A 72,089-nucleotide genomic window follows, 5' to 3' on the forward strand; every position below is an offset into this window, starting at 1 on the left:
TGTTGTGAAACACAGTATTTAAGGTCTGTGCATGGCATGTCTGATTGCAAGCCAAGCACAAGGTTGGATTTTGGTAAATAGTTACAAATCCTGTGTAATACTGTTGTCCATGAATCTCATTCTACTTTTTTCTGTGCGCACTCTCTCTCTCTCTCTCTCTCTCTACCATTGTGGAATTGTGTATAGACAACATTGTATTTAAAAAAACAAAACAAAATTGTCCTGTGTATTTGTAAATATGTTTTATCTAGCTTGTATTTGTAAATGTTTTAAAATCTTAGTCCTTATTTGCAATACATTTTCAATAACTTACTATAACACACTCTGCATATGTTATTTAGATAGTTATTTTAATTTTGACCAACTGTTAATTTCACATTCTTCTTTAACAGTTAATTTTACACACTGAAAGAGTATCGAAATAGTAAATGTTGACAATGCTGCTTTTAAAAAATTACATAGATACAATATGTAACAGATAATATAAATATTTGAACCGATGTTTTTACGTTAGGTTCGTCCGACCCTCCTCCTGGATTTTCCGCACTTTCTATTGGCTAGTCAGTGCTCTACACCTACGTGTGACTGGCCCCCGCGTGGCAGGTGAGAATTCTACCACTGAACCACCAATGCTTATCTTAACGGATCAACGACAATGCAGAGTGTGCTTTTCATTAAGTATTGTTCTGATTAAACAGTTTGGTTTCAAAATAGAAAAGAGCATCCTTAGTCTCTTGTGTATTTCAGCAGCATGGAGTTCGTCTAGTTTGGGTAGAAATGATAAGGTTTGTAATGTTCTTTTGGTGAAGGCTTAACGTTCAAAACTCACACCTGCATTGGCCGGGAATCGAACCCGGGCCTCCCGCATGGCGGGCAAGAATTCTACCACTGAACCACCAATGCTTATTTTTAAAAGCTAAAGACTTCACAGAGTGTGCTGTTCAGGTAAGTATTGTGGCACTTCAGCAATTTGGTTTCAGAATTGAAAAGGAGCATCCTAAGTCTGTTGTATATTTCAGCAGCATGGAGTTCGTCTAGTTTGGGCAGAATTGATAAGGCTTGTAAAGTTCTTTGGGTGAAGGCTCAATAGTCAAAACTCTGCTGTACATTGGTCGGGAATTGAACGCGGGCCTCCTGCATGGCAGGTGAAAATGTTACCACTGAAACACCAATGCTTATTTTAAAGAACCAAAGACTTTGCAGGGTGTGATTTACAGGTGAGTATTGCGTTCCTTCAGCAATTTGGTTTAAAATTCTAAAGGAGAATTTCTTGTATATTTCAGCAGCATGGAGCTCGTCCACTACCCTAGTTTGGGCAGAATTGTTAAGGCGTGTAAAGTTCTTTGGGTGAAGGCTCTTGCACCACAAACGTCTCCAAAACTCAGTTGTGCGTTGGCCTGGAATCTAACCCAGACTTCACAGAGAGTGCTTTTCAGGTAAGTATTGTGCTGACTCAGCAATTTGGTTTCAAAATTGACAAGGAGCATCCTAAGGCTCTTGTATATTTGAGCAACATGGACTGTGTCTGCTACCCTTTTTTTGGGCAGAATAAATAAGGCTTGTGGAGTTCTTTGGGTGAAGGTTCAATATTCAAAACCCAGTTGTGCATTGGTGGGGAATCGAACCTGGCCTCATGTGTGGCAGGTCAGAATTCGACCACTGAACCACCAATGCTTATCTTAAAGGATCAACGACAATGCAGAGTGTGCTTTTCATTAAGTATTGTTCGGATTAAACAGTTTGGTTTCAAAATAGAAAAGGAGCACCCTAAGTCTCTTGTATATTTCAGCAGCATTGATAAGGCTTTTAAAGTTCTTTGGGTGAAGGCTCAATATTCAAAACTCTGCTGTGCATTGGCCTGGAATCAAACCCGAACTTCAAAGACTTCGCAGAGTGAGCTTTTCAGGTAAGTATTGTGCTGATTCAGCAATTTGGTTTCAGATTTGAAAAGGAGAATCCTAAGTCTCTTCCTTATTTCAGCAGCCGTCACACACTATATTTCCAGATACTGTATAATATTATAATATCTCCTCTCTGCTCAACACGCATGTAATACAGTCTACATACCGTAGAGCAGTGTTTTTCAACCACTGTGCCGTGGCACACTAGTGTGTCGTGAGAGATCGTCAGGCGTGCTGTGAGAAATTGTCCAATTTCACGTAGTCTTAAAATTCTTTTTTATTAAAATTTATTCATTATTATCTGCAAATAATAAGCCATGGTTGAGTGTCTGTGCTGTAATATAGTGACTGGCAGAGTAATGTAATATTCGTCTAGGTGGCAGTAGGTAATTGCCTCCTACCTTCTATGCGACAGGTCGTGGTGGCAGTGATGGAGAAGTTTTTAAAAAGGAAAAATGCAAACTCCAAACTGGGCCCTGGACAAGATTGTGACCCAGGTGAAGGGCCTAGTATGAGTGGTGGTAAAAAGAAAGCAAAGACGGTGACCTCGAGGCAATACAGCAAAAGTTATCTTTCATTAGGATTTACTTTCACCAGCTATGAGATGACCCCGACTCCATTATGCTTGGTGTGTGGCGAGAAGCTGTCCAATAGCGCCATGGTGCCAAGCAAGCTTAAACGCTATCTCCAAGCGAAACACCCGTCGCTTCAAAACAAGCCGATGGACTATTTTGTTTGCCTGCATGAACACACCGAAACAGGCAACATTAATGAGAAAAACCACAAAGGTAAATTAGAAAGCCCTCAAAGCTAGTTGCTGAACTTGTAGCTAAATGAAAAAAGTCCCACACTGTGGCAGAGACGTTAATACTACCTGCCTGCAAAGACACTGTCAACGAGATGCTCGGCCCTGACGCGGTTAAAGACATATCTAAACTCCCGCTCTCAGATAACACAATCGCCAGACGTATTGATGACATGTCTACAGACATCGAAAGCCATGTTTTGGAAAAGATACGCATCAGTAGGAAATTTGCGTTGCAACTTGAGTCTACGGATATTCTCAGCTCTTGGCCAATGTGCGTTTTGTGGATGGAGATGCCATTAGAGAAAACTTCCTATTTTGTAAGGCACTGCCAGAAAAAACAACAGGAGAGGAAATTTTTTGGGTCACATCAGAATATCTTGACCAGGGAGGACTTACGTGGGAAAATTGCACAAGTGTTTGCACTGATGGAGCTGCAGCCATGGTCGGGCACACCTAAGGCTTCGTTAGCAGAGTGAAGGAAAGAAACCCAGATCTTATTGTTACACACTGTTTTCTGCACCGTGACACCTTTGTTGCAAAGACTTTACCAGCAGAACTAGCTCCTGTGTTGGATGATGTTGTGCGCATAGGGAACTTTGTAAAGACACAACCTTTGAAAAGTCGTATATTTGCATCTTTGTGTGAGGAAATGTGAGCGGAGCATAAAGCCTTATTGCTCCATACGGAGGTCCGATGGTTGTAGCGTGACAAGTTGCTGGCCCATGTGTATGAGCTGCGGGAGGAACTTAAAGTGTTTCTGACAAATGAGAGGTCTAATTACTCAAATCTGTTTGCAAGTGATGAGTGGTGTGCAAAGCTGGCATACCTGGCAGATATATTTCATCATCTGAATGAACCGAACACACGATTGCAAGGCCGAAATGAAAACCTGCTTACAAGCATGGATAAAATAAATGGATTCCATTTAAAGGTGGACCTCTGGCAATAACATGTGCAAAGTGCCAACCTTGAGATGTTCCCACTCACAGAGGAACGGCAAGATCACCCTGCTGCACTGTGCGAAGTAATAGGTAAACATCTGAAAACTCTTGAGGAGAAGTTGTCATTTTATTTCTCTTCAGCCTCCACTGAATGCCTTGACTGCTGTTGGAAAGGACATGACTTTACAGGAGCAGGAGGAACTAACTGAACTGAAACAAGATCATGGTTTAAAGCTAAGATTTGGTGAACTTCCTTTGGACAGTTTTTGGTTGACTGCTGCCAAGGAATTCCCCATTCTGGCCAACAAAGTTTTGACATTGCTCCCATTTTCCACAACATATGTGTGTGAGCTGAGCTTTTCAAGCCTAACTGCTATAAAAACTAAAAACAGAGAGAGGCTGCGAGCTGTTGAAGAAGAGCTTCGTGTATGCAATTCCTGCAATTCCAATTCAATTCCTGCCAGGATGTCGGCTTTGTGTTCATCTAAACAGGCCCAGGTTTCACACTGAGTGAATATAAATAAATTGAGAAACTATATTGTAATTATATATACTGTATTAGGCTACAGAGTGTCATTCTGTAACATTTTTGGTTGGTGGTGTGCCACAAGATTTTTCCAATGTAAAAAATGTGCCATGGCTCAAAAAAGATTGAAAAACACTGCGTTACACTACACAATTTAAGAAGCTACACTTACTTCTGCTTCCATTGTAACACTTTTCAGTTTTGGAGCAACAACAAAAAAATGTTGGAACAAAATAAATCTTATTTTCCGTTACAGGTTGCAGGTATTTGCGGGTGCAATGCAACACTGTTCCACACACAAATAACTCTTTTGAATGTTTAAGTGACTAAAATCAGAAAGCGCCACCAGCATATCTGACAAAGATGACTCATGAACCGGTTCTTTAATCACTAGCTGAAAACGACGTATTGAATTTACGACGTGTTTTTCTCTTGAACAGCTCTCTGTGTGGAGACTTGAGGTAGTTCTGTAGTCACAGGTGCACAAATCAGTCACACAGCTCCAGCTCCACCTGCGCCTCTCGCAGGGAAACGGTTTCTGTGCACTGGCTCCGTCCCAAATCACCTTGTATGGAATCTATATCTCTAGTACACTAGGTGCGGTAGAGACTCCATTCGTTCAGACCGTGTGTAGTGTACCTAGATACGCAGTCGTGCAGGATTTGGGCACAGGCCACGCTAATGAAACATCATCCATTTCAAGTCAAGTTGCTATTGTTAAACATTTCACTAAAACCTGTATGGAAACGTTGCTGTTCAGTTGTTCTATAAGCGCAATTTCAACCAAATACAGTGGAGTGTAAAAGTTTGTACCCCCTCTTGGTTTCTTTTGGACGGAAGGGTGTTAAATGTCCTAAACACTACAAAATTTGACTGCAAGTAGAAGTTAATTTTATTATCAGACTCAGATATCCATGTTAATATTTTTAATATTGCTCATTAGTGTTAAATGACTTGATGATTTTGTGGTCAGTAAACTGATTTTGTGTTGATTTTGATGTATGTTTTGGATCACTGTCCTGCTGGAAGATCCAACCGGCCCATTTTAATCTTTCTGGCAGAGGCAGTCAGGTTTTTATTTAATATCTGTTGATATCTGGTAGAGTCCATGATGCCATGTATCCTAGCAAAATGTCCAGGTCCTCTGGCAGAAAAACATTCCCAAAACATTAAAGATCCACCACCATATTTAACCGTGGGCATGAGGTACTTTTCCATATGGCTACCTCTCTGTGTGCTTCAAAACCACCTCTGGTGTTTATTACCAAAAAGCTGTATTTTGGTTTCATCTGGCCATAGAACCCGATCCCATTTGAAGTTCCAGTAGTGTCTGGCCAACTGAAGACACCTGAGTGTGTTTTTGGATGAGAGTAGAGGCTTTTTTCTTGAAACCCTTCCAACAACTTGTGGTGATGTAGGTGACTTCAGATTGTAGTTTTGGAGACTTTCTGACCACAAGACACAACTAACTCCTGCAATTCTCCAGCTGTGATCCTTGGAGATGTTTTGTCCACTCGAACCGTCCTCTTCAGTGTGTTGAGACGATATAGACACGCGTCCAATTCCAGGTTGATTCATAACATTTCCAGTTGACTGGAACTTCTTAATTATTGCCCTGATGGTGCAAATGAGCATTTTCGATGCTTGTGCTATTTTCTTATAGACACTTCCCATTTTGTGAAGCTCAACAACCTTTTGCTGCACTTCACAGCTACAGTGGTGCTTGAAAGTTTGAACCCTTTAGAGTTTTCTATATTTCTACATAAATAGACACAAGATTTTCAGACAAGTCTTAAACTACACAAAGAGAACCCATTTAAACAAATGTGACCGGTATTATACTCGGTCATTTATTTATTGCAGAAAATAATCAAATATTACATATCTGGGAGTGGCAAAAGTATGTGAACCTTTTGCCTTCAGTATCTGGTCTGACCCCCTTGTGCAGCAATAACTGCAGCTAATCATTTCCAGTAACTGTTGATTAGTCCTGCACATGGGCTTGGACATCAGTTTTGGCCATTCAAAACCAATAACTTTATTGTTCTTTAACCATTCTTTGTTTTGGGCCATTGTCTTATTGCATGCCCCACTTTCTCTTGATTCAGTTCAGTTCCTGGGTTCATTCTTGTCCTGCGGTTGCGGAACTCGCCACTACACTAATTATAATCTTTCAGATAGCTTGGAGATTTAGTACATGTAGACCTTCTCAACTCAGGGTTTTCCATCCCAAGGAAAGTTTCTGACACAACCACTTCAGAAGTTCCTCCCAGTTTTTGTTTGTGACTTTCCTCAGAGAATGAAGAACCTGAGTCTTTTGTAGAAGGCACTGGAATGTCAACATCCGGCCGTGAAGTGTCTTACAACTGTGGTGCTATTGATGCATTGTGCCTGTCTCTCACCTGATCAATATGTCAGTGCACTACTTGCCCACTTCCCAATGCTACTGTGCACCATACAGGACCAGTCTTTTTCTGAACTGTTCCTGGAATAAAAGTAGGTCCAGAGCTGAAGTTCCTAGTATACACTGGGTCACCCACCACAAGATATCTTTCAATTGTTTGTCTCAATGAGACCCTGTGTAGACCAGTTTCCTTCCACACAGCAGTTTAGCGGCTGATTTGCCAGTGGTCGACTGTGGCGTCGTTCGGTAACTGAACAGCACTCTGGCTAGCTTTTTCAACGGACTCTCCAGCACTCTCTTTCCTCAGGGTTTTGAATGTTTGAACGGCCCTTTCAGCCAGACCACTGGAAGATGCATGGTAGGGTGCTGTGCTTGTGTTTAATTCCGTTTCTTTCCATAAACTCTTGGAATTCAGCACTGGTAAAAAACAAAAAAACTGCTATGGTCTGACATCACTACTTCTGGTATCCTGTGTTGGCTAAAGGTTTGTCTTAAGCACTGAATGGTAACTGTGGATGTAGAATTGATTAACAGATAAGCCTCTATCCATTTTGAGAATGCATCTACCACGATCCAGAACATTCTACCCATCCACGGTGCACCGTAATCAATGTGAATCCTTCTCCATGGCTGCTCTGGTAACTCTCACGCATGCAGTGGCGCATTTGCTGGAGCGTTTCTGTTTTCCCGACAGACTGCACACGATTTGACCAATGCTTCCACCTCTGCATCCAAGTGTGGCAACCACATATAGCTACGCACCAGGCCTTTCATCCTGGTAATTCCCGGATGGGTTTCGTGTAGATATCTTAGAAGAGCCGCACGCCGCGGATTTGGAACCACTACGCGAGTCCCCCATAACACAAAGCTTCCCTGTATGCAGAGTTGATCCTATTTCCTTACATATTCGGGATGTCACGATACAAAAAATCTAGTCGTCGGTACCGATACCACCAAAAGTACACGATGCTCAGTACCATGGTGTAGTTTTTATTTAAAAAAAGAGAGAGAATTAAAAAAAATTATAAAATTAAAAACACCTGGAGGGCATCCTCCTCTGGCTGATACTGGCAGAGAGAGAGAGAGGGATATTTTAGTTCAAACACTCTGACCATGACTAATAAGTGCTAAGGTGCACTCCTAAACGCACACACCCCCCTTATACTCTGAATGCAAGCATTAGTTTAAATTCACTGATATGGTGGCAGGATAAAAAGATTTATTAAAAGCATGAACATGTGAATAATCATTAGTGACATGAGGCTACATTTAGCTGACAGGACACGGGCTGAATGGAGATGCATGGTGGTCCATTAGGAGGTAGTTTATAACATTGCAATGCGTTAGCGTTTAACAAATAACTGGATATCGCAAACATTACATGGAGCATAATGTTAGCTGATTTCACGGCTACAATGCCAGCTGTCTCAAACATAATATAGGACCTGTCTTTCGACTGTAATCCTATGGCATTAATTTTGTGACCTAAAAATACCTCTACCTCTCCCATGAACTCGCACTTGCTCCTTCTTTGTCTCAGTCCACTCTCTTCTATCCTACTCAGTACCTCATCCAAGTTCTGCAGATGTTCATTATACCCTGAGACTAAAATGCCATCCAGATAAACTGTGACGCATGTGATGTCTTGCAGAATCCCTTCTATTGTGTGCTGGAAGATCGCTGGACTTGAAGCAACTCCAAATGGTGGCCTGTTGTAAGTACATAATCCCTTGTGCATGTTGATTGTAACATACTTATTGGAATTTTTGTGCAGCATTATCTTCTGATGCGCATGGGTCATGTCCAGTTTGGAGAATTTTTCCTCCTGCCGACTGAGCAAATAAATCTTCTACCTTGGGAATTGGATACTGCTCCACACTAGAGCTGGATTTACTGCGAATTTATAATCCCTACAAATTGGGATAGAACCATCAGTTTCCTGACTGGAACAATGGGAGCTGCCCACTCTGCAAACTGCATTGGTTCAATGATCTTGTCTTCCACCAGCCTCTGGAGTTCTCTCTCCAGCAGTGGACCCAACTCTTCTTTGAACACCTCGGATTGTCTCTCCAATACGTTAGCCAACTTATGTCCTGGTACATTTGCTACTGTATTTACCAGCTGAGGCAACAAATGATTTCCGTAGGCCCCCCCCCCCACATCTTTGAATGTTGATCTTTACTGATGATCACTCCACAGCCTGCGTTAACTTCAAATACCACGTCCATGCTATTCACTTCAATGGTTTGTGTGATAGGAGCAGCCCTAGGTAAGTCAAACTAAACAGAACCCTTACCTTCACTACAGTGAGAGAGAGGCCTTTAGTTGCATAGATGTTACCCTGGCTCCTTCATGACCTTACAGACTACTACTTGTCTTGCTCTTGGAGTGATCTTTGTTGGTTGATATCTTCTAGGGAGGGTAATGATGGTCTTGAATTTCCTCCATTTGTGCACAATCTGTCTGTGACCAAATATTATCATTTTGTCTCGTTTGTTTAATTGGGATCTCTCGGTCTACTTTTAGGACTTGTGTAAAAATCTGATGTTTTGGGTCATCTTTATTCATATATATAGAAAATTCTGAAGGGTTCATAAACCTTCAAGCACCACTGAATATATCTTGGCCTCACTTATTGTTCTGAATAAGTAAGAGAATTTGGCTTATGCGTTACCTATCCCTGTGAAACAGGAAGTCATGGTTGAACAATGTCCTGTTCCTAGTTACCCAAGTGTACAAAAAAGTAAAATATCAAGAGGAATATACTTCAAATACATTTTTCATGGATTCATAGGGGTGCCAATAATTGTTGTACACCTATTTAACATTTTTTTATAAACTTGTGGTGTTTGCAATTGTTTATCCATGAGAGCAGAGTATTTTTGTGAATATTTTTTTTTGAACAAAAGGTTTTGTTCTTTGCTCATATTTACCAAGGGTGCCAATATTAGTGGAGGACACTGTTCATGTCACACTCAAGTGGAAACCTCGTATGAAATAAAAACCTGTATTTTGTGAAGTCAACACTGTTACAGTTGGTATTGTGGCTGTATATAAGGTCGAACACATCATTATATTAACATTTTACCAAAATGAAGCTCGTTTAACTGCATGTTTATTCCTTACATAAATTAAACGCAAAGCATGTAGGGGTTCTACATGCATATAGTATTTGCACAATCAATAACCTATTAGAGTAATACATTGTGGTATATAAACTGAACTTTGTGTTTGATGTGTCTACAGTGTCCAAAGCCCGTGGTGGTGGCAGTGCATGGCGTTTGTGTGGAAGCAGGTCTGTTGGGAGTGTTAAGTACCATCATCTCATACACTCAGCAAACAATATGGATGGAACTTTCCAGAGTTGTGGTGTCACTTTTCCTGCAAAGCTTTAACCATCATCATTAGTTATCTTTTACTGGGGCTTTTAGCTGCAGGAGACTGAATTACTAAGTTTTTTTTGTGGATCTGATTTCTTCTTTCGCAGGAGTGGCTCTAATCACAGCCTGTGATATTCGTCTGTGCACACAGGATGCCTGGTTTCAGGTGAAGGTATGAGGAACATTAACTTGCCATACATTGCTTGCGTACATATTTACACCAAGATCTGTAAACAAGTTATTTTTGTCCATATGATCATGTATAGAGATAGTAAGTGATGAGAAGATAAGAATGGGCTGATTGTTCTGACTTGTACAAGCTCCTATGAAAGAGTTGACCACAAGGGGGCACACTCTGAACAATTATTTACATTTGCAGTTTGTTGAAGATTAAATAAACCACAGTGAGCATCAGATGTCTGGTTTTAATACAAAGTGGACTATTTTATGATATTACCATCTTGTGATTTATCAAAGAAGAACTCCAAAACCTGAAATTTGTTCATTTTTAGACAGAAAAATTCTGCAGTGTAGCTGTTCTAGTGGGCTTTCCCACTGGAAGTTTAGTCCAAAACAGAGCAGTTTGCATGAAAAGTTGGTAATGTGACAGTCGTAATGTGGACTGGGAAGTGCACTGCGGTACCGAACCCGAGACTACCTGTAGAAGGTGGTCCGAGTTCGGTTACACTGGAACTGTGAATGTGAATTGTCCCATGAATGTGAACGTAACTTGTATCCAGGTCCGCACTTGTTCAGGAAGTAGAGTAACCTGTGCTGAAGGCCTGTTGTGGTGATGACGTGTCATGACGTGTTTTGGCCCAAATCTGCAGTAACTTTGAAAAAGTGGAAGCTCCTCTGAATATTGTGGAGTTTCTTGATTTTGCGTTAATTTCTGTGATCACAAAATGGTGAAATTCTGGACTGACACATGGAAGATATGGAACGATAACAGAAGAATGTGACTTTGGGTTGTACCGTGTATTCCCCCCCCCCCATGTAGCTTAATTATTTAGTATAAATGAAGGCAAGTGTGTGTTCTGTTCATCTCTGCAGTCGTGTGTTCCCTGATAGTCAATGATTGCTGGAGCTCTGGAAATAGCAGGTGAGATTGCAGGCCAGAGTCCCGTTGCTGTCCAGGGAACCAAAATCAACCTCCTCTACTCCTGAGACCACAGTGTAACTGAGAGCCTAGACTACATGGTAAGAATCTGCTTAAGACATGAATAGCATTTTTAGCCTCAAGGTAGACCCATGAACACACAGTATGGCCACAAACACAAAGTAGAGCGGTCGAAATCTGAGACTTCTCCTCTGCGTCTCCAGGCTACTTGGAACATGAACATGTTGCAGACACAGGATCTTATGAAGTCAGCGCAGACAGCCCCGGAAAAGAAGAGCCCGAAAGACGTGCCCTTCTCCAAGCTTTAAAGGAGAAGATCCAGGGCTGTTGAAGCTGTGGTGGAACTGAGACTTCATCATCCACATATCTTTAATTCTTCTTGCTAAGTCTCAGTTTCTTTTTAGTCTTTTTATTTTTAGACTGGTCAAAAGACTGATTAGTGGAAGTGAAATGATGGATGAACTTTTAATTACTTGCTTTATTATTTGCAGGTGCTTTGTACAGTAAGACAGGGTAACTAATACTCAAAAGCTTGTTTTGTGTGTTAACATGTACAGTAGATGTACATATTTTTTCTGGTCCTGTGTGACTGCAGAATGTAGTGCAGTTAACACATTAAATTTCCTTGGATGCTCACTTTTAACTCGAGGAGGTCACAGTTTGCCCAGACATCTTTTTTTAAATCCGTCAATCCGTCACCCACGTGTCATTCTGGGGGACGAAGAGGAGGAAGCTGGACAGATAAATTTATTTATTTATCTATCATTGCTGTGTTTCCTCAATCGAGTGCAGAAAGAAGAAAAACAACACAACTGATTTAAAATAAAAATATAGAAAACAATCTAATGTAAGGTTCTGATCCGGTTTGCTTTCAGCAGGAAGGCTGTCCTCTTTCCTGTTGCTCTTTCTCTTCTATTAGTCCATTTGTCCAGTCTGAATCAGTTTGATTGTTTGATTCGTTTCGAGACGATTCGGAGTCAAATAATTTTCTAGTGAGAGTCGCACACTTCCAAATGAACTAGACTGAGATGTGTATTTGATTCTCACTAGAAAGTGATTTGACTCTGAATCAATTCGAAATGAATCAGTCAAACTGATTCAGACTTGATAAAAGGACTATGAGATGTGATTAAGATATATATTCCAATGTTTTGCTTTACAATTCTAGTGTGTGTGTGTGTGTGTGTGTGTGTGTTTTTCAGGAGAACGAGAAACTCTGACACGAGTACATCCTGACCATTGGTACTGTGTACACATCAACATACACACACGTCTCCATGCTGGACATCTCAGGAGCTTTCACACACAGTGCTAGGAATATCCCGGGACAGAGAAACGCACCTCCTAAGTGAGCGAGTTTAGCGTCAACTGGTGAAATTTGCTGTAGCGTGAACACTTAGGGTTTGCCAGGTTCACTGTAATTAGACATAAAATGTACATGATGTTTATTTTTCATACATTTAGGACTTAAGGTTTTTTTTTTTTTTTTTTTTTTTTTTTTTACCCTTCGAGGAACAGAAATGATCTTTTGAGGCAGCTTCTTCATCACTACCTGCTCCGTTTGACTCAAAAATGTAACGACCGGTTTCAAAAAGTCACGATGTCTTAAATAATAAATAAATGATCATTCTAGTTCTCTCACTTTCCTTGTCCTAATTGTCCTGTATCTGTTAAGTCCGTTTCATCTGTGGTCTTTGTCTGTATGAACACTTGTAGAAATGACATGTAGTCCATATTTTGAAATGATTTTATTCATGATTTTGAATTTAAGTAAAGATTCTTTAATTCTGTATTTTGTCATTTAATTATCATTAGAAATCAGAAGATCAGATTAAAGCCACGGCTTCTTTACCTGCTGGAGCTGTAAAACTTTCAATAAACCAGTCAATAGATCAACTGAATAAATGTAGATTTTTAATTTACTGATGAGATGTATTGATGGTGTTGATAGATTATTTGAAGATTTTTTTATTGATCTTGAACAATCATTCAGTTAAATATTTCTTTTTTTAAATCTCGATAAATAGTTGATTAAATAAATGTAGTGTAATGTACTGAGTCAAATATGAAAACTACAAATAAAATATATTTATATCTGTGTATAATTAAAAACCTCACTTAATACAAGAAATTCATATCCTAAATGTTGCAAGTGATTAATCTGATCATTTTATTCAGCTGTTTAATTATTACTTTCTAAATAATAAACAAATGAATGTTCTGGATTCATGAGGAATGTTTACATTTTGTGTCCAAACTCAAAAGTTTATACAAAGTGTATATTTATGCTAATAAAGCACAAAGAACGTTAAACCTCAACATGACTACAATCATCAATTAATTAAATATTAATTTAAAAAAATTAAATTGAACAAGAGTAAGAAAGTATATTTTTAATTAAAATTTAATTAGAAAGGAGCACTTTTAAAGTGGATTTGATTTAAAATAATGATAAAGCTGTTTTTTTTATGTATTTGTATATCTTATCCTGTATCGTGTTTAAGAAGAAGAGAATAATGAAGCTTTTTATGAAATAATATTTGGGTTTAATTTATTTTATTTTCTCCTCACGGATTCAAATTTACGTCAACGTCCATTACGTTGGTGACGTCACCGCGAGCGCGAGAAGTCGAAGTGAGGAGCAGAAAGCGGTGTTAGGGTTAGTTCTGGCCCGTTTGGACCCAAACTAAAGTGAGTTTATTCGCTTCTGTGTAACCGAACCCGTTCTGTTTTGTGCTGTATTGTGTGTATGTGTGTAGTTAACGGTGTTAACACCTGTGTTTCAGGTTCATCAGTGTGAAGCAGGCGGTGGTTGGCACGGCGCAGTGGTTCACTGTCGGAGCTCGGTTCACTAATGACCGAATCACCGAGGAACCGACCAAAGATAACTCACCCCCGCACGGAGAAGAAGAACAAGAGGAGAAGAAGTGAGAAATAACATTTTATAACTTTTTTTTATTCAGTCCTCTGGTTCAATATTAATGTTAATATTATACAAATATGCTAGCGGTGCTAGCTTTTGAGGAGGCAGTCTAGTCCACGCATGCGCAGTGTCATTAATGAGCAAGCTAATCGAAATGAGATTAGCAAATAGGTCGATGTTATTTTTTATTCTATTTAAAACGATGAATTCACCTTGTCAATAACTGCCCAGTCTGAGAATATTGCATGATTTACTTTTATAAGTGGACGTGGCTGAACGACATTTAGCTTCACTGGCTAATTAGAGCTCTTTTACTACTTTAATGGCTGAGTCATCCGGCTTCGCGCATGCGCAGTGTGGGTTAAGGCGCTATAGTGCTCTTCTTTTTTGTTTTAACGCTAAAGGTGCATTACCGCCACCTACTGGACTGGAGTGTGGGCAGTCGATTGGCAGAAAAAATCAAATAAAATGGGGGAAAAAAAAAAAAATTATACCAAAACAGTACTACGTAAATAAAGGAAAATAAAGAGATAAATAACTATATACTAGATATTCAGCCACAGTTCTTGTATACTAACTTACAACCACTGCATATAGACACGTGTATAACCTAATAGACCTATATAAGATATAACCCAGCACACCTATACTATAGCACTTGCATTGGAAACATACATTACCGTCAAACGTTTAGACACATTCGTTCTTTATTCACCCCCCGAAAAAAATAAATCCAAAATAGATCAAAATAATTTAGCATATAAATTTTTAATTTTTAGGATCTTCAAAGTAGACGCCCTTTTTCCAGAAATGTATTCTTGGCATTTCTCACTTGATATCTTGAGGAATTTCCCTGAGATGCTTTTTAAACAGTAGCTGCGTTTACGTGGACAACAATAATCCACTCTTAATCTGATTAAGACCGTACTCTAATTAAGAAACTACCATGTAAACAGCAATTTTTACTTACCTTAATCTAATTAAGGTCATTATCGAAGTAAGCAATAATCTAATTAACCCTCTTACCCCGTATGGCCGAAAAACTGGCTCGCCCGTCTTTGATCTATTCCCGTAAGGACCATAGACCGGCTTGGTCGTCTATGCCAAATCCCCGTAAGGCCGATATAGAGGGTTTACAGTGTAAACGTTATCCCCGTAAGGCCGGTGTACCGGCATTACTCTGCTATGATTCCTTACTTATTTAATTATTATTTTTTCACCCGAAAGGTTGATGACGTCACGATGTGATTACGTTATTATGCCGGCATTACGATGAAGCTGATCCAAGCGTGAATATTGGTGTAATAGTAGAAGTGAACTAAAAATGCCAAAGCGAAAAGCTAATCGTGTTCCAGCTAAAGTTACACCTACAGTGAACACAGGTACATCTAAAACAGTGAAAAAAAAGAAAAAACATACACAGTTACACAGGCGAGAGCGAGGATTCTAGAAACCGAAACTGATAGAGACGCAATCTCTCCTGATTCGGACCCTGATCCGTCTTCATCTTCAGCATCAACCAGTGCGACTGACACTGCAGGTGTCTGGAGTCATAACGGGACCATTTCTGTGCATTCGTGAAAACACTACCTGCTGGTCTGATTATCACCAGAAACTTGACTTTTGGCGCTAAAATGCATTTATTTATTTATTATTTATAAAGGTATTGACCACGCTGATGCTCGTATGGTACTTCTAAATGAGTAGAAGGATTTTAGCGAGCATTTTTTCGTCATTTCTCTAGTTAAGAATTGTGCTCTAAGTTTAGTAAAAACACTGAACTGCTTCATTTTCAAAGTAATATTACACAAATACATTATTATAAGTTGTTTCAAGGCCTAAAAATGTTCAAATTAAAATGTTGATTTTGGCCCAGGAACTCAGGGTTGGCGTGCTGTTTCTCTGGGGAATATAGGGTTATGGGACATAATACTGTGGGAACTTAGGGGTAAGAGGGTTAAGACAGGTGGAGTACTCCTGTTTTAGTCGCATTATGGACGTGTATTACAGACATGTAAACACCTTAATCACATTATGAACGTCGTGTGGGAGTTTTCACCGCATTTTGCGACAGGACACGATCACACACGGCAGTTTTATGTTTTACGGCGAACAAGAGAGTTCGGCTGTGTCCCAAATCGCATACTTTCCTACTACAGGCCTGTAGTGGGGAAAAATACATGTATCTCGGCTACTATATAGAAGGTAACTACGCGATTTGGGAGACACCCACCGCTTCAAGCAGTTGTCTATTAGCACGTATAGCATGACAAATTATTAACTGCACTTAAAGCGTTCGTTAAAAAAAAATAAATAAAAACACTCAAAACTGTATACGGTACCATAACGAAGACGAACTGTATGTTTCCTGCGTGAAATTCTGGAGGGACGGCGTGGCGCGGTGACGTAATGACGTGGGCTGTTAATCTAATTATGTTCTAAAACATGTAAAACGGGAACATGACAGGAGTATTCTAAAAGCGACTCATGTAAACACCTTAATCACATTATTACCTTACTCAGATTAAGGTCAGTAATTAGATTACTGCTGTCCATGTAAACGTAGTCAGTATTAAAGGAGCCTCATTTCACTGCTGACTTTGTTCCCGTCTTAATTTCTTTGTGGGATATAATATATATTTTTTAGGAATACGATCTGCAGATCACTGATAGGAACCAGGTCCTGCTGGTCAGTCACGTTAGGAGGTTGGGTCCTGCAGGAGCTCCTCCACCAGGACCTGTCTTACTCATCCCGGAGTTTTGCTACCTCACAGGTTTCCCTCACAGAGCGGGAGAAACACAGCACTTAACCATTGTCTGCTTCTTATCGCACTATTTGTTGTAACTTGCTCAGGTCTGACTGATAAGATGCGCATGACTTTAACATCATGAAGGACCTTTCCACTCACACCAGACTGACCCCAGAACAGTGGGAGAACCGCCTCAACAGATTCATCAACAACATGAGCAGGTACTGGATAAAAGCGACTGCATTAATAATTCAATTCTGCTTTTGTCTGAATAGCGCGTTTAACAGCGTACAATGTCACAGAGCAGCTTTACAGAAACTTATACATTCTTTACATTTAGAAATTTATCCTTAACGTGCAAGCCAGAGACAAATTTTACAAAAGAAACATTTGTAGCATGCATATAAGGGATGTGTATTTACTTTACAGAGACTATCCCGGGCAACACGAGGCTGAACATATAGCGTGATGGTTTTTCTGATTATATCATTCTTAAGTTTAATGATAGATATACACTACTGATCAAAAGTTTGTGGACACCCGACTGAAATGTTTTTCATGATCTTAAAAGCCTTTTGATCTGAAGGTGTACGATTAAATGTTTGAAATGAACGTTATACCAATTTACACTGCTGAATTTTTCAGTGAATCTCTTCCAGGAATGCCAGTGTTCAGACTACACTCAGCACATGGGGTCTAAGCTTTGAGAACAAGCTGCTGAATCCGACTGGAAGAGTTCTTCTTGCTGAAAGGATCCTACAGGGAGCGAGCGCAGTAAGGGGGACCACAGAGAACACAGAACTGTACACGACACGTGTCGCACTCTTGCTGAGTAGAGTTTGTGTGTGTGCGTGTGCGCAGTACGAGTACAACCCATGTGACGCGGATTGGTCTAAAGAGATGCGAGGTCTTCCTCTGATGACCAGCATGCCTCTGGAGATCTGGCTGCTGTCCCATACGCGCCGTAACGCTGACGTCGCTCACTCACTGCTGCAGACCCTCAACAAAGTGCCCGTGGGCATCCACCTTCAGAGGCCGGGAATGTGAGCCAACACACTTGACCAGTGTTTAGAAAGAACTTGTAGCCTGTGCCATTACTGCGTCCTGGGCTCTTTTTAAAATTCACTCCTCATGAGCTTCATGAAAGGGACGCTAGTGTGTAGCACTGTTAATTTCAAATTATTAAAGCGGTCCTCGTCAATTAGGTAGTGCAGAACTTTGCTCTCATATTGTCCGTATTCAGCTGCAGTCCATCAGTTAGGCACAAACGTTTCAATGGTCTCGGCAAATAAACGTGTTTTCCGAACTGCACGCTCTAAAATGAAGAGCTTCTCGACAGCTTTTCTTTCATTCATAGCGGAAGGCAGTGGTTACTGTGCGTAGTGTTTTATTTGAACCAGCGCCATGTTGAGCAAGGATCATGTCTTAATTGCAGCATTAACACTTTTTATCCCCCCGCCATTTCATTTTTTTTCTGTGTGCAGGATGGAGTACGATGATCGACAGGAGGCTCTGCTAAGAGCTCTGCAGCAGAGAGTGGGGCAACAGGTTCAGATGGTGGGTCTCACACACTGGGTAGAATCAAGTGTGACCATGTAGTTTGTTTAGGATTCAAATATTAAAGTATTTTACTATGCTGAAAATGTTCAGGTTAGTATCTGTACTTTTTAGGGGTTATGTATAGAAAATGTATTGTATTACTTAGAAAAACCATACATGTGACTAGTAACGTAACGACCATTATATTAATTATTTGAATGAATTAGTAATGCATAATGAATAAGTAATGCATTGATAATCTTTCTACATATAGCAGCATGCTCATGGTTTCTTTATTTGTTGATATTTTTTAATCCCTCGTATATCTGCATATTGTTACCACTACAAACGATCAGTAAAGATTATGAATCCAACAAGAGTTTTTCAGCTCAGTGGTGGGAAATTTCAGAGACTTTTAACACTACTTCCTGCATCTCAGGATTCTTTACTCAGGCCTGAGCTGGTTCTCTTAATCTCACACACTCTTCTCTGTATTTCTAATTTCCAATCGAAGGACAGAATCACAATTTTTTTAGTCTTGAATCCTCTGAACGTTGTTTTCCTCGCTGCTACCGCCACCTTCATCTTCCTCATAAAGGGTCTGGGCCATGCTCTGTATGCTATGTGCTCTGTATGCTATGTGCCACTGCTCTGTAACCATGAGAGGACCGTCCTTCTCTCAGGTGGTTTTCAAAGTGTGCAGGGTATGAAATGCACTCTGGGAGGAACATCATGCTCATAAATGACCTCGTTACACTGCAGTCTCTTTGAATTCCGACTTTACACTCAGGATGAAATACTCACACTGCAGTCTGACGGAACGTGGGAGAAAAAGCGAGCAATTTTAGAATTGTCGCTTCAGTTAAGAAGCGCATTAAGACATGGCTTTTTGTTTTGATTTCTTTTCCTCAGCTGCGCTGAAGGCCTACTTCAAATGCAATGAATGTTTGCTGTCACGCATCGTGGCGTGGGCGACGGCGTGCTGCTGAGCGTAGTCGACTACAAAGTGCCTCAGTTCACGCAGTCCACCAAGGCCATGGGTGAAGATTACACGTGAGACTCGACACATCTCGATAAAACAGATTTGACGCACGCTTTCTGTGTTTTCTCTCAGCCAGCAGTGTTTCTGTGTACAGGCCCAAACTGACCGTGTTGGTGGTGAAGAAACGCATCTCTTCCAGATTCTTCGCTCTCCTCGACGCCAGACTGAGCAACCCTCCTCCCGGAACAGTCATCGACGCCGAAGTCACGTGACCCAAGTGGTGTGATCAGGCATAGTTCATCAATCTTTTTCTCTTTCTCTGGTGGTCTTTCTGATCACAGCTTCAGGTTGCGTTCGGTGTGTTTTAAACGCTGATGGCTTGATTTGTCAGGTACAGCTTCTTCATCGTGAGTCACAAAGTGCGCTTCAGCAGTGTGGCCCCCACTCACTACAACGTGGTGTACGACAGCAGTGGCCTCAAACCAGACCACATGCAGAGACTCACCTACAAACTCTGCCACATGTATTACAACTGGCAGGTAAAAGCCACACACACGTGTTCATACAAGCCTGCTTTCTACACAACCCCAGATCATGCTGATTGATGATGTAAGGATTGAGGATGTGGTCATTTTCTTTAATCGCACGTCTATCATTAGAGAATCCGCATCGTGTGATCAAAAACGGAGAACGCGCATGAATTTGTTACAGAATTTGTCCAAGATTTTATTGGGAATGTTTCGTACAGTGTTGACGATCTAAATAGCTTAATTTAGCTTAAAACCGTGTAATTTCAGGGTTAAAGATACGAGCTATACGAGATCAAGCCTGCGATCGGAGCTTCCGTATGCTCTATGTTTACAAAACCGCAAGAACGGAAGCGAAATGCTATCAGTCAAACACGTCAGAGTTATTGTATTGTTCTGATGGCTGAAGGAAAATTTTACTTAACGGTTATATCTTAAGGGTGAGCTGAGGTTGTGTATAATTAGTTTAGTAGAGAGAGAGTGTAAGAGAGAGAGTGAGTGATGTAGAAAAAAGGAAATAAAGAATTAACAGGTGCTGTGAATTGAGGATGTGTAGAAAAAAAAGTATATTTAAAGCAGATGAATGAGTGTATTAGAAGCCGGGAAAGGTGAGGTTTCCTTCGTGTGTTTCTTGGAGGATGCGGTAGAGGTGTGTGTGTGTGATTTCCTATCTATCTCTCTCTCTCTCTCTCTCTCTCTCTCTCTCTCTCTCTATATATATATATATATAGAGGAAGTTTTTGGCCTTTTGTCAACCCTACAGTGCACGTCCTCGAGGCACGTTCACTATTCACGTTTTCCTACAAAATGTCACCTCCTGTAATAACACGAGCACTGCTTTTTTATTTATTTAAATATTTTACATATACGGATTATATACTTTTTATACATTTACAAAAGGCTGGTGTAGATTTAAAACGCTCTGAAAGTTTTCACCAAAGGAACAGAAATTATTATTATTAATTTTTTAAACCGGTTTATGACGCTCGTGAGTGTGGCTCTGTGACATATTTAACACCTTCAGCAAGACTTTAACACGAACACGCTTTAAACCGGTATTTCCCGTCGCAGCACGCGCACAGGTTTGTTTAAGATTAGCACGCGCACACTTATAATATTGTCACTACAGATCCCATGGAAATTAATGCTACTTTTAAATGGTTTTACTCTTCACCTTATAAATCTGAATTTCCTGTAGACGATACTAAAGTGAATGCATTTCTTCAAGACCTTTGTAACCCTGTTATTGATTCGAATACTGCCATGCAACTGAACTCCCCACTGTCTCTTGAAGAAATTTGAAATTCAGTTAAAACTATGCAGTGTAACAAAGCTCCTGGCCCAGACGGGTTCCAATTGAATTGTTTAAAGCGTGTATTGGAAAAAATTTTTATTATTAATGAAACAACAGTAGGGGAATACAAAGTCATACAAAAAACACTTGAATCTATAAGACAGTAAAATCAAAATTCTGTATCTTATATCAAAAATCAATCATACATCTAACACATCAAGTATCCTTTTTAACAGACTTAACAGCTTTAGGATTATTCTGTATTGACATTAGAGAGTCGTAAAAAAAATCTTTAAGTCAGTTCCATTTTTATGCCTCTGGTAAAAGAGTTAAGCCTATCCAGCAGAAGTTTCCATAGCAGTAGTTACCTGACTGACATGGACTTACAGTGTCACAGGAATTCCATTTACAGGTTTTAAGCGACCTTGTCATTCACAAACATCTGCCAAGAAAATTAATCTATCATGGTAGGTTGTTTCCTGCTCATCTACATTGACAGAATGAGAGACACTAAATTTAAGTTACCTGTTTAAAAATATAATTATAAAATACATACACAAGAGAGAGAGATCGAGAGAGAGAGAGAGAATAGAGAGAGGGAATAAAGAGAGGGAATATAGAGAGGGAATATAGAGAATAGAGAGAGGGGATAGAGAGAGGGAATAGAAAGAGGGAATAGAGAGAGAATTAAGAGAGGGAATAAAGAGAGGGATGATGAGGGAACAACTGTTTTTTTTGTGTGTGTCTTTGTGCTTGTGTGTCTCTGTGTGTGTGTGTGTTTTACTGAGTAAAATAATTAAATATTTGATATTTGAAGCCAAATATTTTACTCAAGTCCTTTTTATTTAACCACAACAACAAAAAAATTCATCTCCTGTCTTCCACCTCCTCCTTCTGAAAAGACACAGACGAAATAGAAATCACACACTGCAAGGACACAGCCAGGTTCTCTTTTACACACACCTGAGAGGAGATAAACGAGCTGAACTTTCTAATCTTACATTAAACATCCAACAAGCAGCTTTCAGGTCACAGTGAGATATTAACGACAAGTTCCTGTAACGCTTCTTCTGCTTTAAACTCGAACCTGAGGGTGACGACGCCATCTCAAACTAAAACAACTTCTATCTTCAAAGCTACAGTGCAGAAGAGTTATTCTGACCGGGGTGGAGTATTTCAGTGTAGTACCTTCTGATCGGCGATCAGCCTGCCATCATGCAACTCACCTTCCGTCACCATGTCCTCCTTCTCGGCTGCACATTAAATGCAATCAGTGAAACCGGTGCGTAATGAACCTGTAGAGAGAGAGAGAATGACAGTGAATAAGTTCAGATGTTACGTTAACACATCTGTGATCTGAGTGATGAGTGCCTTGACCTCAGACATGATCTGCCTGGCGAGGTAGGAAGCGTGAGGTTAAACGCTGTGACTGTAAATAAACACTGAAACAGGTGTTGACTCCTGCACTTACCACATGCGCAGAAACTCCGGCAAGAGCCTAAGGATCCTCCTGATCCGAGCCAAACGTATCCTCCACTGAGCTCTCAACACCTAGAGGAACACGGGTCTTTTAAACTCACGCACTTCGTTGTACATCTAAACCGTTATCCATGGACAGAACACACTCTCTCCCCAAACAATATAAACACAGTAAAATAAAACTCAAGTGATCGAGTCAATGATGAATCGTTAGCAGAGTGGTTGAACGTAGTTTAAAAAAAAATAGACAAGTTTTAATTAGCTGAATTGTGCATCCTTACCGCCGGATCTGGAGCTGCAGCCTGTTGGCCGTGCCCTACGCCACGGTATGGCGCATTTCCTTCACCCTGTCCTTCTTCTCGGCTGCACGTGAAGCGTGAGTTAAACACTGTGACTGTAAATAAACACTGAAACAGGTGTCGACTTACCCTATGCATTGAACTTCCAGCCTTAGACTATTGATCCGAGCGATCAGAGCCGCACGTCTCGCCCGCTGAGCTGCCAACAACTACAGGAACACACGGGTCTTTTAAACTCACGCACTTCGTTTTACATCTCCATCAGAAGATGCAGTAGGCCTAATCAAAGGCCAGATAGAGGTCATCTAGTCCAGATACCTTGTTGCACCATTGACTTGTGGTGAGGAGGGAGGGGAACTGTCGTTAGTTGTTTTCGTTTAAACAAACAAGTAAACAAATAAATAATATTTTATATTCATTTCAGATCTGTTGCACTTTTATTATTATTAAATTATTCAACTGTTGGTTAAAGGTGCAAAAAAAGGAATCCACAATGCAATTAATAATTAACCAATTTAAATCTAATACATTTATTTTCTAGTATTTCCCCCCAGAAGTTTATGTAAATATAAATAAAAGCTTCTCATTGTTGCCAGATTGAACAATTGAGTGCAATTTGAAACGTTTTTTTTCTTCTGTGCATTAATTAGTTCATTATGAATTTAGTCACAGTTTGCTATGATTTATTCCTAAAATATATTTATTACTAAAATAAAAAAGGAAATCCAGTAGGCAATGATGTCAAATATTAATACATTTAAATCGAATAAAACTTTTGTAGTATTTTCCTCCAGATATTGTACTTTTTTTTCTTTTTTTTTTAAGTAAAATAAACAAAGAAAAAAAAACACAGCTTCTCATTGTTGCCAGATTGAGAGACTGAATGCAAATTACATATAAATAATTTTATTAGCTCATTATTTGGTTACACTTTGTTCTGATTTATTCCCAAAATGGAAATAGGAATTTCCCTGCTGAAAAAAATCAATCACAACAGAAACCCTCATAGAATCTGTAATGTCCCTGTAGGTCTACTGGTAATTTGTTGCTTTGGTGGCATGTTATGTCTAGTGGATACCATTAAGAACCAATAATGGTACTGGTTTTAATGGTTAACAAATTAACACGCGTTCTCCGTTTTTGATCACACGATGCGGATTCTCTAATGATAGAAGTGCGATTAAAGAAAATGACTACATCATCAATCAGCATGATCCGGGGTTGTGTAGAAAGCGGGCTTGTATGAACACAGGTGTGCGTGTGTGTAGTGAGTGGGGGCCACGCTGCTGAAGTGCACTTTGTGACTCACGATGAAGTCGTACCTGACAAATCAAGCGGTCAGCGTTTAAAACACACCGCACGCAACCTGAAGCTGCAATCAGAAAGACCGCCAGAGAAAGAGAAAAAGAACGATGAACTACGTCTGAACACACCACTCGGGTCACGTGACTTCGGCGTCGATGACTGTTCTGGGAGGAGGGTTGCTCGGTCAACGATTTTCATTATCGATTATTATCAACTATTATGGATTAGATGTTGCAGCTCTATTTGCAACACATTATACTAAGAATTGTGTGGTATTTTAAGATGTTTGTTCAAGGTAATGTAGTTAATACCCATTGCAGTTCTTTATACTTCATGGTTATTACTCAGATTATAAATGTATTTGAGTGAGGACATTTATCACCTGTGTGCTTTTTCTGCATTGTTATTAGCATATGTACTGTATGATTTAGTAAAATAATCATTAGCCATTACGTTGTTATTCTGATTACTCTGGGTGTGTGTGTGAGTGAGTTCATGCTCTTGGGTGTGTGTGCTGCACTTCCTCTTTTTGGTCAGGCCCTAGGCCTTGCTGTAGTTAACTTTTAAGAGACATTGTCTATAAGGAAGAGAGCGTGACTCTGTTCTTTCCCTTATTCTCAATAAATTCTCATTCTCCATATTTTATTGCCCTTGTGTTTTATTTCTATCAAAAATCTTATCCAACACTGATAACGATCGGTCTGATAAGACCTGAGCTAGGAGAAGACCGTTCCCTTAATGCCAACAACATTTTCTAATCTATCTAGCGCAGAGGTGCCCAAACTTTTTGCTGTGAAGGGCCAAGTTTGGCCCGCAGGCCCTAGTTTGGGGACCTCTGATCTAGCGTGTAGCGGAGCGTTGATGGGGTCGCCTGATTGAGTTCTGTCGGATCAGACGGTGATCCAAATCTAACTGATGTCTGTGCGAGGTTATTGATGAAGCTCGGTGCAGTAGCTGATGTGAAAGTACATTTTATGCGGTGGCGAGGTGGAAATATGATCCATACGTATTATGAATGAGATAATGATTGGACAACTTCAGACTGTGGAAGTGTTACAATATTTTATATATTTAATCCGTACGTATGAGGTCAAGAGTGCGACCACCATTATGAGTAGGTCTGATTACGTTCTGATTGACCTCTACTGAATCTAAGATGGACACAACCGCTGTTCTCAGAGGGTCTTCTGGGTTATCAAATTGAATATTAAAGTCACAGACGATTAATGCTTTATCTACAGAAACAACCAGGTTTGAGATGTTTGCAAATTCACTAAGAAATTCAGTATATGGCCCTGGGGGTCTGTAAATAATAATTAGTTAATTAATTAATTGAATTATTTTTTGTGGCTACATAAGTTATGCTGGTATAAAGAATTAAATTTATAATTAGGTTTTTGTGTGACTCCTAGATTTTTTTCTATGGATGAGACCAACACCTCCTCTACCAGTTGAACGAGGCTAATGTACATAACTGTATCCAGGAGGACTGGCTTCATTTAATGCTATGTACTCGTTTGGTTTAATCCAAGTTTCCGTTAAACACATTAAATTACATTCCTGATCAGTAATGATTTCATTAACAATAAGAGCCTTAGACGCAAGAGATCTAATGCTTAATAGTCCTAGCTTCAGATTAAAGGTGCTGGATGTGCATTCAGTGTTTATCTGCTTACAGAGACACAAACATGTTCTTCTGTTCAATGTTCGTCTAAACATCATCTAAGATCCTAAAACAAAGCCTGTTTGAACTGCCTCAAACTGCTTCTTATCGGTACACAGAATGATGTCATGCTCCGAGTTTCATATATAGTAGTGGTTTAGTACAAGGACTTCAGAGCACTCTCATTATTCTGTCCTGCTTTATTCTATCCTGTATTAACCATCTTTCTGTAATAAACCTTTTTACCTTCAGAGGACGAGTCTGTGAGTGTTGTCTAATTTCCACGACAGGAACAACGCACTACAATGCACACAATGAACACCTAAAGCTCTGTTCACACGGGGACGGGTTCAAAACGGTCTGTTTAACGCCCCCTGTCACTGTCAATGAGTTTTCACACTCGGGCATAAAACACGTGGCGGAAAAGCAGCAAATGTAAAAAAAAAAAAAAACAATTGGAAATGGAAATAACGAGTGGCTCGTGTTTTTGACACGCTGCATAAAAACTGGCCGCCCAATGAGATTTGCGCTTTTGTTCACATGCCGGAGCCGGTGAAGTTACATAAAAGTACGACTTGGTGGCGCTCAAGTACAACACTGTCTTACAGACGAAGAAGCTGAACAAGAAGACGCAAGCACCCGCCATTTTAGTGAGCAAGTATGTGCATAAGTGACCTATCAAAAGCCAAGTTATTGAATTTAGTAAAGGCACATGCAAACCCTTCTGCTCTATATGTACATTTTACACAATCTCCCACAGAAAATCTTTTAAAACAAGTAACTACTAATTACAGATTTAAACATAATAAACGTTTTTATAATTATTATTTAAATATAATAAACATTGTTGTTTTCGTTTGGATGTTTTTTGTTTGGAGAGCAGAAATGAGAAATGCTAACTCTCCAAACACTCGTTTTTAGAGGAAAAGCCAAACATACACATAGATTTGAACTGATATTAAAGTGTAAAGTTCAAACAAATAGATAAATAAAACCATTGAGCAGTACCTTCTAACCCCCTGCAGAAAGATGGCGGTGACTCTCCGGATGAGCAGTAAACACCATTAACACTCTTCTTCCTTGCTTTTTCTCCCCCAGCGCCTCCTCCTCTTCTTCTTCTGTGCTGAATTGTACATTACCGCCACCTAGGGATCATGTGTTGCAATGATGATTGACGGAAGTGCCACCCCCGCCCCCCCCCCCTTTTACCACGCATGCGCAGTGCAAATTGGGCAGGTGATCGTGGACAGACGATTCCGCTGGATCTGTACCGCGCATGCGTTCACATTTTACCGACGCATGCGCAAACAGCATCAGGATCCAGGATTGTAACATAAGACACTGCAACATGACCTTTTTTTAAACCCATTTTAATTAAATCTTAAAAAAAAAAAGATTAAATAATAATTAAATAAAAGTATGTTATTATAAATAGCATGGTAGAATATGATGGACTACAATTACATTTATACAATATAATAACATACAATTCCCTGTGTAGGTTGTTGCTATAGAAACGATAAAGTATTAAAGCATGTTCTGGAGAATTCGAAGGCGGTGTGGTATAAAGTGAATCAGCAATAAAGTTCTCAGCTTGAGTTGTTTTGTTTGCGCGTAAAGTATACAGACAGAGTAGATATTTCATTGAGATTATGTTAATGAAAAGGCTGTGCCCATTGCATAGGATTGTTGTGATTGTCGTGCAGCTCTTGTAAGATGTGGTAAGGAAATTTGTGAAATACAAACACAAAGAAGTGGTGGTTGCTTTGGATTAAGAAAAAAAAAATCTGCCAAATTAATACGAGTGTAATATAAACAAATGTTTGTGATGCCTGTGAAAGTCTTTCAAAAGTGAATCTGTAGGTAGTTTCCCTTCTGAAGACTGGAGCGAGTAAACACTCCTCAGGCACTTCAGAGTTTTTGTGGAGTGTGTGTACATTTTTGGAAAGTGTGCCCTCTAGTAGCTCACGGGTTTCTCCCTTTCTCAGATTGTTTGCAGTTACTCCGGTGTAAACTATAACATGTTAAAGACTTAACGAGCCTTGCTATTCAGTAGACGTGTGCCAATAATCAATTCCTCAACGTATCACACTGTTTAACACGCACAATAAAAATTTTTTAAAAATCATCAATACCCCTGCTTTCAGTTCAGAAAGAGGTGGTCTACATAGCAGTGGTGGAAGATTAGGGCAAAAAGATAATCACGTGTGTGTGTGTGATAAAATTATTACCTAACTTGGAATAAAAATAAGTTGGAATGAACTGAATGTAGCAATACTTGGTCTAGCATTAGTGCCATGTTTACATATCTGATTATTAAACTATGATTTAAGACTTTTGGCACTTCCAAAATGAAATTAAACAAAATGCAGGCACGTAAAAAAAATCCACTGGTATAAAATAGCTCAAATAAAAACATAGTGTATAGTCAATTAATTTAAAAAACAAAACCACGATCTGACTGGCTCAAAATTATGAAACAAACATCACTTATTATGAAATTCACAGTTGTGCCTAGTTTGAGCCAAATGAGAGCGTGACAGAAACACAGACAGCAGACTCAAAGGAAGGGCCTCAAATGTAAAGCCTTGAACTCAGAGCCTCAGACGGACTGCCCCCACACCTCAGACGTGCACAGCCGCAAACGTAGATCCTCAGACGCAGAGCCACAGATGTACAGTCCTAGACAAACAGCCTCAGAGGGAGATCCTCAGATGTACAGCCACAGATGTACAGCTTCGGATATACAGCCTCAGATGCAGAGACTCGGACATAGAACCTCAGAGGTAGAGCCACAGATGCAGAGCTTTCACAGGTAGATCCTCAGATGAGCAGCCTCAGATGTAAAAAACTCAGAACCTCACATTCTGCTCTGGATTTGAGAGTTAAGAGTTGGTCCTACAGTAGCGTGACTCTCCACTTCCCATCAGATTTAGGGACACGCATGTCAAAGTTCCAGTAATGTATTTTGTTTGGTCCCATAAGGCGAGTCAGAGTGTAAATCTACGTTACTGAAGTACACTAGTGACTGTAACTCGTCTGATGCTAGGCACAATTCGTTAGCCGTTCTCTACACCATCCATTAATGGAAAGGAAAACTGATTAGACCATTAGGGTTCATTAGGGTGGTGGAGCATTCTCAGCACCGCAGTGACACTAAGATGGCAGCTGAGGATACAGTATTTTTCTGGGATTTTCTCTGACTCTCCACTGACCCTTAATTGACCTCTCGGAGTTTCTTCCTGTAGGAAAAATGAAATACAAGTTTGCAAATTTGCCTCTGGGGTGAATTGCCTCTGGGGTGAATTGTGTAAATTTGATCTGAAGACAAATCATTTGTTTAAGAGTGATTAAATGCGTAAATTGTCCCAGGTTAAGAACCAACATGGGTTATGCAAAAACCAAACCCCTGCTCTAACTCAAATTAGCTTCTGAATGTAAAAATAATGTAAATATTTCTCCGCTTCCTGTTCCTCCTAACCACCAGGTAGCGACAGTGAGCGAGTTACAAGTACGTGTCCTCTGAGCTGTTAATGCTCTGTCTGGAGTTGCGCAGAGCGTTGTTTTTGTACTCAGGAGCAGCAGGCGAGTCGTGGGTGGCAGGTGTGTTGTGCGTAAGCAGAGGGCTTGAGTCTGTAGATGGATCCAAAATGGTGGCTGAGTTTTCTGTATTATTAGGGAGCTCATCATGGTCAGGTTCTCTGGATTGGACAGGAGGACATTTCAGCAGGTGAGGATGCCACGCTGAAGGTGATCCGTGTACAGGAGCAGTTAGGAGGGATAGGTGTTGCAGAGGGATAGATTCCGCCGGTTTCTTATCGATGGAGGAATTCGAGGATGATGCACGAGTCGCTCTGTAGAAGTGCTCGTCTCTTTGACCTGATTTTCCTGCATTGTAGGGAGGCGTGGTGGATGTGATGGTGGATTTGGAAGTACAAGATTTAGATTTTCCTGGTTCAGAAGCTGTATGTCCAATATCTGACTAGGTTTAGACTCGCCAGGTAGAGCGTAGGGGTTAGGAATGAGGGCTTGGTTTTTCTTCAGGCTCCCTCTCTTCTTCCTGAGGTTCGGCTCAGGGATCGATGGGTACTGGACCATAATGGTGGGTTTCTGGCAGAGGTCTTGATGTGTATGAGGCTCGGTGGCCATGATGGCGCGAGCACTGTGCATTCTCTGAGGGAGTTTGGGGCCGGGCTCGCCGCGCTTCTTCTTCCAGCGCTTCAGCTGCGTGCGTTGCTCACGTTCCACGTCCTGTGCCGATACCTGCAACTCCAGAACCTACAGCAAAAATCAACAGTCAAAAAAACGTACTGGAATAGAATGTCATTCTACTGTACTTAATGTGTTAGAATGGGCTTCATTACAACATCATGTAAAAGACGATGATAAATATTTATGAATGCTAATTTTGTAGAAATACGAAGGTGATGATGGATAAAACATGCTTGATCACCATGGCATGGACTCGCATAGTTACAGTAATGACAGGAAATGTTACAGTAGTGAGAGACCCATCATCCTCCTCCTCCTTCTCTCTGTTGTGTTACCTGGAGCACTAAGAAGCCCTCCTGCATGTATCTGGGCTCAGTCGCTCTGAGGACCTCCATGGTCTCATACTGACCCGGACAGGCCTTGAGCTTATCCCGAGTACCCAGCATGGACATCAACACCAAGCCCACATGGAATATAATTTTCACTCCTACACAAAGAAAGAATGAGAGAGAGAATATACATTTCAACAGGAACGACTCAACACAGAAAGAGAAGAAGGACAAGTGTGTGTTTGTGTCTGACCGTCACACAGGAACATGTCCCACACTCGGAGGACTGAGGCCCAGGGCAGAGTTCTGGAGAAGGCGCACATGAACCACTCCATCATGTAGAGCACCGGCTCGATCTTGTGCTTGTCCAGGTGCCGATACGCCACAGGACACACTCGCTTCAACAGCGCATGCAGGATCTCTCCGTCCAGCTGAACCGCCTCCTGCACACATAACGGTTCACAATAAGCACTATAACTTGCTGTTAAAAACACAAAACAACTCTCTTACACAGAGAAGCCTTGTTTCTAATAATACACTGTGCAGTGCAGAAATCAGGGAGGAAGAAATAAAACACGTAAAATTGCACCTGAGAAATAAGATTACAAAACAAAACTACAGCTCACACTAAAATACATAAACACACACTCACAATAATATAGAACATTAAACCTTAAAGAAAAAACTAAGCAAAACTGCCTCATGAACACAGCAACACATACACACAAACACAAGATGGCCGTCTTGAGTCTCCTCGTACAGCGGAGCAGGGTGGGGTTTGTAGCTCCGATATATAATTTCTAACAGACCTTATGATCTGTGTGGCGTTACAAAACTAAATTACCGAGTGCGGATGTTTCCTCTACAACTTCAGACTGAACTGAACTACATTCGCTTCAGTCAGATTTCAGTTTTTCACTTTTTCACACCTGCAATCCACGGATACACAACTATAGCCGTTTTAAAAACGTGCATTCAGTCAGGTTTCTCGTTTCTACTGTACTTCTATATTCCAATTTATTTAACTAGGCCTGTAAAAAGAAAAAAAAACAAACACTTGGAAAATGGTACTTCTCAGCTTAATTTGATTGGTGAACAAATACAGTGGTCTCAGTTGATCCTAAATGTTTCTTTCCCAACAAAATAGAAGGTTTAACTAAGAAAAAAATGTAATTTCTCAGAGGAAGTTATTCAATGAACTAACTATGAACTATTTTGGCCCTTCAAAGCTATTCAGTGATGAATATAGTTTCAATAACCGCCATGAGCCTTCCATCCGTTGAATGTCAGTTTCTTGATCTGTTCATGATCCATTTTAGCTGAATGGAGCATTGCCCTGCATAAAGATCATGGTCTTCTTGAACGTTGCTGACTTCTTCCTGTACCATTGCTTGAAGAACGGATCTTCTAAAAACTGGCAGTAGGTTTGGGAGTTCATTTTCAGTCCATCTTTAACCAGACGGAAAAGGTCCATCTGCTCCATCTATAGTCACTCTTATTTCATCGGTCCATAAAACCTATAAGAAATGGTCTTCAGGTATTTCTTGGCCCAGTCATGATGCTTCAGCTTGTAAGTCTTATGCAGTGGCGGTTGTATTTCAGCCTTCCTTACTGTAGCCATGTCTCTGAGCACTTGCCACCTTGTATTTCTGGACACTCGTGGAAGGTTGCAGTTCTGAAACATGGTGGTGGTGCTGGCTAATGGGTTCTCTCACGTTTTATTCTTCTTAAGTCTTTTGCAGTCAACTAGCGCCTTTTCTTCTCCGCGGTTTTTTCCCCCCCTGTGGAGTATTCATAACAAAGCATTTTTGTTGGGAGGTCACACCTCAATAATTTTGCGATCGTCAGTGTGCTGCAGCCCTCTGATAGGCATTTTACAATTTCTGACCTCTTTTTTTTGGCCCATTTTCCTGAATTGGAGAAGCTAATAATTATGCAAACCTTATATAGGATGTTAATCACTTTAACGTGTAGTGTTTATATGTTGTGTTCTCCCAACAGGTTATTTTGTAGACCTTGATTTTGAGAGCTTTGCTTTCATTGGTTGGCTTAAAGGAGGGCGGGGCCACGACTACTCTACTTTTTTCCCCTTCGTCTTCTTCGCACTCTTTTTGATTATACTGTTCTATCTGCTTTTCATGCACAAGTATGTCCGTGTACTATTAAGGGGAAAAAGTGCATGTGCAAGGAGATGTACTACAAATATAATCTATAATATAAACTTACACACACATTTTTAACCAGACAACACCACAGGCTGTCAAAATGGCTGACGTGGCCTGTTTTATCCATGTTGGGCAGAAGGATAGACTGTTATCGTAACCATAATGCAAAGTGTGAATGAGCAAGCAAAAAAACACTGATAAGACCGATTTGAAAACTTTCCAGGCTGATATTCTAACGAGCATGCTTGACCTTTGTTGATGTGAGAATCTCAGCCTGCTATGGTACTATTTGATTATATCTTTTCATGTGACAACACTGAAGAAATGACACTTTGCTACAATGTAAAGTAGTGAGTGTACAGCTTGTGTAACAGTGTAAATTTGCTGTCCCCTCAAAATAACAACACACAGCCATTAATGTCTAAACCACTGGCAACAAAAGTGAGTACACCCCTAAGTGAAAGTCATTTTACAGTTCAACAAACTCTCCTCCAGCCCCCCAATGCTGAGCCGCCCACAGAAGACAACGTGGTGTAACCTGTGATACATCTCCCAGCCTGAAGAGGGAGCACTGCTCAACGCATATATGCTCTCAGTGGGGGGAAGGGAGGGACATCTGCTTTGTGACTAAGTCAAACTTTCTGTGAATATTTAACCGTTTGTCCTCATTCTCACTAATACGACTGTTTACAATATTATTCATATGAAGTTGGAAACTGTGCAGAAGTTTAATGTGTTTCTAATTGAAAGTACAAACTCTGAGACAAACTATTCATGCATTAGTGCTGCTCCAGCTTTTTAGTGTCCATCACACTTTTGTGTGAAAGCATCGCTGTGTGCACCATTAATCCAGAGTCTGTGATTAGATTATCCACATCATGTTCAAATAAATATTTCTATAGGAAGACTTACTGTGGTCCTGTAAGATTACAGTCCAGTACAGTTTGGGAATTTTCCTGAATCACACCCGATTTAAGTCCTCGGGTCAGTAGGTAGGAGTGTTAGATGAGAAATCATCACACTGTGCATGATTACAGGAATTCAGGACCAGAGCCAGGCTCCCCTGATTTATAAATTAATTGTTGATGATCACCTTAAAGTAATTCCCAGTGAAGATTTATCATCTTTTTACAAGCATCCTTTTGACATTTAAGAAAAATAGAAATTGCAGTGATTTGTACATTTGTGCTCTGCATTTCTTTCAGAGCCGTGGGACTGAATTGTTGTGTATATAGGCAGTTTTTTTGTGCTCTGAAATTGAACAGGACTTTTGAGAAGATAGCTGCTCATGGTTTAATTCACTTTTAAAAAGGGACTGTCAATATGAAGTGAGCGTACGTGTATCAAAAGGTGGTTATGTTGAAGAAACCTTGTTGACCAATCTTTGCTAACTTGCTCTGTCTGTGTGTGTGTTTACTGGTACAACAGTGGTAGCAGATTTTCAGAGCCGAGCTTACAGTAACGAAGACGCTCAAGTGTACTTGTTTGGAAGATGTAGAAACTCAAGTCTTACATGTTAGCACAAACATGTCTTTTTCCTTTATTAGGGAATTTGTGCTTTTGGACATTTTTGAAAGATATCGTGCTTGTGAAATGTGCTTTGCGTGTTATTCATGTTCAACTGGTTGTATCGGTGTATCTTTATATACACTTGTAGCAGTGTAGCTACAGTACAATAGATTTCGTTAGCAGTCATATCAATGGTCATATGAAGTGTTTGGGCTTAGATTTGTGTCTTTTTGAATAATTTACACTCGATGGCACCTTTTTACGGTTTTGCTGTATGGGCTGTGTTCCAATTGATCCGTGTTTGATCATTTCCTCCCTTCGCTCAAACATTGTGTTTGAGAAGGCCTTCTTAGTTGAACGGTTGTTTTCCTCAGCTTTGGATTTAGCTGTAGGGCCCAGAGGTTTTTGGAGTTTGAAGAGGAGGCAATAAAAGATTTGGAACACCGCCCTGTTTTCCTTTCCGAGGTTCCCCGGCTTTTTTCCGTCACCCGTCACCTCCTAGCCGAGCTCAATTCTGCTGCAGCTTTTTAGCCACAAGCTGCTGGTGCTTGACTTCTGAGGCCTTATCCTGTTAAGCGGCCGCACTATGGCAAAAAGGAGAGTTCAGTATGCTGACTGTATGAGCTTCAGTTGAATGTGTATGTGGTTGAACTCTTGGTAGGACAGCTCAGTATATTACAGACAAACACAGACAAAAACATCCACAATGCTTCTACTAAATATTGTTGAATGTCCGCTTGTATGCAACTCTCCAACAATGTCACGTCCTATCGAGAGTTTCAGTCGATGTTTATAATCTAACCCAATGTGATTTTTTTACTCTGGTGTAATTTTCTTGACCACTTTAACGCAGCATCTCTGGTGTTACTTTTGTCAAAAATGTAGAACACCAAAGACAAGGCATTGACGACGTGATCTCGTTCCTTCGTGTGTTTTTGCCTCAGATTCTGGCGACTGTTCAGACTCAGTTTGTAGCGAAATTTCAAATTCACAAATGCCTTGAACAACGTACATTTTCAACAATCCGTTTAAATTGACTGGTCCATTTCCGCTGCACGGTGGATTTGAAGGATGCACTGTGATCAGTGTGGCGATGTCTGGGAATCGAGTTACTGAAAAGGCCACGAGCTGGAGGTTACATTTAGTTTCTAAGGACATCTGGGCTCTTGGTGTCTTTTGGATAGGAACTGCAAAACTTTTTCTATAAGGGTGAAAACAGATGCATGCTTAAATTCTTTATCTGTAGACAGTTTATCTTGCTTACTGCATTGACGTATGAAGTTTGGACGGGTTCTGTAGAAAGAGATTAACATGAAGGGGGAAAAAACAATAATAATAAAAAAAGACTGAAAGTGAATTTGTCTTGGATTGTTTTATTTTTTTTTCTCCATTGGGATGTCAAAAGCTTCTTCAACTTGGCCACAAATCTAACAAAGTCAGGTACATTGTCAAGTATTGCCCCAAAATACCTCTATGGTAGATAGATGTGCTCACTGATCACTTGTACATGTGCTCAATCATACAATTATCCAATCAGCCAATCATATGGCAACACCACAATGTACAACATCAAGCAGGATCAGATGAAGAGCTTCAGTCAATACTCACATCAAACACCAGAATGTAATCCAGTGATTTTATCCGTGGCATGGTTGTAGATTCTAAATGGTCTGGTTTGAGTATTCCAGAAACTGCGGCTCTCCTAGGATTTCCACACACACATACTTGTGTGAAAAACATCCGGTAAGTGGCAGTTCTCGGGGTGGAAACACCTTGTTGATGAAAGGAGAATGGCTAGACTGGGTCAAGTTAATAGGACGGCCATGGTAACATCAAATCACCTCTCTTTACATACATGGTGAGCAGAAAAGCATCTCAGGATGCACAGCATGCCAAACCTTGAGAACAGTAGAAAACCTCATTGGATTCCACCCGTGTCACCCAATAACAGGAATGTGAGGCTACACAGACTGGAAAAAGAGCCGGTTATTCGAGTCTTCAATAGTCCCGTTTCGGTGAACCCCATACGTCATGCTGATGTTACATGCTTTCAAAAAAAGAAATGAAAAGTTTTTCAGTGTTCATTAAATCAGATATTCCATCAATCTTAGACAGGGTCACCCTGGAGTCTATCTCAGGGGAGTCGGGGCACAAGGCGGGGGCCACCGTGGACGAGGTGTAAGCCCATCATACACCTGTTCACACACTACGGACAATTTACAACGCATGTCTTTGGACTAGGGGAGGAAACCAGAGTACAACCTGGGGGTGTGAAGTAAAGAAGCTAACTACAAAGCCACTGCGCCGACCCTGATACTCCAAAAACTGTATTTTTATTACAGCCTCTCTTTAAACTTGATTTTGCCCATTTTCTAAAATGTAAAAGCGTAAATACAAAAACGTTTGTAGGATTATAAAGGATTATTGACTGGTTTAACTGCAGTTAATATTTTTGCAGTCTTCTTTGAGGGTTACACATTTGGCTCCCTTAAACAGTACGAATCTCCCCATGCTCTTCAGCAAAAAAAAACTAAACAAATAAACCAAAATAAGGACATCTTTATCTAGCACAACATGTGAAGAAACCAGTAACTTCCGGGTCATAGTCAATCGAAAAAAATGAATAAAATGTTCAAATGAAACCTGGACATTTGACCCGTTTTCTAATCGCTTATTTTTAACTTGAGCGTGAGATTGAAAGAACGGAAAACGACTTGTTTGTTTTTTTTTTCCGTGTTTCGTTTTGGATTTGTAAATGAATAATAAAATAACAAGCCATTTTTCCATTTTCGGATAATTGGATAATTGAATATGAAAAGAACGAATGATATGATACACGGATTCTATTAATTCAGTGGTGTCGAAATTTCATTTCCAAATTCAGTGGATTTTCACATTCAGATCTTTGTCTCTGTTTTGCTTCCCTATCAGTAACGACACTTCATTACCAGTTTGATTTATTCAAACGATACCGGTGAAAAGTCCACGAGGCAGGAAAGGCCGTACAACTCAACATTTTAACACCTTCATACAAAAACATGACAAATTGACTGTTTATTCAGTGCTTCCATATATTAGCAAGGTGAAAGGAAGGTCTGTGAGAAATGAATAATACTGACATAACTATCACGCTTCAGTGTGATGACAGAGTGGACATAAAATGGAAAGTAACTAATAAAATACAAAAATAGAGGGATGATTCAATTTGGGGGGAAAAAACAAACAAAAACTAGCTACTTCAAGTAGCTAAAAACTGTATTGAAATGTTAAAAGATGAAAGGGAGTTGGCACAGAGGAGCAAATGAGGCCACAGGGAAAGATGAACATGACGTGTAAGGACAAATATATTAATACTTCTCTTTTTTACATATTTACAGGTCAAATACTAGATCGTAAATACTATGAATTCATGCTGCAGACATGCTGACTATCATTCCAAGATCCATTTTTAAGTATTAAGGATTTATAAAATGTGACACTAGGTTACTTCTCTATAGTTAAAAAAAATTGCAAACAGGAATGTGTGTGTGTGTGCCCGCTTCATACTCATCCACTCCCTACTTGTGCCTGAGAGTGTATTCATTGAGTAAAGACAGCGTGTGCTCTTAAATGTGTGTGTGTATTTAGACGGCAGTGTGAAGTGGTGTACCACTATGTGAGGAGGGAGAAGTATGCTCTGAGGATGAGGAGATGGAGCAGGATGACGTGGCCTCTCTCTGGAGCTCCTCCACGTTCTTCACGAAAAAACAATAACTCTCTCAAATTCTGATGGAGCGGCATCTACATAAGAATCAACAAAGCACACAAACATCAGTTTCGTTTTGGGACACCGATTTTCTAAATCATTACATTCGCTTTCTATTTATTTATGTATCATTATTAAAAGATCAATCATCAAGCTGGTGTAACCTTAATCTTTATCGCTAGCTGCTCCTGAAGTGTTTTGGAAATCATTTCAGCCACGTCATGTTCATTCACCGTCCACTTTATTAGGAACACCTGTACGTTCATGTAGTTTTCTAACCAGCCAATCATGAAACATACAGGAATATAGAGGAATCACAAGAAAACTCCATTTCAACACATTTAAAAAAAAAAATCTCACAATGTTGGATTTGAGTTTGTAATGCAGTGAGCACAACCAAGGAGTGCATTTTAAAAAGAAAACTACAATGTTGTTGAAGACTGAAACCTGTACCTACAAACTAGAACTGAAAATGGAACCACTGAAGAGTCAACAGTGTCAGAGATCCTCGTGTGTCCAGTTCCACTGTGTACGGCACTTTTTATGCTTACCGACCCATTATTCCAGCTTTTGTGTACAAATGGTTTTGTTTTTTTAAAGCAAACTTGGTGTTAAAACCCAGAAACATCTAGTAATAAAAAGTGACATTCATCATGTGTTTGAAGTGACACTGTTCAGTTATACAAGTAACTAGGTATTTTGGTATATATTGGAAGAACTATTTTTGAGCATTTCTCCAGAATTTCATAGAGTGTGGTTTGCAGTATAAGCACCTGTGGTCTCATGCGTGGGTTCCAGCGCACATAATAACCCACCCAGAGCTCCAGATGTGTGAGACTGGCCAGTGGATACAGCACCTGGTTTTTACAGTCCACATAGAACGGGTTAGTGAAGTCCTCCGGCTGACTGTTAATGTAGGACCACAGTGACCGTTTTACCCTGTACTTCCTAAAAACAAAAGAGGCGAGAGAGAGAGAGAGAGAGAGAGAGAGAGAGAGAGACAAGTCATAAGACACTTAGACAAATTCATTTCCATTCAGTAAAATCAAACAGGCTGGAAAGCCTCCGCCCATTAGTGGAGAAATGTGGAGCGTACCTTTTCCATTCTCTCCTGCTCACTGCTGTAGAGGAATGTACCAAACAGGCAGCTGTAGGGGCACTCCAGGATGGGGATGAGAAAAAGCTCTTTGAACTCAGAAGCAGAAGGAAACTGAAAGAAAGAACACAAACACTGGGTTTAACAGTGTATAGTAAGATGCTTAAATGTGGATCTGCACAATAACGCCTGAACAGATAATCAGTCTTTTGTTCAGTACGGAAATTATATTTATTTCTTACAAAAGTATTGGAACATCAAGGCCAATTCTATTGCTTTTGCTATACAGTGACATTTGGGTTTGAGATAAAAGACAAATATGAGACGATAGATCAGAATTTCAGCTTTCATTTCCTCATATTTACATCTAGACGTGTTAAACAGATTAAAACATGGCAGCTTTTTTTTTTTGAAGCCACCCTATTCATTAACTGTTCAAAAATACTGGAACGAGTGACTGATGGGTTTTTCTTGCTGCCCAGGTGTACCTTGTTAAATTGACTTTAAAGAATGAATAGCTCTGAATGTCTTCTCTTGGTTTGAGCCCTGGGTTTCACCTGTGGAGACAGCATTTGTTGTTAAAAAGAATAAACCGACATGAAGACCAGAGAGCTGTCTATGGGAGAAAAGCAAGCCATTTTGAAGCTGAGAAAAGAGGAAAAACCGGTCTGAGCCATTGCACAAACATGGGGCATAGCCAAAGAACAATTTGGAACAGGGCTCCAGGCAAAAAAAATTATCTAGGAGCCGTTGGCTCCTAAACCCAAAATATTTTGGCACCAAATCAAATTTTCAGGTGCCAAAATAGAGTGTTGTCATATGACATATGATGATATTGTTAAATGGCTACCTCATACTGCCTTTTCTTTCCCCTCTGTACTGTCTGCCTTTGTTTACTCTGTATCCCATAGTTTACACAATGTATTCTTTACATACACAATATGTGTAATGTTCAGTATATCATACTGAATCATATTACCGTAAATACTTAAATGTCCAGTCATTTGATTCTTTTTTTCACTTTCTTATTCAACTATGTACAATTAGTTGTTTCCTGCTTATTCAGGCTCAGAGTCATGTAGGCTGCATTGAATTTTATTTTCAATTCCCTCATCTCTTTTTCAGCGACTTTATCACTAGCACATTGCACTGCTTTCACGATTGGGGTGGCACGAGGGGCAGACCTAGCAATGACACAATCCCTGGCGTTCTTATGTTTTTTTTACTGTCTCCCTGCTTCTTCACGGTTTCTTTTTTTAAATGACTCGAACTGGTAATGAACTCTGTTTTACCAGCAATATCTTGTCCTGCTTTAGCACAAAAGGTGCAGTACATTTTCCCTTTGTCATAACGTAACCAGGCGAACTCTTGTAGCCAAGCTGATTTAAACTGTCTTGTCGGGATGAGAGCCGCAGGGACGGGAGAAGAAGACTCAATTCGCTGCGCTTGGCTGTCATCATCTATAAAAGATTGCACACCGATTGAAACGGGCTGGGATGACTCAAATGTCACTTGAGAACTTTCACTGGTCGAGTTGGTCTCAACATCGTTGGCATCTGATGTAGAGGAGGCAGGTTTTGGACAGGCAGGGAATGAGGAAAAAGTCTGATATTTTTCTTCTCAGCTGGCTAACGTTAGTTAACTACGCAGTTAGCTAGCCTACATATAACGGATACAGTCAAATTCCAACGAACTAAACCACATCAAACTAAATTAAACACCTTTAATAAAGTTCACTTCCAACTTTTTAACTGTGACGTTACGTGACGTTAAACGTGTTTCTGTTCATCTATGGAAACCATACAGGAGTGCAGGTGATAGGGCAGGTACACGCATGCGCAAGAGGGGATGTGAGTTCAGTAGCCTAACACAACAAGACGTATAGTCATTTCTATTTAATTAGTTTTTTAATTTTGTTTGTGGGTAACGGTGGCCACTGGCATCTGGCAGAAAAAACATGGTTGCAAAATTAAAAAGTTGGTCGCATAGCGACCATTTTAGTCGCCATCTGGAGCCCTGTGGAATGTCCTGGAAAAGAGAGTTAGGTCTCATTATGGTCTCTTACTTTATAACATTAAAATAAAACAATAGTTCCCTCACAAACCTCTCCCCCCCCCCCCAACTCTTGAAACTAATAAGACTTACAATGTTACTGAGAAACTGGAAAGTGCAATGTCCTCTCTGCCGTGACACTGGAGACTACTTCCATAAAACTTCCATAAATAGATAACTTATAAATCTTAACTAGATCACAATGATCATACGTCTTTTTCTTTAAGTAACATGTTTATAATATGTTTACGATTAAGCTTAGACTATGTATTGCATACGCCATACTAGACCCTGTCAATGAGCTGTTGCTATAGAAACGAGAACGAGCACATCACTATAAATCTGTGATTTCCCTTGCAGCTGGAATCAGAATCTTGCTGTTACAGAAATGTCGCCAACGCCTTCTGACCAATCAGATTGGAGAATTCAACAGTGTTGTGGTGTAAAGCATCAATAGCTGACCTGTCTCATCATCTGCCACACACAGTCGATGAACTGCACAAAGAGAGGGGATCGTTCTGAGTTGGCGTGATTCTCATCTCCAAGGCAGACACGCTGAGAAACACAGAGAGAGAGAAAGATGGGGTTAAATATACATGCGTTCACACGCCCACACACAACCATGCCCTCACTGCTCATACGCACCGAGGCCAGCTCGTGTCCGAAGCTGATCCACTCCTTCTCGATCAGTACCTGGAAGCCCCTGAGTGTGCGGTAGTGCGAGTCCAGCATCAGCATGGCCAGAGAGGTGAGCTGAGCTGTACGGTCCCAGCCGTCACTGCAGTGCACCACCATCGAGCTCTTACTACATTCAACCTTATCTGCTATACCATTAACTGCTATATGCACTGCACCTGCTAATAACAGCCACACACACACACACACACACACACACACACACACACACACACACACACAGAGTCAGGTCAAACAACCATCACTTCACTGACTGAGTAAAACACAACACACAAGGGTTCACAAACAAGGTATCACAAATAGTTGTCTAGAACAACATGTAGACATTAATGAATTAAATAAGTACTTAACAATTAAAATGTAATAATTATTCGCAATGTATGTTCAGGGCATAATATCTAACTACAAAACAAAACAGATGCTCTGTGTTCTTATGTTCTTCTGTTTCCTGTTTTGTGAAATGTCTTCGATTAGGAGAGGAGCTGTTTAAATAAGGCTAGACATTGCTGCTCTCTACATGCATACCTGTTCAAACAATTACTGAGTAATAAGTATATCAATGCTTAGTTATGCAGTTATCCAATCAGCCAATCATGTGGCAGCAGCACAATGCATACAATGCTCACATCAAACATCAGAATGGGGGGAAATGTGATCTCTGTGGTTTGGTTTGATGTGTTGTGCATGCTGAGATGCTTTTCTGCTAACCACAGTTATAAAGAGTGATTATATGAGTTACTACAGTATATCCTTCCTGGCAGCTATGACCAATCTGGTCACTTTCCTCTGATCTCTCTTATCAACAAGATGTTTCCACCCACAGAACTGTCTCTCACTCAGAGTTTTCATGGGTTTTTTCTGACACCATTCTGTGTAAAATTCTAGAGACTATTGTGTGAAATTCCCAACAGTTTCTGAAATACTTGAACCAGCCCATCTGGCTCCAACAACTATGCTATGGTTAAAGTCACTGAGATCACATTTCTTCCCCATTCTGATGTTTGATGTGAACATTAACTGAAACTCTTGACGTGTATTTGCATGATTTTATGCATTGTGCTGCTGCCACATGATTAGCTGATAACTGTATAAACGAGCAGGTGTTCCTATTTAAGTGCACGGTGAGTGGATGTTGTGACTTTTATGTGTTTTGTAACTGATTTTTATATTAAATTATAGTGAATGATCTGTATTTTACACTTTATTACCCCATACAGAAGCAAAACAGATTCTATAAGGCTAATTTCTTATGAGGTTCGTATATATATATAAATAAAAATGTGTGTGTGTATATGTTTACCCTGATATACTCCAGCCAGTGTGTGGCATCTATGGCAGAGTGCCAATGAAGTTCTTCTATGGTGGGGTAGACCACCTCCTTCAGCTTGCGCAGAGACTCCTGCATCACATGGATGTTGGGAATCTCCAGGAAATTCAGTTCCGCACTGGGATAGAAAATTTCGCTCTCATAGCCACCATCTTTAGCCTGGAGGGGAAAAGAGAGGAGAGAAGAGAATGTGATGCTCGAATAAACTCACCACTACAACATGTCACATTATTATACATAAATCCCGTGCTAACTCTATACATGCACAAACCCCAAAACAGCTGATATTTGTTAATCCCTAATTATATTATTGCTGGGTTTGTTGGGCTACTCGTTGGTGGTATGAGGCTTGAATCAACTGAGATAATGACATCAATGCATCATAACCTCATGTTATCACTGTAGCCCTTCTTACAGATACAGTCACATGTTTTCAGTATGTCTTTCTTACACTGCAGTGGATAAGGTGCCACTTTTTGTTTTTCAGATGGAGGTTCAGACATCTGTGAATCATTCTGTGAGGATGGGAGTTCACATGTAGATGGTGAGTAGTGTTTTTATTTTGTGAGTGCTTTTAATGAAGGCTCATTGCATAGTGGGGTTTTGGTAGTAAGATTTCACTGTTAGCACTTCAGTACACATGCACTACGTTTACATGGACAGCAGTAATCTAATTATTGACCTTATTCTGAATAAGATAACATTGTGATTAAGGTGTTTACATGAGTCGCTTTTAGAATACTTCTCTCATGTTCCCGTTTTACATGTTATAGAACATAGATGGATTAACGGCACGTCATTACGTCACCGCGCCACGCCGTCCGACATCCCTCCAGGATTTCACGTGTCAACATACAGTTGGTCTTCGTTATGGTACCGTATACAGTCTGGGGTGTTATTTTTAATTTTTACGAAAGCTTCAAGTGCAGTTAATTATTTGTCATGCTGTACGTGCAAATAGACGACTGCTTGAAGCCACTAGCAAGATAGCTTCTAATCCGTGTAACCTCGCTTGTCATTTCTTTTCCCACAAATAGCCCTCTTTTTTTAATCTTCCCATATTAGTTAAAACAAAGTATTTTTATTGGTCTAGCCTAATGAAGTTCCTCAGCTGTAGGTGTTTTAATCAGCGGAAATAGTGACACATCTCTGCTGAAAACCATCACAGAAATTCTAATGGATTCCACTACAAATACCATTACAAACCTTAAAAACCATTACCAAATTTCAAAGGTGTTCTATTGGTCCTTAATGGTACCCCCTAGACATAACATGCCACCAATAAACGGCAACAAATTACCATTAGAGGTCCTAAGGGACCATTACAGATTCCATTAAAACCAATGCAATTCCCATTAAAACCTTTACCAAATTCTATAAGGGTTTCTGTTGTCAAAACAAAGCATTTTTTTTTATCAGTCTAGCCTACAAGACAAAAAGCTGCCACTTGAGTGCATACAATTTCCTTGTGGATGGTGCTCTAGCATTTAACATGGTCTCTACAATCTCAGTTGTGAGAATAGAATCTATGAGCTGGGGCCCCTCAGGGGCCAGACCCACAGTTTCCACAGTTCTGGCCAAGGGTGATAAATCAGCCCTCCGGCTTGAGACAGTAGATCCACTCTAAGAGCTCAAATGGGGCACCTGACAGACCTTCCAGGACCACAGAAAGGTCCCAGGAAGGTATGCGCGGCCTGCAGATCGGCCTCAGCCGCCTGACACAACACATAAACCTCGAAGTTAGAGGATGTTGCCCCACAGAGGCTCCATCAACAGGGGCATGACTGGCCAAAATGGTGGCCACATAAACTCTGATTGTAGAAGGAGCCCACCCTGCTGAGAAACGTTATTGTAAGAACTCCAGGACTGTAGCTATTGCGCATTTCACTGGGTCTAGATGAAGTTCCTCACACCACAAGACAAAAAGCTGCCACTTGAGTGTATGGAAAATATCTATGAAGTGCAAACAATATGTGTAACTGACATTTGGATATATTAATGAAGTGAATGCAATATGTAACCAACATTTAGAATTATTACTTGAGCATTATCGTATAATCAATATTGGTTAAAAAAACATCATCTATATGTATAATCAACAGTTAGAAGCATAATCTAAATCCATAGAACAATGTTTGATCAGGTTATATTCTGAGTGGATTTGAGTTGAATGAACTCTGTGTTTCAGTGCACAACAATTGTTCTTCTGTATTAGCTGTCTCCTGTCTCCACAGCAATAAAAATTGGCAGTAGATATTTGCATGTGTGAGTAAATAACTTTGACGCAGATACAAATTAGGGAGTTAGGAGAGGGCTTCGGGAAAGGAGGTAGATATCAGCGGGGACAACCGATAGAGACAGACAGATGCTCATTGAGGCCTAAGAAGGGAGCCAAAGTCAAGACAAACAAGCCTGTGTGAAACCTTTTTTGTAAAAGAAACCTTGTCCTCATGAAACCTTTTCAAGAAAAACAACTAACTGCGCATGTTCCACAAATTTAAGATAACTCATAGACATGAATATTTAATTGTGGCAAAAGAAGATTGGTCTATTTCAACGAGGAAAAGCAAAACCCCACCTACAGAGACTATGCTGTGGAGATAGGTATATAAAGACATGTTTGTGTATGCATAATTCAGACACTCTGCAGACTGTCACACTTTATTGATTTTCAATAAAGTTTATTTACTTTTTGACATCTACTAAACTCTCTGTCTCTGAAGTTTTTGACCTAGGCTAAAAGGTTGATTTTATTCACGACACTCGCAGGCCACAATGGGTTCTAAAATTTGACAGAGGGGCCGGGCCAGGAACAGACGGATGGAGTGTTTGTGTGAACTAATATAAATGACATGTAAAAGCCATTACATGAAAGGATTTGGCCTTTAACAGGTAGCAAAGCATGAATATGCAAGGCTCATTGTACCAATTGTTTTCCAAATGCATTAATTTGATAACACAGTAGAGAAACTCACGTCCAGTTTCTCTGGGAACAATGTTGTTGATCTCCCTTTTTTGCCAGTGCATCAAACTCTGGAGATAGTTTTGTTGTGGCAATTCTCAGGATAGATCCGAGGTGTTGGTCAGTTAACCTGGATCTGTGAGGGGCTTTGTTGATGTTCATGACACTGAATGTCTGCTCACATACGTAGGTCGAGCCAAACCATGTCAGCATCTTCTGTGCCGTCCTCCGGAGGTTTGGAAAGATCTCTTCATTAAGTGAAGCATAAAAGTCATTCAGTTTAAGAGAGTTGAACTTCTCCTTTAAGACGGAGTCAGACTGAAGATCGATCAGTTCCAGTTGCAGCTCCTGTGGTGCTGTTTCAGGGTCTTGTGACAGGGGACAGGACACCAGCTGAACCGACGGCAGAATTCTCTGTGCAGGTCGCCCAGTGATTTGCTGTATTTCTTCACGTTTTGGGACGCCTCTTTCTGCATGGCTAGTGTGGGGGAATGAGAGAGAGATTTGTTTGAAATTTGACTGGAGAACAAAGTCAGCTTGGATTTGAAGGCTCTAACATTTGTGTACATGTCGTGCACAAACTGATCTTTCCCCTGTAGCTTGACGTTCAGCTCATTCGTGTGTGAAAATATGTCCACAGCAAACGCAAAGTCACAAAGCCAGCCGTTGTCGCTTAGCTCAGAAAATTCGTCGGATTTCCCCATTAACTCCAAAAATGCGATAATTTCCTCTTTGAGCTCCCACACTCGTTGAAACACTTTGCCCAAACTTAACCAGCGGACCCGAGAGTGGTAGAGGAGTCCTGGTGATCCGCATCAGTTTACTCCAGGAACGTAAGAAACTGACAATGCTGAAGTCCCCTTGCTCGTATAAAGTTAACAAGTTTTACGACTGGATTCACGACATGATTAAGCTGCAATATAGACTTACACAGAGATTCCTGATAAATGATGCAGTGAAGGAAAATAACACCCTGGTCAGGGTTTTCCTCCTTCACTTTGTCCTGGATTCTTTTCAACAGCCCAGTGTTTTTTCCAGTTAAATTTGGCGATCCATCCGTGGTGACATTGGCAAGTTTACTCCAAGGTATCTTCATTCTCTCGATGACAGCAGATACCTGGTTACACAAGTCCTCTCCCCGCCTTTTTCCTTTCAGGGACTCCATGGTCAAAAACTCCTCCGTTATCTCAAAACTGTCGTTAATCCCTCGGATAAAATTAGGAGCTGAGCAGTGTCTTTTATGTCGTTACTTTCATCCAGTGCTAGTGAATATAACTTAAAAGACTCCGCCTTTTTGTTTAATTCGCTGGCGATATCTTCGTCAATTAGTTCCACACGGCGAGTCACAGTCCTGTGTGATGAACTGATTTTTTCAAAATTGCCTTTGCTCTCCGGACACAGGAGACCTGCTGTCTCTACCATGCATTCTTTCAAAAACTCACCTTCGGAGAAAGGCTTGCTAGCCTTTGCTAATTTGCACGCCAGCAAAAAACTTGCCTTGGTACTTGACTCTTGAATCGCAGTTTGTCTGTGAAAATTTTTTGCTGAGTCTGTAAATTAGCCGTCAACCTCTGAGCCATAGCCGCCCGTTCTTGCATTGACTGCTTGCTAGCGTAGTTGGCATGCTTCGTGGCAAAGTGACGGCTGATGTTGTATTCTTTGAAAACCGCAACAGTTTCTTGGCATATCAGGCGTACAACCGTTGATCGGACTTCAGTGAAAAAATATTTTGTTGTCCACTCCTTATTAAACACTCGGCACTCACTGTCCACTTTTCTTTTCTTTGGTCCACTCATTTTTACAGAAGGGCTCAAAGGGCAAAGCGAAAAAGTGAAGTAGAGAGTAATACACCACACTGAGGTTTAATAATATAATTTGGACAAGTTCGGATTAAAGCCGGATTAAAAAGCCCAACGGGCCATATATGGCCCTCAGGCCGTAGTTTGCCCATGCCTGGTCTAAACATACATGCATCGACAGCTCCGTGTCAATAACACGATTTCCTACCACAAAAACGTGAGCGACTGCAAGCAAATAAGCAACCTACTTATACTGCAAGCAAATATGACTCATTTGATCTACAGCTACTGTGCAGCTAGAAAGTTTAACGTTTACAGTTTTCTGTATTTCTCCATACATTTGACCTGAAACCTGATCAGATCTTCATCTAAGTCCTTAAACTAGGTAAAAGAGAACCCGGTTAACAACAGATGCAAAAAAAAAACAGTAGTTTTTACAGTTATTTATTAAGCAAAAATGATCCAGCGTTAAATATCTTTGTAGGAAAAGGTATGTGAAGTCTAGGAGTATGAGTTCATTTAAATGGGGCTGATTGAAGTCAGGCGTTTCAATCAAGGGAATGGCAATTAGGCCCGCCCATGTTTCAAGAACATTAACTTGGGTCTTCACCATCAAAGTCTGGTCTTCACCACACAGGTTTATGGAAGTGTGCCCTGCCTCGATCAAAGGACATTCCTGAGGACCTCAGAAAAAGAGAGTTGTCAATGCTCACCGGCTTGGAAAGGGTTACAGAGCCATTTCTAAAGAGTTTGGCTTCCACCAATCCACTGTGAGGTAAATGACATACAGATGGAGGAAATTCAGCACCACTGTTACTCTCCCAAGGAGTGGGCGTCCAGCAAAAAAAGATCACTCCAAGGGTGTGGTGAATAATATCACAATAAGTCATAAAGAACCCCAGGGTAACATCTGAGAACCTACAGGCCACTACTTTCCATAAAAGAACACTGCTGCCTGTCTGAAGTTTGCTCAAATCCATGTGGATATGCCAGGAGCCTATTGGAAGAATGTTCTGTGGACAGATGAGTCCAGAATAGAACTTCTTGCTTTAATTGAAAATCATTGTTTGATGCAAACTGAAAATAGCATCCCAACATAAGAACTTCATCCCAACCGTGAAGCATGGGGGTGGCAGCATTATGGTTTGGGGCTGCTTTGGGTCCAAACCAGCTTGCCATTATTGATGGACCTATGAATCCTAGATTGTACCAGGAGAATGTCAGGGTATCTGTCTGTGAACTCAAGCTTAACTGTAAGTGGGCCTTGCAGCAGAGACAACGACCTTAAGCACACAAGTACGTCTACAGAGAAATGGTTAAAGCAGAAGAAATTGAACATTTTGGAATGGCCAAGTCAGACCTTAACTCAATAGAAATGTTGTGGAGGACCTAAAAAGAGCAGTTCATGCAAAGAAGCCTGCCAGCATCATTGAGTTTAAGCAGGAGGAGTGAGCCAAAATTCCTCAAACCCATTGTGCAGGATTGAGTTATCGAAATGTTTGCTTCAAGTTATTGCTGCTCGAAAGTCTCACACCGGTTACTGAAATCAAAAGTTTACATACTTTTTTCAGCAAAGGTGTTTAATGTTGGGTAATTGTGCTCAGTGAATAAATGTGAAAACTATAATGCATTTGTTTAATTGGGTTCTCTTTATCTAGTTTTAGGGCTTGGATGGAAGTTCTGTTCACATTTCAGGTCAAATGAATTTAATTTTATACTTGTTTGTATTCTTTTTTGATTTTGGCTATAAAATCTTTATATTTTTATCTTTCATATATTTTCTGGATTGTTCTGGTAAAGTCTTGAAATTGCTGCTCCTGAAATCAAAACTGGTGTTTCGAGATGTTTTTGTATCTGTTATGGCCTCCAATACCATAGTTAAAAAAAAAAATTTAAAAAGTGACTTCTGGGGAAAAATGATACAATTTTAATGCTTCAACATGCACTAGACTTGTGTTCGTCCAATTAAATGCTCTCTAGAATGTCTAGGAATGTGTGGGTCTTGAGGCGGGTCTTGCTCAACAGTAGCAGCTCATTAGCATCAATGTTCTTCAGAGCTGGGCGTATCCCAAACACTGTTAGCTGTTGTGTCACACTTCAACAGGCCACCACTCTTATTTCCTGTTTCAAAAAGAAATACGTCGTCATACAGAATCAAATCACAGCTCTCAAAGTTGTTTTGTGGGGACTGTAAAGTAAAAAAAATGAGCGCATTGTTCATCTTCCTTTAAAAGGTGCAATAGTTTTATTTATTTATTTATTTTTCACTTCTACAAATAACCTGGGAGATATGTAAAACATGATAAAAATAATGGATTAAGTTGTTTCCTTAGCAAAAGTGCATCAAGTCACTTAGAAAACCTGTTTAAAAAAACAGACTTCTGGTCTGGAAAGCTTGTTTGTGTTTGGATGTGCCTCCTGTCAATCATTTTAGAGACACTTTATGGGCAACCATAGTTCCTGGGCTGGAGCTTTGTGAACATGAGCGGGAAACATTCAAATGTCAAAGTTGCTATTCCATCAGCTCTGCATGACGTGACATCAATTAAATGTGCTAGAGCTCTGCTTCTCTGCACTTTATGGAACAGTCTTCCTATTAGTGTTCGGGACTCAGACACAGTCTCAGTGTTTAAGTCTAGGCTTAAAACGTATTTGCTTACTCAAGCCTACCCTGACTAGATTCTGTTCTACTACTTCGCAGTCATAATAATCTTTTTTCTCCCTCTCTCCTTTCGCCGAGCCCCACACGAATTTATGGAGATACTAGAGATCCAGATCCTTTCTGCCTCTGGATGGAGCTCAAATCTTCTCTAATTCCAGACTGCTGGGACTACGGCTGCTCCTAAGGCCATACAGACGTCATATGAATCCATAATGAACTTTTTCACACTATCTGTTGTTACCCAGATGAGGATGGGTTCCCTTCTGAGTCGGGTTCCTCTCAAGGTTTCTTCCTCTTAAAACATCTTAGGGAGTTTTTCCTTGCCACCATCGCCACTCAGTGGCTTGCTCAGTTGGGATAAATTCACACCTTTAATATCTGTATACCATGTTGATATTTCTGTAAAACTGCTTTGAGACAATGTCTATTGTAAAAAGCGCTATACAAATAAAATTGAATTGAATTGAATTGAATTCTCCTTACAGTTTAGTCATTATGATGTAGTTCAACGCTACAAAAGGTTTGAGCAAACAGTAATGCCCTTCCTCAAACTGGGTTGCCTTACAGAATGTTGTCAAGTTGCCTGGTAACTTGTAGATTAAATATCTGTGCAGTTAAAAGGATGTTAAACGGTTTTGTCCCTGTGAGCCTTTACTCTTTCGATTTTGACTCCAGCATGAGCCAGTCTAGTGTTTCTGACAACAGCTGAGTACCAGTAACAAGTAACAACAGTCTTTACAACACTGACACTGCAAATCTGCAGTTTGACCAAGCATGTGGCCTGAACGGCTGCGAGTTCAAATCCTGTTTGTTTCCCGAAGATCCATAATCACTAATATCCCTCCAGCTATGTGCTAAATGTTCATCACCTGTCAGTTACTTTGAAACAAAAAGTTTCTGCTGAATATATGGTTTGTACAGTATGTAAGATGTACCTTTTTATAAGTCTTGATTGTTTTTTTATTTTAAAGTGCACCTATTATGTTTAAAAGTTTCAAAAATCAAAGCGAACAACAAATGGAGTTATTAACCCACAAAAGAAGGAACCGATTCTCAAGAGCTGAAACGAGTCGTTAGTAATTCCAGACTTACTTCCTGTACTAGCCTACGTAGGTTTGTAATAAAAATCCCTGGATCTGGTCTTCATCGGCTGCTCGGGAACAGACTGAGCTGAAACTCGTTATGGTAGTGGGCGTTTCCTTTTCGACACGCTGACAGCGGTAGACCAATCACAACAGACTGGGACACCTGACCAATCAGAGCAGCGTATGCTCTCTGAAAGGAGGAGTTTAGAGTGAATCTTTTAGAATGGATCATTTAACGAGTCGTTTTTGACACTGGGTGGAAAAAAGGTAATGTTGCAATTTAAATTATGAGCACATTAAACCCTCACCCTCAGTTTTTTGTTGTTTTTTTTTTTTTTTTACCTTGGATGCATATAAATCTATTGTACGAGACCTTTAAAACAAAATTAGGCACGTTTCAAAGCCATAATGGGTTCGCTTTAATTTTCTATAAGATCTATAATTATCTTCTATAAGATAATTTTCTATAATATCTATAAGATATTCTATAATATCAACTCATACAGTAATGATGACTTGAAGGGAATTGCAGGTTTATATTCATAGGCTCATAAAAAGTATGATGTATTGTTCTTTAATTATTGTAGGGCTGCAACTAACGATTATTTTGATAATTGATTAATCGGACGATTATTTTTTTCTGATTAATCTGATTTTTTTTAAAAAACTAAACTTTTTTTTCAATTAGAATTTGTTTATTATAATAAAATAAACCCCCAATACCCTCAGGGTATTTGTGCGTGGACTTTTAAAAAAAAAATGCAAAAGGCACATACAGTTTTACTAATATAATCTTTAATTTTTACATTTAAACCTTTCAAACGTTGGTCATTTGTCTACAGTTTGTCCAGTTTTAAGCAGCAAAACTTTAAATAATACCCAAAATATAAATAATCAAAAACAAAGGTAAAAATTTAGTTTTAGTGCATGGGGGATTTCTCCTCCGAACAAATTCACTCATGGAGAGCTGTTTCTTTCTGAAATAATTAAATAAATAAAAAAACAGCAATTGAGTATGCAAGAAGCAATTTATATGTAAATTAATATTTTCATTGTTTATAATGTTAATTGCTGATGGCAACCATGATTAATATAAGAAATCTAAATAATATATAATTAATACAATTTTTGTTAAATTTCTTTTACACAGACATGCTGTACTTCAGATGTGACAATATAAACCAAAAATATCTCAAATATATAATTCATTCTGTTAATTTATATAACATAGTAGAGCCGCAGTAGATGGCATTTGAAAAACAGATCAAAGTTAACTGTAGCAGACACACAGAGAAACACAGCAAGCTAACAGGCTTGTTTAAAAGGACAGGAACAATTATACACTAATGCATAAGCATTCGATGAAAACCACTACAGTGACTAAAAAATCTTTTACTGCTGCTGCTATCACCTGCCTTTAGATTTACTGCTTGACTTTGTTCACACCGTGTTTAATTTAACCTGTTTCTGTGGTAGCGCGATTTTAATCCATCAATATGCTGCCCAACCTGATGCTCGAGACAAAATACATCTAGTGTGACTGTCCCGAAGTTAGTAAACAAAGCTTTTTACACAATAGCATGGAATTAAACTAGACTATACCATTTCACATCTTCATATAATGTGGATCTTCTCAGGTTTTTGCTTACCGTGCTGATGTTCCACCTTCGTCCGTGACACCAACGTGTTTTCGTTTCATGTGCTCGTACATCACTGTGGTACTCCCGTGTCACACAAACTCCACTTTGAAGAACGTGCACGTTACCATCTTCTTTGCTGCATTTAATGTAAAATGCTCCCATGCCTTAGATGACTTGGGACGCACACTTTTTTTGCCGCCGGGTTATCTCTTTTGCACCTGTGTTTTCATGAAAGCGATGTCATACGTAAACGCCACCCGTGACGTCAGCAGACCAACTAATCGAAAATGGCATTCATTGCCGATGATTTTCATAATTATTATCGATTAGTTGTTGCAGCCGTAAATTATTGTAATCGTAATCACTCAGTACATCGTCTATTTGCACGTATAGCATGACAAATAATTAACCTTGAAGCGTTCGTCCATCCATCCATCTTCTATACTTCTTATCCTTTTCAGGGTCACGGGGAACCTGGAGCCTATCCCAGGGAGCATCGGGCACAAGGTGGGGTACACCCTGGACAGGGTCCATCCATCGCAGGGCACAATCACATACACATCCATTCATACACTACGGATACTTTGGACATGCCAATCAGCCTACCATGCATGTCTTTGGACTGGGGGAGGAAACCCCCACAGCACAGGGAGAACATGCAAACTCTGCACACACAGGGCCACGGTGGGAATCGTACCCCCGACCCTGGATGTGTGAGGCGAACGTGCAATCGAAAATTTTTTTTGAAGCGTTCGTAAAAATTTTAAATAAAAACACCCAAAACTGGATACAGTACCATAATGAAGACGAACTGTATGTCGATACGTGAAATTCTGGAGGGACGTCGGACGGCGTGGCGCAGGGAATGTAATGACGTGTGCTGTTAATCGAACTATGTTCTATAGCAGGGGTGCACAATACATCGATCGCGATCTACCGGTCGATCGCAAAAGTAGTGTGGGTAGATCGCATGACATTAAAAAAAAATAGACGTCAGCCTATCATCCGTCCTCGCTATAAAATGTGTCACTTGATTGACATACAGGGCAGCCAGTCATCGCCGCACATAAAACGGCGCTAAGTGCTGCAAAACTCTAGCAAGTTTGCGAGTTGCCCAGTTAGCCTCCAATTTATTTCTTTTGAACTTGAGAAAGGGTTTAAAAATGAGTAAAGAAGCTGGACCAAGTAAGAAGCCTAAAACTTACCATTTCCATATGGAGTGGGAGGAGGACTTTTTTTTCACTATGTCATTTTCGAAGTGCGTTTGCCTCATCTGCCAGTCTACCATCGCTATACCTAAGAAAGGGAATGTGGAGCGCCATTTTCGGACCCTTCATAAAAACTACCACACCGACTCTCCTCCAAAAAGCGAGCTGAGAAGGAGAAAGGTGAAAGAACTAAAATCCCAGTTGTCCGGACAGCAGTCATTTTTCTCACAGCTAACTACAAAAGCGAAGGCAGCCACCGAAGCGTCATCCCGGGTGAGTCACCTCGTCGTTAAGAACAAGAAGTCCTTCCGAGATGGAGAGATGGTGAAAGAGGCGTTTCGAGACTTTAAAAACAAATCAGAAATACTGTTTTCGATCAAAGCTCTCCAGCTATCAAGAACCACAATTACGCGGCGCAGTGAAGTCATGGCCGAGGATTTGACCCAGCAACTTTGGAAGGACATCGCAGATTGCGAGTGTTTCTCACTGCCGTTGGACGAGTCTACAGACGTGAGTGACACAGCCCAGATGTGCATTTTTATTCGGATGGTGTTTACCGATATGACTGCGAAAGAGGAGCTGTTAACTGTACTGCCCATGAAAGAACATACACGAGGAGAAGACATATTTCAGTCTTGCAAAAACTTTATCGAGAAAACCCAGCTCCCATTGTGCAAATTGGTGTCCATCACCACAGACGGAGCTCCCGCCATGGTTGGTCGCTTGAATGGATTTATTGCCAAGTGCAGGGAGGACGATGATTTTCCGGACTTCCTCAATTACCACTGCATAATACACCAACAAGCGTTATGCTCAAAAATGCTAAACATGAAAGAGATAATGGATGTGGCAACGAAGATCGCCTGTTCTATTCGCGCCAGATCTCTTCAAAGACGGCTATTCTGTGCGCATCTGGAGAAGGCTGACTGCGACCACTCTGACTTGTTATTACACACTGACGTGAGGTGGCTTAGTCGAGGTAAATTCCTGCAACAATTTCGAGAGCTCTGTCCGGAGATAAAGGAGTTTTTTCCGTGTAGCTAAACATGCAGAGTACAACCAACTAAATGACGATCAGTGGCTGCTAGATTTGGCATTTTTAACCGATCTGACCAACATGTTGAATGACCTTAATCTAGAGCTGCAAGGAAAAGAAAATACCGTGATCAATATGATCAGCTCAATTAATGCATTCAAACGAAAAATGCAACATCTCTCCTCAAAGCTGCAGGGCCATAATTTGGCCAACTTCCAAAACCTCGTGTCAGAGCTGGAGATGCAAGGGAAGTCATGTGTGCAGCTTGACAGTGCACGCTACATAGAGCAGATTGACATTTGTCTGTCAGAGTTTGACAAACGCTTTCAAGACTTTGCTTTAATCGAGCCAATCGCTACATTCATGTGCTATCCATTTCGGGAAGATGCTGAAGTTGTTTCACTCGCATCAAAAATTGCAACACTGTTTCACCTGAACTCTTCTGGAGTGGAGGATGAGATTTTGACACCACAAGCCGACATTGAGCTGAAGTCCAGAGCTCATGGACAGTTCTGGAACTTACTCACAGAGGAAAAGTACCCCAACATGAGGAAATGTGCCACCTCCTTGACTGCATTATTCGGCTCCACTTATTTATGTGAGTCAGCTTTTTCACACATGAAGATCATTAAGTCCGAATACTGTTCCACAATGACTGATGATCATTTGGAAGTTTGCTTGAGGTTGGCTATCAGCAACTTCTGTCTGGACTATGCATCCCTGACTGTTTCCATTCAGTGCAAGTCATCAGAGTAAGGTAGGCTAATGACGAAAATGTACACAGTTGTATTGTGCAATATGGGTTCATGCAGTTATTCAAGGTACACCAGCATACATTGTACACATAAAGAATTGTCAATGTATTTATAAATAAATATATGTCTTGCATTTTTATAGTAGGTAGATCAAATTGACTTAGTCATTAGATAAGTAGCTCGCCTGCTGAAAAAGTGTGTGCACCCCTGTTCTAGTGTGTGGATTTTAGAAAGGTAATATCATCTCAAATGGAACACTAGCGGTTTTTACTAACCGGAAAGTATAAGCCGCTTCTTAGTCGACGGCGCATGATGTCATAAGGACATAATGCGACGCCGCTAGCTTTAGCCTAATACCCAGAGTCACAGACACTGACTTTCTTAAGCTTACTGTTTATCAACGTTACCTTTTATTCCCAACATGACCTCAGTCTCCATCAGACAGAGCCGAAATCGTCACGAGACTGAGGAAGAAAGTCCTCTAAGGCAGGGGGGCATTTTATATTAAACACCGCGGAGATCAAACAGTGCTGCACGAGCACAAACATGTTTATATCCAGAATACTCCACTGTGTGTAAGGGGCAGGGGAAACTGGTGCGAGCTGCTTAAAAGGTTTAGATTAAATTAAGTTTATTGTCATTATATGTTGTATCTGCGCGCTTACAGTGTAACTTCTGTCATTTATTATAATGGAAGTGACGTGTTAGTAACGAGGCCGCGTTGCTCCATACAGTAAGATCTGTAATGTTTAATTAAAACATTATGAATAAAAGTAAACACAAGTAAAATAATGTCTAAAGGCAGTGAGGAACAGAAACCATAAGGTGCAGTGAAAGTGAGTTTTTATTATTCATTTAGGACTGTGGTTTAATTCAGTGCTTTTTGTGCATCCATAAAAAATAATTCATAAATACTTAAATTATTTGTTTATTATGTTTTATTTATTTTATTAAATATTTAAATGTATGTATGTGTAATTATTTATATATATATATATATATATATATATATATATATATATATAATTATTTATTTACTTTAGTTTATATTATATATGTTATTTATTTTATTAAATATTTAAATTTATTATATATTTTATTTATTTATTTATTTTAGTTTATATTATGTATGTTTTATTTATAATACATATTTATGATGAAATTCTTTTCAGTCTTATATAATTGGACTAACAGTTTAGTTTTAGTCTGAAGTTTATATTTGTAACACTCAATTTGTGGATATTATTTTAAATAAACTACAAAAGGGGTACTGAAAGTTTGGCTCCGCATCCGATTAATCCGAAAAAATAATCGGCCAACTAACTGATTATAAAAAATAATCGTTAGTTGCAGCTCTACTTTATATGTTTATACAATTCAGATACTAGCCATACAAAGATGACCTTGCTCTGGGGGCCAATGTTTATCTGTTAGTAAGTCCTGTCATAGAAATAAACTCATCACTGGGACCGTTCCCAACAACACTGCAGGTCCGGGGGTAGACCCTTAAGCTGGAAAGATTATTGTGTGGAAGACCTAATGATGAATTCCGCCAATCACATCGTTGCAGCAGAAAGAGTGCGTGACGCACACACTTTCACCCAAATTTGGTATTTAGCTGATTGTGGTGACGGGACTAAGTGCCTAAGGCGACGTGATTTCTTTAGATCCCACATGAGCCCATGAAGTTCTCTAGTAGACTATTGCTGCAGATTGGACGACAATTAGTAGTTAAAAGCCCGTATGCCAGGATATTGGCCGCCTCTGTAAACTGTTCTGTATCGCCTTTCGTCAGAAGAATCATTACCAACAGTGCTACCCACACAACGTCACACGTCCCCTCGTCACGCAGACACATAATGATTATTCTATCATTAAACACATGCGGTCTGCGATATGCAACCCTCCACATTCTAGCGAGACGGGGTTTGATTGGCTGAATTCAGACAGACAGTTAATATCCATGAGCCCATCCCCCGAGTACTATCAATAGGTGCAATGATTCTTCTTGTCTTGCTCATTTTGCTTTGTATTGTTTCTCTCATTCGGAGCAGTCTCTCACGCTCGTTGAAATCACTAATGACTAGGGATGCACCAAATGTTTGACAACCGAAATAAGTGAAAATGCCGAATAAATTTGACCAAATAATGACATGTTTGATGACGCGACCAAATAGCCTAGCAACCAGAGTGAGACGCGCGAATGTCACAACCTCGATAAGGGGGCGCGCACATGCACGAACTACGTGCTCTTCGGATGTTTACTTTTTTGTTTCTTTTCCATAGTATTCTGTCACGTCACGAGACAGAAGGGAGTAGAGTACGGAAGCAGGTAAAGACGTATTTATTTAAGGGCAGGCAGACAAATCCAAATCGTATTCCAAAAAACGTAGTCAAGACAGGCAAAGGGAATCAAAGTCACGGTCACAGAAAACAGGGTCAAAACAAGAAACATGAACTAGTACTATGGACTGGGAGCGGAAAAACCAGCAGGGACTAAATGAACTAATCTATAGTTTAAACTAACTAAATCTATCAAAGAACATAACATTAACAACATATCCAACTATACTATATCTACTGTAATACTCTGCGAGGTGTACAGGGACGCGAGCGCTATATATCCCCAATATCATCAACCCTAGAGAACCCAATAGAACTTTTTTTTTGTAGGCTACAGAGTGTTCCATTCTTTCAGCAGTCAGTTATAGGACTAACATAGGCTATTTTTATTTTACTCATTTATTTATTTAAAGTTATATTGTGCCTTGTTGGTAGCCTGTGCCTGCTGGAATGAAAAAAATGTACAGTGTTAAATAAATATTTTGAAATTGTAGTTTTTGTAATTGATTTTTTTTCTTTGAAAAGCAAGACAAAATAGTAAAAAGCACATTTTGACTATTTAATTTATGCAATGGTGAAAAAAATGGCAAAATAAATGGAAAAAACGTGTTCGGTTTGGCCTTCGGCCAAGTTTTTCATCATGTTCGGTTTTGGCTTCGGCCAAGAATTTTCATTTCGGTGCATCCCTACTAATGACCAAACGCTGATGTTGACAAAGACTGATTACGATCCCTATGATGACCAACCTGACTTGTATCTTAAACCTGACTGAGAATCAGATTCTGCCAGTGACACTAACTATGACGACCCACTGACCTCCATTTCACACCTATTGTAAATTTTCCTTTGACCAGGACGATTCTCATTTCACCCTGAAATGAGCTTGCTTGATGACAGGATACTTTATATCAGCAAAAACAGCCTTAGCGCCTTCATTATGTCTGTTTCATGATGAATTCAGTTGAACCGTGAAAGGATTCTGAAGTTCTGATGTATTTACAGCATTGTAATTTCTCTGTTAATTTTAGTTATCATATTTTATAATGATAAAAGGGGGAATGTGAGGGAAATTATTCATTTCTACTTTGTAATAAGTTTGTTCTTGTTCTGTTTCATTCTCATGTGAGGATAACGACTCAGAAGGCCATGTGATGTCACTGAGATCAGTACAGAATGTGTATCTGCTTACAGAGACACAAACATGTTGTTCTGTTCTAGGCTCGTCTAAACATCTTCTAAGATCCTGAAACAAAGCCTGTTTGAACTGCCTCAAACTGCTTCTTATCGGTACACAGAATGATGTCATGCTCTGAGTTTCATATATATAGTAGTGGTTTAGTACAAGCACTTCAGAGCGCTCTCATTAAGAGCGCTCTATTCTATTCTGCTTTATTCTATCCTGTATTAACCATCTTTCTGTAAGGTCAGAGGTCACATCAAGTACTCTGCGCAAACCTGTTAAATCTGTTAAGCGTTTATTTTAGAAACAAGCTTTTATACACATAATCAGAAGCTGTGTAACTATGAAACAGTGTGACTTCCTGTTACACAACCATCACAGATGTGTGTGTGTGTGTGTGTAAAATCTCAGTGTGTCTCATCGGTGAGGAGGTCGGACCTCTTTCTCCTGGCTCCTCCCTCTGATCCGTCCTTCTCTGGGCTTCTGGGTCCGGGACTCGAACACGAACACACACATTCATGAACACACAGTTTTAAATGAAAGTTTTTAAGTTTAAATGAAATCACAACGCATTCGTATTGTCTGCATTTTACACTCACTCAGGAACATCAGCACAATTCCACATCATTTCACAAAATACACTGACAAATCTAAAGAAATTATTTTTAATTTATTTATTTATTTAAATACACTCCGACTTCTTCCCCCTTACATCTTGTCCAAAATCGAATGCCTCTCAGTTGACATTTTATGCAATATATGCACTTGTCACAGGTGTAATCAGTGTTTTTACTATAAATAATTCTGTGCAACAATGCTGTGATCAGTTTTTGGGTAAAAAAAACCCAAAAAGCACCGAATTAAACTATAGTCCTAAATTAATAATATATATTCTGGTGTGTGTGTGTTGGGTTCTTTTCTGTTTTGTACAAACAGTTGTGTAATGTTTTACTGTGAAGTTTAGATTTGTTACACTCAGTTTGTGGACTTTATTTTAAATAAACAAAAACAAATGGTACTGAAAGTTCGCTCCACCCCATCCGATTAATCAAAAAAATTATTGGCCAACTAATCGATTATGAAAATAATCGTTAGTTGCAGCCCTAATAATAATAATAATAATAATAATAATAATACTGTTAAACAGTTCAGAAGCTCCGTGTATTGTCCTTGATACGTGAAAACTAGACAATGCACAGTAATAACACTGATGAGCTGCGTTATTATTATTATTATTCTATGAGAAATAAGCTCATAGCAACACTGATGAAATACACATACAGTACAAAAAACCACACACACAAATAGAGAATGTGTTTAGCATTTTTTACATCTGCACATAATTTAGTCTGCACATAGTTTAGCAGCTCTTTTAGAATTAAAAATGTCATGTATAAGTCTTTATTGGTCACATATTCAATAGAGCACAGTCAAATTGTTTTCTTCACATACCCCAACATGTCAGGAAGCTGGGGTCAGAGCACAGGGTCATGATATGGTAACCTGGCCTTCTGATCAGTAAACCAGAGCCTTAACCACTAAGCCACCTCTGCCCCAGTGGTGAGAGAAACATGAATTTTCATAGCATCTAATACTTCTTACCCAACTATTTGCTAAGTACTACAAATATAGACTTCTAAACACCGCCATTAAAAGCTTAATAACAGAATACTGCAATTTTTGGGAAATTGCCGTTCCCGAGTTTGGCCACACGAGGGCAGTCATGTTCCATCCAGCACAACACACGACGCCGCCTAAAACAGAAGGTAGGTTGTAGGTATTTTACTATTACTACTACTACTTCTAATAATGATCTCAATCGAAGTAATTAAATACGTAATGAAAATTGTTGTCTATATAGCTGACCTCATTTTCCTACACAGTGAGTTAAAGGTGCACAACTATCAGAATCCCAGTTCATAATTGTGTTTGATTGGCCAAGTAGAATAAAGTGTGCGAAGAATCCAACTCTTTTTGAGCTTATTGGACATTACACAATGCTGTAACTATCTCATTGGCACTACTTAATTGCTCATAGTTTATTTGACGTATGCAACTGCTGCGACATATTTTGCCAATCTTAAACTCAGCTGTCATTCTGGAGGTGCAGTTTTGGTTGATGCATGACATTTAGGTTCAAACACAGTGCGTACATTGACTGTAACACAGATAGTGAAAATGGAAATGGGAAAAGAGAAGGCCAGTGATTAGACAGTGCGTTGGCTGACTTTGTTTTCCTACTTGTGTGTGATGTGTGTTATGTTAGTTTCTCTTGCACAACTGTCGAAGTGCATATGCTTTCCTTGTGAATGACAATTTTTAAGAATGAGATGAGGGTTTGAGACAATGTAGCTATTTTCGACCTTCGAGAGTCCATTATATCGTGCATTTGCGAGAGCTGATAAAGCAAGGCCTGAGCGCTGCTCTCCCACGAATGTTCAGGATTTTGGGTAATTCTAGCAGTCTGCTAAATGCAGAGATGAGTAAATCTCAACAGGGTTGTAGCACGGTTTCTCGGGGTTGTATAATCTGAGCAATGCAAAATGGGGCTTTAGCAGCACAAAGTTATTCGTATTAAGATTGTAGCAACAGGAAGTAACTGAAAATGGTATTCTAGTAGCATGTAGAAATTCGAACTAAGGTTCTAGAAGCACATAAAAATACTGTTGTAGTAGCATGTAGTCATTCAAAACAGTGTTCCAGCAGCACAAAGTCATTCAAAAGAATGTTCTAGCAGCATGGAATACAACACACACACACACACACACACACACACAAGGCAATAGCGGAGCTGGGATGAAGGGCATTAGGGTGACTGTGCTCATTAGGGTCAGGGAGGAATCGGACCGAGCTAAAGAGGAGGATGGGCTGGCTGGTGCTAACTAGGCGCGCCTGTTTGGCCCAGGACTACAAGAGCGGAGCGCCGCGCCGCGTACGAGGAGCGCCAGCCCAAGTGGCGAAGCCCGGACGCTGGCAAAGACAGAGGGAGTCTTCTGACCTACACCTATAATCACATTTTCTTGTTGGACATGCTTTCTCCCCTACAACTAACAATGTCTTACTCTTGTCTTTGCTGCTCTGTTCAGCTCTTCCTACTTTCCTACTGACTGTTTCCCACCCACCTAGTCAACTTTTATTCAACATTTGTTCTTTTCATCTAGACTTTAAATTTATTTACTCTTCACCATCTATTCATATACTTTCTGTTTGAATGAAAGTGAGCACATGTGATTTCTAGCATGCTAGCCGTGTTAATGAATGATAGCTACCATGCAAAGTTTGCTCCAGTCGAAGAATAGCTTGTTTCTCAATGAATGTGACTGTTGTGTAAACTTCTCCTTTGAAACTGCTTTATCCTCTTTACTCTGAAGCTAAAATTTTGTCTATATGATTAATGTGTGGGATTTTAGCTTGTTCTTATGAAATGGGGGTTTGACTCCTGCACTTATGTTGCTTTTTTCTAAAGCCTACAAACATTTGCAGTATCTGCCACAAACTCTCCCATTTTCTCCAAACTACTGAATTTGTGATGCAACAAACTTTTTTTGGACAAACAGTTTTGAGCCTTTGCTTTTATTTCTTTTAACTATATGAGAACTAATAATTTTCCCCCAATATCTGATTTTAACTATTGTGCTGGTAGGTCATTAAGGCCTGAACCTTAAGAAAACTTCATTAAGACTGATTTGCTAGCCTAAGCTCAATCGGTTTTGTCCGATCTAATCCACAAACTGAACAGGAGTCACACCCGACTCCACCATCTTGACTTTCAATAGACTCGGGTGTGGCTTCTGCTTGGTCAGAATGAAAACCGGCACCTGAGTTCTGAGTCCTGAGTTCCTGAATACTAGATGTTCATACTAAATTACTACAGTCTTTCACTTATCCCAGTATTTTTTAGATAGTTTATTAGGGGACAGTGCATTTTCCCAGATGTTTTTTCCCCAGCAAGTTCTTTAGTGTCATGTTTTGCATTCCAATTCACATCTCTAGCTCAGTTCTCTCCTCCTGATATCTTTTGCAGTCTAACAGAACGTGTTTTACCGTCTCTTGTGTATTGCAGTGTGTGCAGAGTCCGGTGGGGTGTTTTCCTATTCCGTGTAACGTTAGATTTAAGCCAGCATGAACTATTCTAAGACACATAATTATCATCTCTTCCTTTTGGTTCCCGCCTTGCCTCATACATATGTCCCGGTATTCCTGCCGTATTTTATGTGTCCTTTTATAATGGTTTTAACATCTGCTCTACTTAATGGTACTTGTATATCAACTGTTTCATGCTTTATCGATCTTTTTGCCAGTACATCCACAGTTTCATTTTCTTCCACCCCTACATGTGCAGGAACCCAAAAGAAGGAAACATTCAGCTCCCTACCATGGAGTATGAGAAGCAGATAAAATATTTCTCTACATATACTACAATACTTGTCTACATGATGTTTTCCCAGACTGTATATTTGATAGTGCAGATAGACTGTCAGAAGCTATAGCGACATCTTAGTTCTGATTATTTTTTTCCGACCGCTGCAGTGACAATAGGACTCCTGATAGTTCTACGGTGTACTGATAAATGATCGGTTGCTCTTTTTTTGACTGCTACTTCACGAGGAATGAACAAAGCCACCGGTGTGGCCAGTCTTGAGCCATCTGTATATACAAGTCATTTATCCTGATAATGGTCCATATATTTTTGAAGTATTATCCACTGTGGTGCTATTTTAGATTCCTCTTTTAATATTTGTTGTAATCTTGTATCTACAGATGGTTTTATGAATTTCCAGGGTGGTACAGTTCACCTCAATGGGGCTTTCTTGTAGCTGGCTGAGGCCTGCATTTTGTGCCTTTACATTTCTTACCCATCCCAAACTCTTAAAGAAGTTAGTCCTATAAAACTCTGAGCATTCTTGGGGTACACCCTGCTATGCCCTCATTGATTTATCCAATATAAATCACAGCATCTCTCCTGTCTCGACCTGTAACGCAGTCACTGGTGATGATTTAAATGCTCTAGTACAGATCCAGAGTTCTTGCGCCTGTTCCACGTCAAGCTTTTTAAGATTTTTAAGATACATTAGGCGACCGTAATCAAAGACAACTCTTGTAAGAGCCTGATAGATATTTATGAGCAATGCCCTACTTGCTCCCTGGTCTCAGAACATTATTCATCTTTTTACATTTGTTCTTAATTTTATCAATATGCTGACACCAGGTAAACTTCTCATCAAAAAGCTCTCCTAAAAATCTCACAGCCTTGACCTGTTCAAGATCTTGCCTGTACAGTTTCAATGGTGCTGTTTTATGACGTTTAGAAAAATATATACCTTGTGATTTTGAAATTGACAGTTTAAAACCTTATTCATTTGCCCACTGTTCTACTTTCCCTATTGCGTGTTGCATTTTCTTTCTTACATATTCTATATCCCGACCCCTAACCTCGTCAGCTGCATAAAGCGACTTACCTATATTTTCTCCGACCTGATCAAATGTCTTTAATCATAATATTAAACAGTATTGGGCTACATACACTGCCTTGTGGGGTAAAATTTTCCGCTGCATATCTATTTGAGTACTCTGCACCTACTCTAACTTCTATTGGCCTTCTGTTCAGGAAGTCTAATACCCAATTATATATATATCTTTCCGTTTATTCCTAATTCGTCAAGTTTAATAAGAAGTCCATCCTTCCCAAGGGTATCGTACATCTTTTCGACATTGAAAAATACAGAGATGACACTTTCTTTGTTAGTTTGAGCTTTCCTAACTTCTGGCTCTAGGCATAAAATGGATTCTACCATTTTCCCCCTCCCTTTACGAAATCCTGACTGATACGGTGAGAGAAGAACTTTACTTTCTATATAGTGATCTAATCTATCTGTTATCATCCTCTCTGTAGTTTTCCCTGTGACGTTAACACTGTGGGTCTGTAACTTGACGGATCTGACTGTATTTGCTGGGTTTGAGTATTGGAACCGTTTCCGTGTTAGTGGGATTTTTCCTGTATTCCATACCATATTGAACAGTCTTAATAATACATCAAGCATGATGTCTCTCATGTGGCCTAACATGCTATAGCATGTACTGTATTTCCCTGATGTCGTTTGCCGTGCGTTTGATATGACTCTTTTGAACTCAAATAGAGTAAATGGCAAGTCCTTCTTTCTACTAGCCCTGGATTTTGGGCAAGTGTCTGATCTCTACACTGCTTGGCTGTTGAGGATAGGTTTTCAGTACTGTGGAGCTTCACAAAAGTTTTTACCAAAAGTTCTGTTTTTTTCTGCATTGCTAATTGCATTTTTATCGTTGCTATTTAACACTGGTATTTACACACTGTTTCTTATTCCACTCATTTTCCTAATTGTTCTCCATATGTCCGATAGCTGGGTTTCTCTTCCAATTTTATTGCAGAATTGTCTCCAATATACACGTTTGGCTGATCTGATTGTTTTCTTACCTACTGCTTGCGCCATTTTATAGTTAATCAAAGTTTCCAGTGTACGGTGAGCTTCGAGTTTCCTAAAAGCTTTATTTCTCTTTTTAATTGCTACAGTACAGCTCTCATCCCACCGTGGCACGCTCTTTCTTCGTTTACTTCCTATCTTTTTTGGCATTGTTTCTTCATCTGGTCGTATAATGGCCGTGGTCACTTTTCCGTTCGTTTCTTCGACATCTGTTATATCCTTATTCGCTAATCCCACACGTTTCATTTCGCTCTACATTTGGAACATCTGCTGGTCGGCTTTCTCTAACTTCCACCTTGGCGTTCTCGCTACCTACTGTCGAATGGTCTAAACCCTCCCGTGTGTTGATTCCTGCAATTTCAGTTGACGTTATTGTCAGATCGATAGCGCTTTCTGCATTATGTGAACTACAATACCACGTGTCCTTCCCGTCATTAACACATACCAAATTTTTATCGTGTATAAATTCCTCGATCACTGATTCATTTATATCTGTATTCTTACTCCCGTGTATTGTGCTGTGTGTGTTAAAATCCCCACACCGTACTAATTTCCCTCACATCAACCCACATACTGCATTTGGTGTATCGGTGCTCTGTCTATTACGGGGATTGTAAAAGTTGAATATCGTTATACTGTCTTTTCCTGTCCGTATTTTGACTACCACAGATTCGTGTTCTTTCCCTTTATTGATTAGATTATATCTCACATCATTTCTTATAAAAGTTGCTACCACTCCACCTTTACCCTTTTCCCAATCATTTCTGATTGTACACAGCAAATTTTAAAGTGTTATTTTTACACTCACAGTGTTAATTTTAACACTTATCAAGAGTTTATATAGGTCCACACTAAATAGAGTTCAATTTACACTTTCAGTATTGTTTTTTTTCTCCTACACTCTCAGTGTTGAATAAGCACTGTAAGTATTCACTGTTAGCACAATTGGTGTAGTTTTTTTACTCCTCACAGGCTCCATTTACACTAAGAAAGTGTTGAATCTACAGTAAATGTGTCAATAGCTCAACCTAATGGAGTTATTTTCAACACTAGTGTAATTAAATGTGATCTACACCCTGTCTGCCTAAAAATGCAGACCTTTAAAATGTGTGTACTCGTCAATAAAAGAACAGCTAACACATCAGTTGCTGTATAAGGTTGAACTTTTATTTTCAACACAGTATCTTAGATGTAACAAACCAGCATGAATTGAGGTGCAATATATTCACCTCATAGTGAATATATTCATCTGACCCATTTGGACCCTGTAGATCAAAAGGCATGTAGAACTTCAAACTCCGGGCTTTTACAAGTTCACCCAAGTCACATACTGTCGGCTACAGCCACGCTGCGCACAAACTTTAACGAAGGATAGAAACTGTGCGTGACTCTCGTGGCTTTGCATGCAGACTTTGACAACAGATACACTAACATTTAACCTAGTTCAAAAGCTTTGCACGCAATTCCTTTACTCTGGGAGACTCACTGGTAAGACCAACATCAATGTTGTAGATCGTAGTCTGCAGGAAGGTAAAGATGGTGACAAGGGCTTCCTCATATGACAGTTTGAACACATAGTGGACTTTGAAGAGTTCATCTATAGCACTCAAGGAGCTGGTTCCTGTGCAAGGGATGAGGTGCTTATCCACTACCACGTAGAATTTGTCAGTCCTGCCCTTGATCCTTCCTAATGCCAGTAGAGACGGCTGGAGGCCCTCCCTGGCACTGAGATGGCCTTCAATACTGGTGGATGACTAGAAAAAAAAAACCCAGCAACGATAAAAACTAGATTAAAAATACAAAATACACCAATTACGATGTGCAATGACGAAATCCCTGAAATGTGGTCCTTGACACATTCAGACATTGTGATGAAAAATGTGCTATAATCATAACTAGGAAACACAACAAACCTTAATTCAATATGTGCAAAATAACGCCAGTTTGTATCATTCTTTATGTATTACTGCAACAGGACAACTTCATCAAAGGAATATTTCAACCAAAAAAGAAAGTTCTTATGTGACTTTCTTTCTTCATCCGAACACAAAGAATTTTCAAAGGAAATTCGAGTTCTGTAAGTCAATAGAATGCACATGAATGGGTGCCATCTTTTTGAGAGTCCAAAATGTACATTTAGACAGTGTCACAGTAATAAAAGAACAGTTATTCAAAGAGCTCACAAGTTGTACACTCACTACTTTACACTGTAGCAAAGTGTCATTTCTTCAGTGTTGTCACATGAAAAGATATAATTAAATATTTCCAAAAATGCGAGGGGTGTACTCACTTTTGTGAGATACTGATATATATATATATATATATATATATATATATATATATATATATGTGTGTGTGTGTGTGTATATGAGAGAGAGAAATATAGAAGTATGTTTCTACTAAAACCGTCTTCTAACTCGTTTTAAACAAACACATTAAATAATATTTAATACAGTGCGCACATATATATATATATATATATATATACATATATATATATATATATATATGACACAGAGAGAGAGAGAGAGAATATCCACAAATAGGGAAGAAGATTTCAAAGATAAGGTCATGTCTACAATTATTAAATTACAAAAACAATTATCATGGACGGGACAAAAGGGATGATGGATGAAATGTATGTATGATGTAATAGTTCTTGCCCAGAAATCCGCTTCTAGAAAATTGCCGTTCCCGAGTTTGGACACACGGGGGCAGTCAAGCTCCATCCAGCACAACGCCGCCCGAAACAGAAGGTAGGTTTGGGACTACCATTGAGAATGAACTGGTAAAGTTAAGGAAAGTTAAGCAGAACTGTTTTTGGATCCTGCATGAAAGGTCCCTGGCTCGAGACTGGGCAGAAACAAGCTGGAAGTTTTGAACTTTGCTTTAATAACTGACCGGTTGTCATCTCCGTAGTACCAGGTCCTCTAGGAACAGCCAGAAACCGAGACCCTGAACAGAGTGGATTTCCTTCTTTTGTGCTTTTGTAGCAAAGCAGATAATATTTGCTTACAAAATGAAAGGGAGTCTCTGGTTTTCCACAGAAAGTGGAATCCTGGCTCTTTCATTGTTCAATAAGACAATGAACGTGACTGGAAAATTTTCTGTAAATGTACTGGTCACCAAGTTCACCCACCAGCAAAAGGTCTATGCTCAAAAAAGGCTGGGAGCGGTTTCCCTTCCTCTGTGCTTTTGTAGCAAGGCAGATAACAGCTACTTGCAAAATAACAGTCTCTGCTATTCCACTGAATGTGGAAGCCTGGCTCTTTCATTGATCAAGAAGACAAGAGTAATGCTGTGTTTGACTTGAGGTTGCAACTTGTAATTCCTACTTCCAAGCAGGGAAATACAAAGAAAACACGCCCTCAACTTGAAATTGCCATTCGTCAACAGTGGGAAGTCTTCTCATCTACCAGTTCCTTCCCTGTACATGGAGTGACATCAAGTCAACATGACAGATTTAGAACTCAACAAAGTGGCACTTACCTTAGTAGTTATTTGCTTTAGATCAGGGTTGTCCAGTCTTATCCAGAATGGGCCAGTGTGGTTGCAGGTTTTCATTCTAACCAAGCAGAAGCCACACTTTGATCTGCTGATCTTGGCTTTCAATAGACTAAACAACTGGAATCAGGTGTAGCCCCTGTTAGATTGGAATGAAAACCTGAAGATTGGACGACTCTGCTTAAGACCAATCAGCATATAGACATATTCGCTTATTAAATATAAAACATTGACTATATAGATAGCGGATTGTGGAAAATGTACACCTCATCACAGTTTGGGATAAAGATTGAATATTTCTTTGAAAGGGACCCAATCAATCAGTCAGTCCAATTCAAGGTTTGTTACACTATTTAAATAGACACCATTTGATAGAGTCTATTGCTTACGGCCATACCACTCTGACAAAGCCCGATCTCATCTGACCTCGGAAGCAAAGTAAAGTTGGGCCTGGTTAGTACTTGGTCGGGAGACTAAATGGGAATACTAGGTACTGTAAGCTTTTCATTTGGATAAGTGCTTTAATTATCTCTGCACAACATCCTCTTTTGGGATAAAGATTGGATGCAGGTTTGAAAGGGACCCAATCAATCAGTCAGTCCTATTCAAGGTTTGCTTACACTACTTAAATAGGCACCATTTGATGGTAGCTTTTGCTTATGGCCATACCACTCCAACAGCACTAGAGTGTAGCACAACAGAAGAAGTGTGTTGGCTGCAGTAGGTGAGAGAGGCTCACCAAAAGCTTGGTGTTTATTTTCATCTGTGTTTATTTTATTTATTTTTTTTAATCCTCCCCACAGTACGGGCTGTTTGGGAGGAGGTTAAACGTAGTTTGTGTGTTTGTTTAAAATTGATGATTTAAAGTCAACAGATGAGGCAATGGCAGGAGAAACATGACATGGACATGAAAAAGGACCGGATAAACGACAACGAGATGGGAACAAAACAGAGAAAGAAGTCAGCATGGGAGTGTACACTAAAGAAGCTACAGTCACTGTGGATTTGGGAAGTGTCAAAGATGCATGAGCAGAGGACATCAAAGCGGTGACAGAAAGAATTGGAGAGGGGAAAATCCTAGTGGTGAGACCAAGACAATCAAAGAATATGAGGCGACACTCGAAAGTGAAGAAGATACAGAAGAGTTAATGGACAGACTGAATCAAAGGTGAAGTGTGTGAAGTGAAAAGACTACAGAACAGGGATTATGTGGTCTCCTTCATGCATCTGCCTGTTTATTTGGATGATGAGGACATTCTAAAAAAGCTGGAGGGAATCCCCATCTCTAAAATTAAAAGGAGAATGTATCCGGGCAAAAACATTGAGGATGGGACAAGATTTGTCAAAATAAGGGTCCCGAGAGAGGTGACGTCCCTCCCGTATAGCACTAAGATGGAAACGGCAGAAGGACCGCAGTACTTCCGGGTGATGCACAGTCACCAGGTGAAAACTTGTCGTCTGTGCATGAGCCCGGATCATGTGGTGAAGGATTGCCCTAATTTTAAGTGCTATAAATGTGATGAGAGGGGGCACTTTGCAAGAGACTGCAACACAGTGAAGTGCCCGGATTGCAGAAAGTTTTTAAAGTGTGAATGCTGGATGGAGAGCGAGGAGGGAGAAGAGGAGCAGATGAACGGGCAGAGTCATGAAGGAGACAGCGAGAAGTAGCAAGAAGAAGAAACCAGAGGAACACAGGTCAGTGACATAACAGAAAACACAGAAAATGTAGAACAGACGGATGAATGCGACAAACAGAACGTGCAAATAGAACAAGAGGGAGAAATCTGGACACAAATAGACATGACTGAAACTTTGCAAAGTGCATTGGACAGAGCAGAACAAAAAGAACAAAGGAGTAATGAACAGTGTGCTGAAAATGAAAGTGAAGAGGGGGAAGAAATGGAGGATAAAAGTGTGAAAACTATGAAAAGGCGGCGATCGATAAAGGTAATGCCAAGCTTGGAAGCTGCCAGAAAAAGAGTGATTAAAAAGGATGCACTTAAACATATATATATATATACACACACACTAAACAAATATAGGAAATATAGGAAATCTCTTGGCGATGCTAGAAAAATCTATTTCTCCACCTTAATAGGAGACAACAAAAACAATTCTAGATTCCTTTTCAACACAGTAGCAAAATTAACTAGGAATAAAACCACTACAGAGAGAAACACTCAATCATTAAATAGCAGTGAAGATTTCATGAAATTTTTCATTGATAAGGTTGAAAATATTAGACGTGAAATACAGGCCATTAAATTAAAACCGGTCAGTACTGTAACAAACCCATTACATGACAATGTAGCAATATCAGATCAATGTTTAGAGTATTTTGCTCCGCTTAGAGAGACCGAACTAGCTACATTAATCTCTTCAGCCAATTCATCAACTTGCATACTAGATCCCGTACCTACATGTTTGTTTCAACAGATTTGTCCAGGAGTAATTAAACCACTTCTAAATATAATCAATTCTTCCC

The 72,089-nt window shown here is 39.8% G+C and overlaps 3 protein-coding genes, 2 long non-coding RNA genes, 1 other non-coding gene and 1 pseudogene across 10 annotated transcripts; 3 read left to right on the forward strand and 4 right to left on the reverse strand.

The window, feature by feature from the left end:
• Nucleotides 1–832: 832 nt before the first annotated feature.
• trnag-gcc (transfer RNA glycine (anticodon GCC)) lies at nt 833–903 on the reverse strand. Its single transcript has one exon. It is a non-coding gene; the product is annotated as a tRNA-Gly (tRNA).
• Nucleotides 904–9,650: 8,747 nt separating this feature from the next.
• LOC128618657 (uncharacterized) lies at nt 9,651–13,104 on the forward strand. Its single transcript, XR_008387769.1, has 4 exons — nt 9,651–9,875; nt 10,068–10,132; nt 11,014–11,203; nt 11,284–13,104. It is a non-coding gene; the product is annotated as an uncharacterized LOC128618657 (long non-coding RNA).
• Nucleotides 13,105–13,708: 604 nt separating this feature from the next.
• LOC128618550 (piwi-like protein 1) lies at nt 13,709–19,297 on the forward strand. Of its 5 annotated transcripts, none has more exons than XM_053642198.1 (5): nt 13,709–13,771; nt 13,867–14,007; nt 16,858–16,974; nt 17,413–17,796; nt 18,238–19,037. In XM_053642198.1, exons 3-5 carry the CDS (start codon nt 16,892–16,894, stop codon nt 18,350–18,352), a joined length of 582 nt encoding a protein of 193 aa, XP_053498173.1. In that variant the 5' UTR covers nt 13,709–13,771; nt 13,867–14,007; nt 16,858–16,891; the 3' UTR covers nt 18,353–19,037. The 5 variants fall into 5 exon arrangements, with proteins under 5 accessions (XP_053498173.1, XP_053498175.1, XP_053498176.1 ...); XM_053642200.1 differs by adding an exon at nt 19,205–19,297 and having other exon boundaries at nt 13,727–14,007; nt 18,238–18,310; XM_053642201.1 differs by having other exon boundaries at nt 13,727–14,007; nt 17,413–17,527; nt 17,615–17,796.
• A 2,707-nt stretch (nt 19,298–22,004) lies between these two features.
• On the reverse strand, nt 22,005–27,019 carry LOC128618551 (uncharacterized). Its single transcript, XR_008387736.1, has 5 exons — nt 26,850–27,019; nt 23,003–23,207; nt 22,856–22,937; nt 22,567–22,646; nt 22,005–22,390 (listed from the first exon to the last, which is right to left on the reverse strand). It is a non-coding gene; the product is annotated as an uncharacterized LOC128618551 (long non-coding RNA).
• A 372-nt stretch (nt 27,020–27,391) lies between these two features.
• Nucleotides 27,392–30,437, reverse strand: LOC128618570 (TBC1 domain family member 10A-like). The gene is made up of 2 exons (XM_053642242.1): nt 30,389–30,437; nt 27,392–30,119 (listed from the first exon to the last, which is right to left on the reverse strand). The coding sequence occupies exons 1-2, from the start codon at nt 30,413–30,415 to the stop codon at nt 29,613–29,615; spliced, it is 534 nt and encodes a 177-aa protein (XP_053498217.1). The 5' UTR covers nt 30,416–30,437; the 3' UTR covers nt 27,392–29,612.
• Nucleotides 30,438–41,310: 10,873 nt separating this feature from the next.
• On the reverse strand, nt 41,311–42,486 carry LOC128618571 (myotubularin-related protein 2-like). Its single transcript, XM_053642243.1, has one exon. The coding sequence runs from the start codon at nt 41,742–41,744 to the stop codon at nt 41,400–41,402; it is 345 nt and encodes a 114-aa protein (XP_053498218.1). The 5' UTR covers nt 41,745–42,486; the 3' UTR covers nt 41,311–41,399.
• Nucleotides 42,487–69,987: 27,501 nt separating this feature from the next.
• Nucleotides 69,988–70,106, forward strand: LOC128618753 (uncharacterized; annotated as a pseudogene).
• The last annotated feature ends 1,983 nt before the right edge of the window (nt 70,107–72,089 follow it).

Source organism: Ictalurus furcatus, chromosome 14 (genome assembly GCF_023375685.1).
Source record: "Ictalurus furcatus strain D&B chromosome 14, Billie_1.0, whole genome shotgun sequence".
NCBI classification, from domain to species: Eukaryota; Metazoa; Chordata; class Actinopteri; order Siluriformes; family Ictaluridae; genus Ictalurus; species Ictalurus furcatus.

Excerpts from the sequence above, each read along its gene's own strand:
- LOC128618550 (XM_053642198.1), top strand. The coding sequence starts at position 16,892 with ATGAAGGACCTTTCCACTCACACCAGACTGACCCCAGAACAGTGGGAG. Across the intron at positions 16,975-17,412 it reads TTCATCAACAACATGAGCAG|GAATGCCAGTGTTCAGACTA; the intron begins GTACTGGATAAA and ends AATCTCTTCCAG. Across the intron at positions 17,797-18,237 it reads CACCTTCAGAGGCCGGGAAT|GATGGAGTACGATGATCGAC; the intron begins GTGAGCCAACAC and ends TTCTGTGTGCAG.
- LOC128618570 (XM_053642242.1), bottom strand. The coding sequence starts at position 30,415 with ATGCAGGAGGGCTTCTTAGTGCTCCAG. Across the intron at positions 30,120-30,388 it reads AGGGCTTCTTAGTGCTCCAG|GTTCTGGAGTTGCAGGTATC; the intron begins GTAACACAACAG and ends TTTTTGCTGTAG.
- LOC128618571 (XM_053642243.1), bottom strand. The coding sequence starts at position 41,744 with ATGGTGGTGCACTGCAGTGACGGCTGGGACCGTACAGCTCAGCTCACC.